Source organism: Canis aureus, chromosome 6 (assembly GCF_053574225.1).
Source record: "Canis aureus isolate CA01 chromosome 6, VMU_Caureus_v.1.0, whole genome shotgun sequence".
NCBI classification, from domain to species: Eukaryota; Metazoa; Chordata; class Mammalia; order Carnivora; family Canidae; genus Canis; species Canis aureus.
The window spans coordinates 74909598-74979857 of NC_135616.1; the positions used below are offsets into that span (position 1 = coordinate 74909598).

The window sequence follows — 70260 nt, forward strand, 5'->3', positions numbered from 1 at the left end:
CTCACTGCGTACCAAATAAAGTTTAAATTCTCTAACATGCCCTTTAAAAGCCTCCAGAAACTGGCCTTAATGTGTCTGTCCAGACTTCTTTCTCATCACTTCATGCTTTATCCAGGCCAACCTAGGCCATGTCCCATTCCCTAAACATGCTCCATCTCCCTTGCCTCTGCACGTTTTTTTTTTTTTTTAATTATTATTAAAAACTCAACTTAAAACATTAAAGATTTTTAAGAGAATAAACACCTGGAGTTTCATCATCCTAAGACAATGGTTTTCATCTGTGCCTGTTATTGTCTGGTCTTTACAAGAAGAAAGGTTTTATAGAAATGCAATCATAAGTTCTTATTATTCTGTATTCTACTTTTACGTAGAATTATATTTTTAAGATTTTCTGTTCATAAGTAACTTGTAAAAGGTTGCATTACATTTGATGTACCATAATATACTAAAAATTTTCCTAAGATTGGACATTTCAAATGTTCACAAGGTCTCCCAGTACAGAAAATATATACAATGATAGAATGACTAGCTTCAAACTAAAAATAATAATCTGAGGAGTAGATTTACTTGGTTCAAAAGCTTATGACTCTTTATGATGCTCTTACTGCATCTCACTTGTAATATCCTTTGCACTAATCTTTGTCTCTTAATCCTGCTTACTTTTAAAGGCCCAATAACTGACTCTCCTTAACAATTTTCCTGCCTCCTCCTCTTCAAGGCTGAGTTCCCTTAGCACACTGTTCTGTAAAAAGTGTTAATTTTATTCGAACCACCCTGAATTAATGATATGTGTATACCTGTCTTGTGTCTTAGTAGACTGTGGGCTACTCGAGAGTTTCTTTTTTTTTTTTTTTAAGATTTTATTTATTTACTCATGAGAGACACACACACACAGAGGCAGAGGGAAAAGCAGGCTCCCTGCTGGGAGCCCAATTTGGCCCGGGGCGGGGGGACTTGACCCTGGGACTCTTGGGGGGTCATGCCCTGAGCTGAAGGCAGACACCCTCAACTGCTGAGCCACCCAGGTGTCCCTACTTGAGAATTTCTTATTCCTATTTCTTATTCTTCTTCATAACTTCATCTAGGGACATTCCATTATTTCAAGTTCTCTTCTGTATTTTGTTTGTATTTCATCCAAATTTCCTATGTGGTTTGGTAGAGGTCAGAGTGAGAGATGGGAGAAGCTTGTCATATCATCTCAATATGGCATCCTGATAGGAAAACCTACGCTACCTCAGGATTCTTGCTTCTTCTGCCCTCTAAAAAGAGAAGAAAATATATTCACTTATATTTCACCATCTCAAATTTACCTTGCAGGGCTGGGTTTCATCCAAAGGTGGTAAGCAGTATTACTGCAGAAGATTTAGGAACTTGGTTCCTTAAACAGAATATAGGGGAGACTCAGAAGAGAGTTTAGGTCCTAATTCTACTTTTGTCTCAACAGATCATTTTAAGGATATAACTATCCTGAATCTATTTTCCCAAATTGAGAGGTTAATTTTTGCTTCATAAGTTTTGGTTAATTTGAAGTTATTTTTTGCCTCATCATTTGTGTCTCATTAAAATATGAGGCATACCCTTAGCTGTGATCTGAGCTTCCCATTCTCCTTACAGACAGGAAATTAGACCCTTCACTCCCCATTAATGTGCTGCTAATTCTGGTCTTAAACAGACAACCACCATACTTGATCTTTCCACATTGTGAGAACAACACAGACACACACACACACACACACACACACACACACGTTGTTACTATGAAGTTGCTTTCCAATCCAATGAGAAAAAAATTTGAAAATAGTTTTAGAACCAAGAGGAAAATTTATTCGTAGATGCAATTCTATTACCCAGTCTGCTCAGCTACAATGTCAGGACATTTTGGCCAACAACACAGCTTTCTTTATTTCCAGAGAATGTTTTAGCTCCTCCATTGTTAAGCCATTTTCCTTTAGTCTTTGCATAAAGTCTTCTATGGCTTTGCAATATTCTATGTCCTTCTGAAAGGCAAACTGAAGAAAAGAAAAAAAATTAAGTTAAAATGTAATAACTGAGATCCAGCTGGATGGTCTGAAGCTAATGAGTAAGTAGTGCTCAGGCCCGTGACTGGGGGCTCAGAACCAGGCTAGCTTAAAGACAAATCGGAGTCTTCAACATGATGAATCATTTAAATTTGCTGGCTTTTATATACTTATTATTATCGCAGTAATAAATATAAATAAAAGAGGGAATTTCAATGGAAATTTATCTGTTCAGTGGTTTTTGGATCCTAGAAGAATTTGAGACTTTTCACAGCAATACACACAAGTCTAAGACACGAGTTTATAAAACTTGTTCTCTAAAGTCCATGGGACAACTCCTACCAATAGGTCCTCATGAGGTGTTTGTGATGATGGTAGCAAATGAGAACTTCCACATATGAGTTAATAGCTCATGAGCCCCCTTCTAACAGCCCTTCAAAAACATCCCATATTGAACAGGTATTTACTGAGCATGTGCCAGAAATGATGTTAGGCTCTAGGGATACAACTGTGAATAAGACAGACAAAAGCCTACTACTTACAATTGTCTTCTCACACTCAGTCTGTGGAGTCGGTTTGGGAGTTTCTTGGATCAATTTACAGACTGGAAGTGCACTGTTCCACTCCCCATCAATGCACTGTTGGTCCTGTGTGCCCACTAAGTGGTATCTGAACAGAAATCAGAAGGGCAATGAATTTAGCCTTCTCACCTTCTGAACTGGGCAAGTAAGGCTGGTTTTGTGTAGTTGTATTTCATTATTTCCTACTGTGATAGCATCCACCCCTGACCCTTAATGCATGCTTAAGTTCTATCAGTATTACAAAACAGTAACCAACTAAAACTGTTCTCCTTGGGGGTGGACAGGACCCAAGTGCCAGTTCAATCTATAAAACATGGAGGAGTGAGATTCTGAATGTGTGTGTTTACAACAGTTGTTGGGTGGAGAGCGTGAGGGAAAAAGCTTGTCATCATTCAGTAACTTAAAAAAGCATCTGCTATCTATACTCTAAAAGGGATTGGGAAGCTAGAGATAGCCCTCAAATAAATTTTATGAAGGAGTTACAGCTTTTAATCAGAAAAACATAAAAGTTGACTGCAAAGTCCACTAGAAGTATATAATGAAATTGAAATGCTAATGAGGAGACATGACCCTGAATAAAGACTTGAAGTCAAGGAAAGAATAGATCTGTAAGGTGGGTGACCGGGTAGTCTAAATTAAAATTAGCCTTTAATTAAGATGTATTAAAGCTCTATAAATCATTCTCTAAATCTTTCTTTTTCTTTAAAGGATTTTTTTTTTAATTCAAGTAACTACCAACAGGAAACCAGATGGGGTGGGGCAGGATGGAACAATAAATCATTCTCTTTCTGCAGTTCCATATGTTCTATATTTCTTTGAGTTTGTTCTGAGATTATTTAGAAAAATATCCATTTTAAATATCTTCTCTAGGATAAATAAGAGGATCAGTCTGTCTTCTAGAGATTGAGGAGAGCTGGCAATGGGCTAAAGCAGCTCTCAAAATCAGAATGAGCTCTGATACCAGAGGCAGTAGGAAATCAGGGCATTAGGTGAGATGGACTGGGTCATTTGCCAAAACAATGCTAGCAGTCAATGGGCAAGATCTTGCATTTGAAAGGCTGCATACACTTACCCGTCTTCACAGTGATAAGTAATGGTAGATCCTGAGCTGAAATCTCCCCCTTCAAAATAGCCATGAGCTGGATTCTCAGGAGGGCCACAGTTTCCTGAGAAACAGGAGTACAGGAGTGACAGTCATGGGTTGTACTCAATTAATAGTACCCCCTAAGTGTAACTGTCATCCACGTGGGATCTGGGGACACATTCTCCATTCATTTCCTTCTGGTCAAAATCATGTTTTTCCATTGGAAAGACTCCTTCCCCCTGCTTATCCTCTGAGTCATTAACAGTTTAAGAGTACTTCTTCATTGGCATGAGCTTGAGGAAAGGAAGTTTAAGTTGTAGAGATTGTCAGTGAACAAGAAAAGAAAAAAATTGAGGGGATCCCTGGGTGGCTCAGCAGTTGAGCGTCTGCCTTCAGCCCAGGGTGTGATCTTGGAGTCCTGGGATCGAGTCCCCATCGGGATCCCCGCAGGGAGCCTGCTTCTCCCTCTGCCTGTGTCTCTGCCTCTCTGTCTGTGTCTCTCGTAAATAAATAAATAAAATCTTCTAAAAGAAAAGAAAAGAAAAGAAAAGAAGAAAGAAAGAAAGAAAGAAAGAAAGAAAGAAAGAAAGAAAGAAAGAAAGAAAGAAAGAAAGAAAGAAGAAAGAAAGAAAGAAAAAAGAAAAAATTCAAATCAGAGGTAGAGGTGGGAAAAGTGAACTCCCTAAGTTGGGAGATAAATGGCGCAAGTTCAAATGGAAGCTGACATTCTCTGTAGGACAGAATTGTGCAATATGAGAGCTTCAGAAACAAGGAGAATACAGCTGGGAGGAAAGAAGGGGAGTGTATAAAGAGAGTTGAACAAAGTATTAGATGTTGTGAATTTCAGTTCTGGTTCTTCCACTAACCACCATTTCATCCTTCTTGGCTTCCTTCCTAACCTGTAAGATGAGCAGTTTATTTATTTTTAAAAAGATTTTTTTTATTTATTCATGAGAGACACAGAGACACAGGCAGAGACAGAAGCAGGCTCCTCACCGGATCCCAGGACCCCACGATCATGACCTAGGCCAAAGGCAGATGCTCAACCGCTGAGCCACCTAGGTGCCCCGATGAGCAGTTTAAATAGTACTACCTCTAAAGTCCCTTTGAGCTCTGACATTATGAGTCTAAACATGGTGATCAAGATTAAAAGATAAATTAAGAATAATTAGGTATGTATATATCTATAGAAACAAATGCCTTCAAAACAAATAGTTGGGTAAAAACAGCAAAGCATAAAAGAGCATGCATTAGTATAGTACATAGTATAGGATACTATGTATAATAATGCATACAAATAAAAATGTAATTATAACAATAGCATAGAATACTATTTCTGTAAAAAATACACAATATGCATAAACATATATGAACAGAAAAAAAAAAGCCTGAAAATTACATATCAAAGTATTCTATTATTTCTGGATAGTAGGCTTGTAGATAATTAAATGTTTCTTTTATTTTCTGTATTTTTTCCACAACACAGATGTTTTCTTTGAACAGTTAATAAATAATTTTTAAAGGATAAGAAACTGAGTTCAAAAGCTGTATAGAGGAAAGGAAAAGAATTTCAGTGAATTGATCATAGGCATCCCAGTTTATACAGGGCTCTACTGGTGACTTTGAAGAATATAGTTGTGAACTGAAAGAGATGATACAGATCTTGGGTCTAAGCAGAAAAGGATTTGCTTTACTCAGGGACCCAACAAGCTTCCCCTAAAATTGGGCAATGAACTAACATAAAAAGACAGAAATCCTGCATTTTAGAGCTAGGATAGAATGTATTAAATTAAAGAGAGTGAAACAGAAAAGGTCTTTGAGAAATAAATACTTCAAGCTTATGTCCAGCTAATGATAATGTTATATGCTTGTAGTTTAACTTCATGTAGCACGTATGCACGTTTTAAGTAACCACAAACTCCTTAAAAGAAGTTAGCTCTAGTTTGTGCTTTTAAACTGCCTATCTACTATTTTAATAGCTACTGCCAAAATACATCCACAGAGTGTTATCTTTCTCTGACCTAAGTGGCTAGTCCCTCGTATCCTGAATGATGTTAGATCAAATCAAATTTTTAAATTATTTGTCAACCTGATCAGTAAAACATGTGTACCTAATTTTAATATTCATTTCTGCAATTATTAGTTACATTCACTGTTCTTCCATAAATTTGAGGAATATAAATGCTATTTGGGGCTTATCTTGGAATTATCTATCTTTAAAATCTGCCATTTTGCTATTAGGTTGCCTATTTGTCACAGATTTTAGGAGGGGGGGTGTCTTTTTATATTAAAAACACTAACTTCTTAGCCATCAAATATGTTGCAAATATTTTTCTAAGCCTATTATCTTTTACTTTTTATGATGTCTTTGAATAGATAAAAGTTTTGATTTAAAAAATTCGTTTAAATCTGTCCATTTTCTTCTTTTAGGACTTCAGGGGTTTTGTTACTTCTTAGGAAAACCTTCTCCAATCCAAGATAATAAATTTTCATACTTTCTTCAATAATTTTGCTTTTTCAGTTATACACTTAAACCCATTTGGAATTAATTTTTTTTTTTTTTGGAATTAATTTTTATTTTTTTTTTAAATTTTTTTTTTTATTTTTATTTATTTATGATAGTCACACACACAGAGAGAGAGAGAGAGGCAGAGACACAGGCAGAGGGAGAAGCAGGCTCCATGCACCGGGAGCCTGACGTGGGATTCGATCCCGGATCTCCAGGATCGCGCCCTGGGCCAAAGGCAGGCGCCGAACCGCTGCGCCACCCAGGGATCCCTGGAATTAATTTTTAATATGACATGAGTAGAGTTCTAATTTTGTTTTTTCTTTTTTTTTCTTTTTTAAATATATTCTTTATTCATGAGAGACAGACAGAGAGAGAGAGAGAGAGAGAAACAGGCAGAGGGAGAAGCAGGCTCCATGCGGGGTGCCAGATGTGGGACTTGATCCCAGGACTCCAGAATGACATCCTTGGCGGAAGGCAGGCGCTAAACCACTGAGCCACCCAGGGATCCCTAATTTTGTTTTTTCTAAATAGATAATTATCCCATTATCATTGAATACAGACTTTTCCCACTAATTTAAAATAAACTGTTCTACTTTTCTGTGTCATTACTTAGTTGTTTTAATGATATATGAATTATAGCACCTATAATTTGTCATTTTAATGCTCTTTCACTTATAGTAATTTTGTTTTACATTTTATCATCTGATAAAGGGTTTCCTCCCCTTTTATCTAGCCAAATATATATATTACTCATTATTTTCCAAAAAATAAATTTGTAAAATGTTTCCTCTCACTATTCCTTCAAACAATCATATTGAAAGTCCTTGCTAGTGCAATAAGAAAAGGAAGGAAAATAGAAGGTATACATATTGGGAAGGAGATATAAAACTGTCTTTTTCACAGATTACATGATTCTTTATGTAGAAAATCCAAAGAATTGGCCAAAAAATCTCCTGAAACTTATAAGCTATTATGTCAAAGTTGCAGGATACAAGTTTAATATACAGAGCTCAATTATTTTCTTATATATCAACAATGAGCAAGTGGAACTTAAAATTAAAAGTATAATACCATTTACATTAGCAACCACGAAAAATTAAATACTTACGTATAAATCTAAAAATACATACAAGGTCTATTAGAGAAAAACTATAAAATTCTGATGAATGAAATCAAAGAAGAACTAAATAGATGCAGAGGTATTCCATGTTCATGGTTAGGAAGACTCAATACTGTCATGATGTCAGCTCTTCCCAATGTGATCTATATTAAATCTTCAATGCAATATTAATCAAAATTCCACCAAATTATTTTAGGAATATTAACAAAAGGTTTATGTGATAGTTTTATAAAGGAGGCAAAAGAACCAGAATAGCCAATACAATATTTAAAATGTAGGACAAAGTTGCAGAATTAAAGCTACCTGACTTCAAGACTTACATAAAGCTACAATAATCAAGACAGTGTGGTATTAGTAAAAGAATAAACAAATAAATCAGTGAAATGGAATAGAAAACCCAGAAATAGACCCACATAAATAGAGTCAGGTGATCTTTAAAGGAGCAGAAGCAATACAATAAAGATAGTTTTTTTTTTTTTTTTAAACAAATCGTGCTGGTACAACTGAACATCCACATGCAAAAAAGCGAATTGAGATATAAATTTTATATCCTTCATAAAAAATTAACTCAAAATGGATCATAGGCCTGACTGTAAAATATAAAAATATGAAAATCTAGAAGATAATGTAGGAGAAAACTTATATGACCTTAAGTATAGTGGTGTCTTTTTAGATATAGCAGTAAAGACATCATCCATGAAATAATGGATCGGCTGCAATTCATTAAAACTTAACACTTCAGTGCTATGGATGACATATCAAGAGAATGAGAAGATAAGCCACAGGCTGGGAGAAAATAATTGCAAAAGACGAATCAAATAAAGGACTGTTATCCAAAGCATACAAAGAACTCTTAAAACTCAACAAGAAGATAACCTGATTAAAAAATAGGCCAACGACTTTACAGACACCTCACCAAAGAAGAGACACAGATGGAAAATTAGCGCATATCATCAGGAAATGCAAATTAAAGCAACAATGGGATACCACTACACATCTATCAGAATGGCCAAGATCTCGGACACTGATAACACCAAATGCTGACAAGGATGTAGAGCAACAAGACCTTTCATACATTGCTGGTGGGGATGTAAAATGATATAACCACTTTGTAAGACAGTTGGGTGATTTCTCACAAAGCTAAATACACTAAAATCCAACAATTGCACTCCTTGGTACTTATCCAAAGGAGTTGAAAACTTTTGTCCCCACAAAAACCTGCACCTGCTATATCTATAGCAGCTTTGTTCATAATTGCCAAACTTTGGAAGCAACCTAGATGTTCTTTAGAAGATGAGTGGATCAATAAGCAGTGGTACATCCAGAAATAGGATATTATTTAATAAAAGAAAATGAGCTATTAAGCTATGAAAAGACATGGAGGAATCTTAAATGCATATGGAATCTTTTTTAAAATATTTATTTATTTATTTATTTATGATAGTCACACAGAGAGAGAGAGGCAGAGACATAGGCAGAGGGAGAAGCAGGCTCCATGCACCGGGAGCCCGATGTGGGATTCGATCCCGGGTCTCCAGGATCGCGCCCTGGGCCAAAGGCAGGTGCTAAACCGCTGCGCCACCCAGGGATCCCCTACATATGGAATCTTAAATGCATATTACTAAATAGAAAAAGCCAATCTGAAAAGGCTACATACTGTATGATTCCAAATATAAGACATCTGTAAAAGGCAAAACTATGGAAACAATAAGAAGATCAGTGGTTGAAAGGGGTGGGGTGAGTAGAGAGATGAATAAACAGCACAGAGGATTTTTAGGGCAGCAAAAAAAATCTGCATGATATTATAATGGTAAATATGTGTCATTATGCATCTGTCCAAACCCACTGAATGTACACCACCAAGAGTGAGTCCTTAGGTAACTATAGACTTAGGGTGATCATGATGTGTCAACATTGGCTCATCTTTGGTAAACAATTAAAAAAAGTACTATTCTGGTGAATGATCAATAATGTGCATATGTGGGGGTAGGGATTATATGGGAAATCTCTGTATCTTCCCTTCAGTTTTATTATAAACCTAAAGCTGCTCTAAAAAATTAAGTCTTTAAATAAATAAATCTGTAATGTTAGATAGGTACCTTTCCAAATGAGATTTTAAGAATTTTAAGAATTTCTGGATCTTTTAAATATATTTGGCAAGTAAGTATACCCTGTGACCCATTGATCATTCTAGGAATCTAGACTACAGAAATAAGAGCTAGATATAAAGATATATGTATATGTATACAAATATATAACAATCATTTCAGCATTGTAATAGCAAAAATACAGAAATAGAATAAATGTTCATCAATTATGGCATATCCATATTATTATTTAAAAGTTTAATATAGGGGTACCTGGGATGGCTCAGTCGGTTAAGCATCTGCCTTTGGCTCAGGTCATGATCCCAGGGTCCTGGGATCCAGTGATGTATCAAGCTTCTTACCCAGCAGGAAGTCTGCTTCTCTTTCTCTCTGCTCATGCTCTGTCTCTCTCAAATTAATATTTAAAAAATAAATAAAAGCAGAAGATAAAGGGATGCTTGGGTGGCTCAGAGGTTGCACATCTGCCTTCGGTTCAGGGCGTGATCCTGGAGTCTCCTGGGATCGAGTCCCACTTTGGGCTTCCTGCATGGAGCCTGCTTCTCCCTCTGCCTATGTCTCTGCCTTTCTGTGTCTCTCATTAATAAATAAATACAATCTTAAGAAAAAACAAATAGGGAATAGAGCAACATATACTGATCTGAAAATGGTTCCCATGTATAATGTTACACCAAAAAAGCAATTAAAAAATTACATAAAGTCCCATTTTTGTAGGTGTATATGTGTGTAGATATGTGTGAGTATGCTTTTATTAAAATGTCTGCACAAACATAAAAGTCATGAAACAAACACATCCAACTAAGTACCTCTGAAAGCTGTGAATTACCGTGTTAGGAGGTACTTTCTTTTTATATTTTTTCTTAAAGATTATATTTATTTATTCCTGAGAGACGCAGAGAGAGAGGCAGAGACACAGGCAGAGGGAGAAACAGGCTCCCTGTGGGGAACCCGATGTGGGACTCGATCCCCAGACCCTAAGTTCACGACCTGAGCCAAAGGCAGACGCTGAACCATTCAACCACTGAGCCACCCAGGCATCCCAGAAGGAAGTACTTTCAACTCTTATTTTATATAACTTTGCAATGGATGAGTTATGATCCTTTCCCCCTGTTTTTGTGTATTCCTCAAATAAGAACTTTAAGTCAGTATTGTGAAATTAAAAAAAAAAAGTCAGATGCCTCAAACTAACCTTGTTTTGGACTTAGTGGGTGGGATCTGAATCCTACTTGAAAGGGGTAGAAAAAGAATTTACTGTTTGGAAGCTATTCTTTTCACTGAAACACATTGTTTGAGGTAGCACTTGGCTCTGTGAGCTCCACTTGTTTCTTGGTTGCTTCCTAGTTCCCAAGCCTTCCCAGGTACAAAAAAAAAAAAAAAAAAAAAGATATCTAACTGGTATCTAATTGGTACCTTTGGATTTGCACTTGTTTCTCTCATACTTACTGCTTTTGCAGGTAGGCAAGGGAGGCATCCAGGTGTGGTTGTCCAGGCACTGACTCCAACTGCTGCCCTTGAGGATATAGTGCTCATTGCACTCAAAAGTGATTTTGTCACCCACATTCACAGGACCCAGGAAACTGGAGTTACCATTCACCAGCACAGGGACAGGACAGTGGCCCACTAAAGGAGAAAACAGGAAGGGATCTGAAAGGACACCACTGCAAAGGCTAGACCTCCTCAGACCTCACTGAGAAAATAGAAATCAGAACTAAAACTGCACTTTAAAAAAAAATATTTTATTTATTTATTCATGAGACACACACAGAGAGAGGCAGAGACACAGGCAGAGGGAGAAGCAGGCTCCATGCAGGGAGCCAATGTGGGACTCGATCCTGGAACCCCCAGATCATGCTCTGAGCTGAAGGTAGATGCTCAACCACTGAGCTGCCCAGGCACCCCAAAACTGCATTTTTTCATAGGGACTACAAACTACACTTGTACATGGCACTAAACCATGTCAATGTCCGATGAAAGACTAGGTTGGTATAAGAGAGACTGGAAAGGTCTCCAGTCATGCACTAGGGTGACAGTTGGCAGTTGGTACTTGAACTTGCTAAAAGAAATTAATTAAGCATATAACTGGAAATGACCAATAGTGTGTTCATCCTCCTGTCAAGCACTGCTAAAAATTCTGCACCCTATGTCTGAGGCAAGTGTTCCCTTCCCCTTCATCCAATCAAATGTTTGTCATCCAGTCACTTTGTTTCGTTTTGCTTTTCCCAGGTGAAAAAACAGGAGAGAATACAGAGAGATGAATTTGGTTATACAAATAAAGGACAGACATATTGATGTGCTTTAAGTGTAAGGGAGAATGAACCCAGCTAGTCCTAAAAATAGTAATAATAATGAGGATATCGACCAGTGGTTCTGTCTCTACAGACTTCACAAGTGAGTTTTCTATACTTGAGCAAATCACTTGGATCTCAGTTATCACATTTGTATATTGAGAACATGAATTTTTCTCGGTTCAAAAGTTATATAATGGATGAAATAGACTATGACATATTTACCTAAAAATAATAATAATAATAATGGGGATGCCTGGGTGGCTCTGCCTTTGGCTCAGGGCGTGATCCCGAGGTCCTGGGAACGAGTCCCACACTGGGCTCCCTGCATGGAGCCTGCTTCTCCTTCTGCCTGTGTCTCTTCCTCTCTCTCTGTGTGTCTCATGAATAAATAAACAAAATCTTAAAAAAAAATAATGCAAAATAGGATTGTAGAAAAGATTGGTTATAGGTGGATAATTGTTGAAGGTAAGTGGTAAGTAATATGAATTGATTTTACTCTTCCATCTTTTGTATGCTTAAAATTTCTTATAACATAAATATTTTAAAGGCGTATGATACTAAACAAATGATAGCCCCCCAAAGGTTGTTTTAATACATGGAAGAAATTCTTTTCTTCCTGCAGGGTTGATAGTGTCTATTCATTCCATCAATTAATTAGTTAATTGCATCAGTACTGAGCAAGAGCTGATCATGTAGCTTCTCAGAGAAGACATTCCACCCTAGAGTGCTTTAAAAATGAATTCCTAGAAATTGAGAATTTTTGTCTTATAAAGTTTGAACATGGCCTCCTGGAAGTGGGATGTGAAAGCATCGAGTGGGACGGAAAGCTGTACGAAGAAACAGAAAGCTCAAACTTACACTGACATGTGGGAACGGGGGCGTTCCACTCCAGAGAGGCATTGCAAAAAAAGGTTTTCTTTCCGACCAGGTGGTAGCCCTTGATACAGACATAAATTCCCTGAATTTGTCCTTCTGACTCCTCTGCAACGAATATGCTATTTTCCACCGGAGGAAGTTCTGAACAGCTCTCTGTTGGAAGAAAAAAGATAAGGGATTCACCTGACATACCCCATGCCAGGAGGAGGCCCCTCAAATTGCCAACCAAGGGTCTTCATGCAGGAGTACGGCTTCTGATTCCTTGTCCTCTTCCACGTCCAGGTCTACCCACATGCCTCCCTTCCCGATAATTCCCAAAGTTGTGTTTTCGAAAGGCTAATAGGATTCACTCAAATTCAGCCATAGGTCATCTACCCCCTAAAGAAACAGTCCCCTTTCTAAGGAGCAGTCTTGGGGGGTTACAACAGATCTCTCAAGATTCTGAAATTGGTACTCTTTGCCCCCAGAACAGAAAGGGAAAGTAAACAGTTAACCACCCACTTCATAGAGCAGAATCATCATTAAATTTTACTAAGCTCCTACTGAGTACAGAGCATTAGGCCAAGTAATGAGATTTTTCAACAAAGGAAATGCATTTCAGAAATTTAAGTTTCATTAAAACCCTAAGACAGAATGCCTCATACCCCCCCAAACTGGTAGCAAGTGGCTTGTAAACCAATCTTAATCAGGCATACGCACCATCTGAGGCAGGAATCAGCCACACAACCACGAGATAGCACACGAACCGAAAAAACATTTCGTGATCGGTTGCTTGAGCCAGGCTGGGACTAACCCAAACCAGCCAACACCTGGTTCGGATCAAAGCAGATCTTCTAACACTGCCTGCGATACCTCCTTTCCAGGGAAGAGGTTAAGAGGTTGTCCTGATTTCTCTTCCCTGGAAAGAATTAAAAAAAAAAAAATCCTACAACAGAAAATAAGAACAGCTATGAGGAAGTTAGTACAGGGAGGGATTCTGGTGGCTTGACGAGCTGCCAGTTTTAAAACTCAGTTTTAGAACTTGCCAGGGTCCATTGTGCAAATCCAGTTGACCAGTTCCTTTGGATCTGCAGGCTTATCCCTCCACAGCCGACTTGGCCAGAGGGTGTTACCCTGACCCTCGCTTCTGTCAATATTTGCTATCGTTTCCAGTCCAGCTTCTGCAACTCTCTTCAGCTCTACAGGTGGAGGAGGGCAGGCCGATGTCCAGTGCTTTCAGGAGAGCAACACAGCTCTGAGTGCCACGTCCCCCCGGGCTCTCAAACGCCAGGTTGTCTACAAGCAGCACTGATCACTGCAGCCTGGAAGGCTCAAGGAAGTGAACTAACCTTACCTGGTCTTGGATCTTCCAGATCCGAGGCTTCCCAGCAAGGAGCCCACCCTGATAATGTCCCAACCTGAGAAAAACTCCAAAGCCCTACAGCAACACCTGGTCCTCATTTGCCAGGCCTGCACCAGGGTTCCCATTCTGCGGGGCTTTGGGCCTCAGGCTTGAGCCTGAGTCCAGGGTCAACCAAATGAACTAAGAGGGAGATGAGGGAAAAAACCTTGGTTTCAGGAATGAAAACATGTGAAATTGTTTGGGTGCTCCTGCCTTCTTATTCATGACTGTTACAGCGATCAGCTGGTTGTCCTTGCTCTGGTTATGAAACTGGGGTAAAAGTTCCTCCACGATTTTAGGTTGTAATGAACTAATATAAAGCATCATAATGAGTATAAAGCATTAAGGACACAGAAAGGTCTTAAGTGTTTTTTTCTTCTCTGCCCATTACCATTACCTATGATGATTTGCTCATGCCTTTTTCCCACGTGAGGCTGTTAACTCTAGGACAAGGATTGTGTCCCACATGCCTTTCCTTCCTCAGCACTCCATAATGTAAAGCAGAATTGTCTGCTAGGTAAATAAGAGCAACAGGGGACCAATAAAAAGAGCACAGTCGTCATACAGAAACTCTCCCAGAGCCGCTCAAATCCATACTGATATGGATTTGCAGTGCATTTGCTGTGCACTGCCCTTTATGGGGTTTCCATAGCTTATCCTCACTCAACAACTGTATGAGTTCCTATGTGCAGACACCTTTTTAAGTATAGTTCTCGAAAGAGTAAACAACATGACGTGCCTATAAACATAAAATGAATTCATGTCAAAGATTTTATTCAACTCCTTCATGAGAAAACCTTGAAGATGCTAGAACTAATTCAGAGAATGCGAGGAACAGAGATTTACATATTCAAGGCAAAGGCCTTCTGAGGTGACTTTCCTAATCGATGGCAAACTGGTTAATAGCATACATGGTAACAAACTGTAATATTTGGAATGAGCTTTTCTCATTGGAGATGGAAATTAATTGAATTTCTACTGGACAAAATTCACTGGCCTCATTATTAGGAATACTTTGCGTTGCTTTCAGAAAGAATCATTTGTATTCCCATCTATTTCCTACAAATTAACCTCTAGTCTTCTGGAGTTGTAAAAACGACTAATTAGGGCGCCTTTGGCTCCGGATGTGATCCCAGGGTCCTGAGATCGAGTCCCGCATCAGGCTTCCCACAGGGAGCCTGCTTCTCCCTCTGCCTGTGTCCCTGCCTCTCTCTGTAGGTCTCATGAATAAATAAAATCTTTAAAAGACTAATTAATAGAAAGTCAATAAAAATTACCCCATCCCCATGAAATCAATAATCCCAGGGAGGGTCTACAAAACAATACTCAGCAACCCACTGAAAAATTTCTCCAGTGATTTCTTTTTGTCTCTTTTGTCAGGTTTTGAGTAATTTTGCTTAACACATCACATATTCTACTTCTTGAGGCATATAAGTTCCCCTGCATGCAAATGTGTATGTCTGTAAAATAAATGATTTAAAAAATAGTGAAAGAAAATTTTGTTTACTCTTAAAATTAGGAATTCTTTCATCGCTGAGAAATTCCTCAATTCCTAATAAAATAGAGCATTCTTACAGGAAGTAACTGCCAATAATTCTTCACCTCAATTCATTTCAGATTCCAATTAGGGCCTTAGAAAGGTACTATATTATTCATAATATTATCTTAGTAATATTTTTCTATGAAATGTAAAAATCTTTAAGTGAGATATACAGAGACTATAAATATCCTCACAACGGTTAGGTCAGATTTTCCTGTTAAATAAAATGGGAGAAAACTTTGCTTTCAAAGCTTTGTGGATTTGGGGATTGCCTATAAGGGATTTTAGGATTATATGCTTTATTATGAGTGTCCAAGCTTTAGAAAAATTACTAAATGAGGATTCATAAACCCCTCTAGCCCTTTGGACATTAACGGCAATTTGATCTCATCCAGGTTGTTTTCTGGAGAACTGAGGTAACACACCAAACACAGAAGCTGTACTGACCGGTCGGCTTGCTCGTCCAAGGAATGAGGAGACCGCGATTGGTGGAGGAGACGCGGGAGTGAGCAGGGAAGTCAGCGGTGCCTAGGCTGGCAGTAGAGTGGGGGGGCGGCGGGGGGTTAGACTGCAGTGTGTGTGTGTGTGTGAGATTTCAAGAGAATTGGGAAAAGAGGACTTTAAGAAGTCTCTAGGATGTTACAAGATTCCCTTTGGTCTTGGGCAAGATAATTCAGAAGAGATTGAAAATGCTTCTCCAACTATTTTTTTAATGTATTGAGCTGGTGTTTCTTGAATGCCTTACCAGGAACAAGCTGGGCCAGGAAAGTAGCCTTTCTACAGACTATATGAGACTAAAACACATATAAATGTCTAAAAGCTCTAATTGTTCGTGAAACACTGTGTGGTGTGAGCTGTGATGGTGAGTCAAGACCAACGTGCACCAGGGCCTGAAGTTAGTGTGGCCTTGAGGCCCCTTCCCGGTGCTTGGATAGCTACGCTGTGCGAGGGGGTAGGCTCCCAGCGCATTTTGAGGACGATGGGTCAACGTGATGGGATAGAAGGACTGCAGGACGGAAGGTCCTGGTGACTGAGGAAGCAGCTTTCCGGCCCGGGGCTGCTCCTCTCCACACCTCAGTGAGACCAGAGTAATCTGTCACATAAAAGCTGCTGCTCTTCTGGGTTTGCCAGCACCTTCACTTGCTGATCTGAATCACTGACCAATGCAAGCAAAGGGAAGGTCTACCACGGTTTGAGCAAAAGGACCCAGGAGTTGAAACTCGGGAAATAATTGTAATAGGCTTTCTTACATTGTGCCCACAGACTGTTTCCCTCCCCACCCACAAATTCTGAAAAGGCAACGGGCAGAAGAGGAGACACTCTGGCAAATGAAAACTGAATGTGAACGATGAGGAAAGAGGATCACTAACAAAGAAAATCCAAAGGGATAAAGAAGCTATTCCCTGAAAGTGGGCTGAACACTTGGGGAAGGCACTGCCGGTGTTGAGGCGAGGCCCTATAAGCTCTGGAAGGCTCTTCCCAAGGGTTCTCGTGCTGGTGGAATTACTCAACTGCCAAGAGCAGTTTGTCTCTCGAAAGCGACCAGTTTTCACAGGGAAGGTACTGCACAGCACACCACCAGGAGGGAATCTGGGTGCCCTTGGGCATTTAGAAGGGAGCCCGCAAGTGAGGTGTTCCGCCTGTGGTGACTGGAACGGTGTGGCACTGGCTTGACAAGAACATACGTGCTCCGTGCCTTGAGGTTGTGGAGAAAATATTGCCCCCCCCGCAGACTCCCCCCCCCGTTAGTGATTCTATCCTGTTATAATCCATTCAAATTCCTGAATAGCCTACAATGTCCAATTTTAAAAAAGTAAGCATTTCAGAATCCCACATATTCTTCCCCTCTGCTTAAAAAAAGATTTTTTTTTAATGTCAAAGAAAGGGACATGGTGTATGTGTGTGTGTGTGTACATTATCATCTAGTTCCTGCTTTGCTACCCTGAGGTCATGACTCCCGCTCCACTGTACGCAGAACTTATATGCATCTATCTTTTTGGGGTGGGGGAAGAGAGGCCTTAGCTTTTGTCAAATTCTCAGATGAGCTCAAGACAATGAATGTAGGTTGGATGGCGTGGATACTTCAAGGCTGAAAAGCATGGTGATGGGCGACTGCTGGACTGCCATGGGACGTGCCTGTGGGGTTGTCACTTACCAGGCCAAGCTAGTGAGGCTGGCCTCCTCACAAAGTCCCCAGTAAGATCCTGGAGAGGCTGATGACATGAGGAAATAATTAAGTCTACAGAAATAAGGCAAATAATGACCGTCACCCAACACTGGAGACTTCCTGAGTCATATCCTAATACTGGTGTCTTGATTAAAATTCTAGCTACATTTAAAAATAGTAGTTATAGGTTTGTTGGACCCTCACTATTACACATCTTACCATTTACCCTGTTCTGAGTATGGAATTTGACAAAAAAATCCATCAGTGTTGAGGTAAGTCACTTAACGGAGGCATTCATTCACCTACGTGAAATAAGAATGATCCCAGACATGCTTATCCTTCTACGAACGATGGCTTGACCGCTGGGTCAGATAACACTCGCAAAAGTGCTTGGAGAGCTTTCCAAGGTCAGAGGACGGGGACTGGGTTTTACTCAGTGCATGGCAACCAAGAGGTGGTCATTAAATATTTGTTAAATAAATTTTTAAAAGCTCCAGAATGTCAGTAATTACATGGCAATAATGATCTCACTCTTAATCATTTTGAAATGCTAATGTAACTTAATAAAGGACCAGTTCAAACACTAGCTTGAAATATACATATATATGATCTAAAAATTTGAGAATCACTTTAAAGAAGCTAGTTTTAAAGACATTTTGCACAATGTTATTAACATTTTGTATGTTTAATGCACCAAATGCTATCCTATTTTGTGATTTCAAAAAGTAATTACATCTTTAAATTAAAAATAACTTTTATTTCTTATTACAAAGCAATACATATTACTGACGTATTTTAGCATGATTTTTATTTATCCAGGAGATAAACTTCTCACCAGAGAAATGCATCTCTTGGCTGATACTTATAATACAAATCAATCAGAAAGAAAAATATTCAAAAGAAATCCACTGTGCCCTACCGTAGTTGTCATCCTTTTCAGAAGGCAGGTACCTAGACCCTGGAAATTTAATTTAAGGTAATACTATGGACATCAGACTTAAAATCTCAACCTCCCTAAATTTCTACCGAAAAACATACAACACCAATTATCTAACATTCCGATCAACATACATGCAGACACTACTACGGGATTTAAAAGTATCTCACATGGATGAATAAATAGCTAAATAAAAACATTATCTGATTATCAACAGGCATTGCGTTCAGATGCAGAAAGAAACCTGCATCACAAGAACAAAATCATCACAGTACCGCACGCTACGAGCGGCCAAATGAAAAGCCCCTGCTACAGAGCAGAGTCAGGAGCCTTTCTGAAGGCAGCTTTGTGCGTATAAAATAAGCTCCTGGTTGCTGGATGCTGAACTGCCTGCAGCTCAGCTCATCACATCTTAGGTAACAGAGCCCTGTATCATCCACAGTATAAAAGAACCATTAAAAGCTGCATTTCATTACCTTTCTCTTTACTTACCCTCTTGCCCAGCAAGTGGGTATCTGCATGAAAGGAAAAAAGTATTTAGAAAGCTAAAAACTTACTATTCTTAAAAAAAAAAAAAAAAAAAAAAAAAAAAAAAAAAAGGATTTTGCTTATCTTTATCCTTTGGAGCTTCCATACCCTCCTTTGGAGTTGTGACATATTTAAATCACATTGACAGAGAATCACATTGCTCTAGAGAACTACCTGGCTTAACTTCACAGGAAACCAAATGATGGATGCACCAAGGACTTGGCTCTCCCAGCATAAGACACCTACATAAGAGGTCTGCGTAAGAGACCAGCAGACCCAATAGTGACAATTAGCTAGGAGGTAGGCATCAGAACCAGCTGCTTTCTTAGAGACAGACCCCACAGAAAGTCATGTCCCCCTGCACTGGTTGTGAAGCAAGAACTCCCAAGGAACCCTCTTTCATTCTTCAGGTAATGTCAACGGCACCCTACCTTTCTCTCCAGCCCTCATTCCCAACTGGTAGAGGATGACCTAGCCCTCTGCAGCTATGAGGGGACACAGCATCCAGTAGAAAATACTGGATGTAGCTACTTGTGAAACAGGAACTTTGACGATGGGTACTCGTTCTGGGGAGCCTTGCAGTCAGGATGATCCTACCCTTATGGGGCCTGGAACAAGGAAAAACTTCTCTAATGACAAGAAGGCTGACTGAGACTGCTCTTCCATCACCGCAGAAGAGACAATTCAGGGACTGAATTTCTCAGATACCCGCTATTCACCTGGTGAGTTTGTCTCGTTTCCAATGTGACAAAAAGGGACTGCTAGCATGCATCCGTTGTGTGCGCGCCCGCGAGCCTGGAAGGGATGCAGAGACCAGCTCTCACAGCACAGAACAGGCTTGCGGCAGTGCAGCCCTCCCCTTGGAAACACATCTCAAGAGGTGCATTCACATTTCAGAAAAGAATAGGCAGCCAGGGATACAATCGCAGGTGAGAAGTGAAATACAGAAACAGAACAAGACTGGCCAACTGGGCTCACACCCCAGCAGAGATAATACAAACTCATCGGCTCAGGCTGTTGGATGTTTTGAGGCACAGGGAAGTCAAGTCTTCCTGTGTAACAGACATTCCCATTAGGCCCGAGGGGAAGAAATGTAATGTTTTTCCAGGCCTCATTTTGGTGGCCCCGAATGTCCAATCCCAGCTTAACTTCCTGATGGAGCCCCCGTGGAGCTGGCATCCCCAGGCTCTGCAGTAGTAGATCTCAGAGAGGTCTGGCCTCGGCCTTCACGTCATCGGCAAAGCGGGGTGAGGGGCGCTGAAGGGGAGTGAGTGCCTAAGCACAGCCAACCCAGTTTCCGCCTGGGAGCTAGAGGGGAAGAGAGACAGAGCCATTACACCACACCGACAAAGGACAAAACACAAGAATCCCTCCCCTCCCCTCCTTTGCACTGGCCCCCCCACTGCCCATGACCCCACGTCTACACACACATGCATGGACCCTCTGTTGTGCTCCCCTTGACCGTTTACCAAACTCCGACAGCACAGTCAGGGGCTTCTTTCCCTGAGAAACCAACCTTTGTGACCTTGTTGGATCAGGCACTGCTTCCAGACCTAGACCATAAGCTATATACCCAAGATAGGAGGCAGAGGCTGTGGGAAGCCCTGTGGTTAAAAAGGAGAGCATGTAGGCTGCTATCAACCAAAAGACCATGGTGACAAAATGGCACTGCAGTCAGAGGCTCCTCGGCTTCTGAGGAGGCTCTCTATGGTCCCTTCCGAAATCCGAAATCCGTCAGGGCAGAGATCAGCTTCTTCCCAGAAGCTGGGGCTGAACGTTTTGTGAGGAACTCTTCCCCCTAGAGCAGTGAATCCCAAGTGTTAAATTTGCATGTGAATCACTTGGTAATAAGCCTATGAAGATGAGGATTCCGATGACAGGGCCGAGAGTCTGCATGGCTAATGAGTTCCTGCTCCTCGTGAGGCTAACAGGGAATGAGGCGCCAGGCGGTGACACACTTCCACCTGTATTTCCTGTCCCAGAAGTTTAATGCCATTTCATTCTGTTGACTGCAAGGTTTTTAGAAACAGGCAGGTCATGTTCTAGAAGGGGCAGCCCACTAAATTCTAAGAGATCTCCACCTTTTTTTCTTTACAATAATGAGTTACATGTTGCTAACGGGAGTCATAGTACAGTGTAGGCAAAGGCAATTTTTTCTTAATTCTTAAAGAGGTGCCAAAAACGTACACACAGCTTCTACCGGAGTTCACGTGCCTTCCATAATGTCCTACTACCCATCCTTCCCAGAAGGTGGTGGAAGAGAGCCATGCCCACACCAAGGAATCCAGTCATGCTGCCAACTGGCTTTCACGAGTCTGAGCTCAATCATGGAGCAGCAGCACATAGTTTTGGAGGTGGGGGAGTGGATGGAGAACACAACTCAAAATACAAAACAAAAAACCCAGAAGCCTTCTGATAGGTTCAAGTTACTCAACGATTTTATTTACCCGTTCTATACACACACACACACACACACATACACACAAAAGCACATTTCAAATATAGTTATACACACCTTCTGTGGATCTGAGTGCATATTTTGATATCATGTCACCACATTAAATCAGAATGCTGGTAAGGACTCACATTACTGTTTCACCAGAGCTGTGCCTAGAAAATCCGCAGGATAACTCTAGTACATGAGTTCCCAATTCAGTCCGTTCCCTTCAACCATTTCCTATTCCCTCCAAGGGGCACAGCTGGTGATCAGTCCTTTGCTTTTGCCACAGTAAAACCATCACCGTATCAGACGAGTTGATTTTGTTATTTCAACACAATAAAAAAGAAATGTACACAAGCAATTCAGATACAAAAACATTGAGTTGATAGATATTGGTCCTAGGTCCCCAGTGAAAGGCTGATTGGAAAGAATACTTTTGCCACCTCTTAAAATCCATTTTTAAATGTAAAATTTCCTTTGCATTTTTATTTATTAGAGTAAGAGCTAGATGCATGGGAGACAGAAAACAACAGCATTATCCACTGCTGTATCCCGGGACAGGGAAGCTGAGGACACAGCAGGGTCAGCAGCCGCTGGTGAAAGGCAAGTCGTGCCTACAAGTGGGTGAGTGAGTGGAATGAATGCAGGCAGAGGTAACAATTTCAGGCTTTGAGCAGGCATCTCCTTCGCTGAGTTCACAAAACATTATACACAAGTGATGTTCAATCTTCGTTTGCTACAAAATGATGAGAATTTGGCTGCTACCCTAAATGAAATGTCTATTAAAAATCATAGTATACAGAACTTCCCCCTGAAAAAACATGTGGAGTGTTTACGTCCTTTTGTTGAAGGACACATGCGACAGACACAGAATTCTAGTAATACGCATCTGCTACTAAAGGGTACAATCAGCAAACAGACTGTTGGATGACAAGAAACCTACTGGAGTCCGCCAGCCAGTCAGCCAGCATATTGTTATCGCGAGATACAGTCTTCTAGACACCAGGCGTCTAAATTAAATTCCTGGGAAGTCAGAGATCCATCCTGCCAATGCTGCAACCTGGCTCAACTGTTAGATCTTTTTAAAATTAAAATTTTTAAAACATGACCAAGTCAAAATGTATGCTAGGAAACCTGGGTAAATTGGTCAAATTTCTGGAAAACAAACACAACATGGCTTCTGAACTCAGCACAGACAATGGAATGTCCGTAAGACTGTATAACCCAGACACGGTCCCTCAATCATTAGACTTTCTTCCCCCTGTCCTTTGGCTACCCCAATGGGTTTCTCCAGAACCTAGACCTCCTACTCAGAGAACAACCGTAAGATGGATTTATTTCCACAGTTATGTCAAGTTTCTTGAGAATGCTGGTGCCACTGTAGATCCGTTTGTGGGTTACAAAGAGGAGCACCCAGAACATCACAGGAAACACTCATCCATTCAGCCTGGGAATACAGACACATTGTATTCCTAACTCTAACTTCTTGGGGGGGAACAACCAACCAACCAACCCTGAGACAACAAGATAGGACAGACCCAACAGCACAATGCAATGTTCTTAAAAGATTTTCTTACTCTACTTTGGGGCTAAATGTAAAACACTCTCCTTATCAAAATCAAACCAAACCAAAGGCAATACAGATTACGAACTAAATTCTAATTTGAGAGTTAAGAAACAAGAGAAGCTAGTTCCCTAAATCTGCTTCAGATTCCTCTTTCAAGTCTGTCACGAAATTCATCATTCAGCTTCCAAACAAGAAAATAAAATATACAGGGATTTTCCTTTCCCCATTTACTAGATTAAATAATTTAAACAGGCTAAAGCCTTCCCTTATTTCTCCCACAATGAAACTTGAAAGCCTCAGCAAAAGGTGCTCTGGGACCCCTCCTTTCTTTGTACGATCTGTGATCTAGACGTGATTATGGTAACGTGTAGATACAACTAACACATGTTCCAGTAAGAAAGGAAGAAGAGGAGAGAAAGGGCAGGAAGCCGAGTGTCTCTGAAATGTGGAGCAAGAGCTCTGTTCCGCTCTATTCTCCTGGCTTCTTGCTGCTCAAACTTCTCTGGAGGGATCTTGCTCTAAAACCTGAAGGGTGTCGAGAGCCTCACTACCGTCAAGTTCTAATTTCTCGTATCTTAATTTCTTGTGTCACCTCGGGCTCTCCCTTTGGGGGAAGCAAACTAGCACGGGGGAGGGTGGAGAAACGAGGAGCAGGCTGAGGGCCACAGAGGACATCCTGGCAACCTGTGTCTCACGCTGGGGTTCACAAAAAGGGTAACACAAGGCTCGTGCGCTGGAGAATCCTCCTCTAAGAGTATGCACAGCTCAGATCCAAAGTCTTTGGATCAAAATGCTCCTGCTTGTCATTCATTAGCTCTGAATTTTCTTAGTGCACAGCAGGAAAAAAAAAAAAAAAAGACTTGAATGAATAACCATTTGGCCTAAGGGTGCTGCCAGCCACTCAGGTTCCACCAGGGCTTGTAAAAGTGCCCCACCTTGTGCCTAGATCACATCTCATCCCCACCTGCGGGAGGAGGATTCTCACCTCCTACCCCCTTTAGTCTCACAGGACAAGAGAAAAGCCAGAAGTAATCTAAACTCCACTTTGATGTCCACACTTACAGACTCAAGGTGTTGCTCTTTCACAAACGTTCATTTGTTATAATTATATAACCTGTCTTCAAAATAACCTTCTTCAGGGCAAGAACCTTCTCTTCTACTTCCCTGTCCTCTACCATCATCACTGCCTCCCACCCAGCCCGAAGCCCTCACGAAGACCCTACGTACACGGAATGTAACGGCAAAGCTGTACGGCAGCTTAGATGCAACGAGGGGCAGAAGCTAGGCATGCAACCTTTTTGGAAACACTGTGATGTCCTACTCGGGATGTAAGAATAAAGGACTCCAGGTCACAAGTCAGCTGCTTGTGATGATAACCTTTACCATCTAAAGGGGGGGGGGGGGGAAACCCTGGATGGCTCAGCAGCTTAGCACCTGCCTTTGGCCCAGGGCGCGATCCTGGAGTCCCGGGATCGAGTCCCGCATCAGGCTCCCTGCATGGAGCCTGCTTCTCCCTCTGCCTGTGTCTCTGCCTCTCTCTATGTCTATCATAAATAAATAAATCTTTAAAAAAAAAAATTCTAAAGAAGATTCGAATGAATGCTCCTAGATGAGAACCATGACAAAAGGTCTTCTATTAGCAAACAAAAACACCCTTGGCCTAAAGCTCACTGGCTCTTGCCGGTTTCCTCTGAATGACAAATTGATAACTTTAAGGTGTGGATTCATCCCATCACTTATAAAAATCTCATGAGAAATCGGGACTTCCCTCTCAGAAGACTGCACATATGTTCATGTTTTATATGCACAATTGGAGGGCCACCAAGGAGCTAAGAATCCCCTGCTCTAAACATTTCCTGTTTAACCCTGCGGAGAAAATAAAATGACAGAAGCAAATAGGCAATTCCAGACAACTCAGAGCTAGACCCCTCAGGGTCCCAAAGACTCCAGGACATTAAGATGGAAGAAAGAATACACCCGTGAGAAGATTAAGTTCATCATCAGGCCTCTCCCAGATTTAGGAGAAAACAACAACAACAACAACATTGCTCATGCAAAATTTTTTTAATCTAAAGTGGAGTGTTGAAAATTCCAGGAAAATAAGCTCTAGTGACCTCTTCCCTGCTGTCTGCCTTGAGCAATGCCAGCATCACTGGTGACTCTTTAACCTAACTCTGTCCTACACAGCCCCAGAGGTCACTGGCCTCGGCAGGAAAGTTGCTGTGGATGGCAAAGCTGGGAGCCACTGGAAAAATAGGCATGGCTGCCCTACAAGAGACCTGCAAGAGCTAGAGAATGTCCCCTTCACCTAAACCTCACTCTACAGCTGCCAAAACAACCTATGCCTGGCTTTTGAAGTGAAAAATACCAACCAAGACATTTTGCACACACTCAGAGCCAACTGCCCCCAGGGCCTCGTAGATTCAGGACTGGTTCTCAGGAAAGGAGGCACGTACTCTCACCCTACGTCCACTTGCAGGCTCCAGAGCATCTGTGGATGTTCTACAGCCTAGACTGACCCTTTCAGGACCTGGCTTGAGAGGAAAGGAGAGGGGAAAAAAAAAAGCTCCCCCAGTCTGGATCCATTGAGGCCCCCTGCCGAGAGCATCAACAGAGCCTAGACTTCTCTCTGGCCACCCCTCCCCTGCTCCACAGACACCACGACGACAATGCCATGCACCACACCGGACAATCCAAAGGGGAGGTGAGCGAGGGGGGGCACAAAGCAGGCAAGTAAGGACTGTGAGTAGAGCACACTTCGAAGAGACAAAGGTGAAGGAAAAATGGGCTTCTGCATCCCCCTCCGCCCCACCCCCCACTTTACCAACACAAGGACGTTAGGGGTTTAGACACCAGGGACAAGAACCAAGTCTACGGGGCAGGCTTAACCTCAGACCCAGCTATGCTAAGCACCCAGGGGAGCGTATCCCTTTTCCTCCTTCTCCAGACCACCCCAAATGAGGACGTGTCCTGAAATACCCACTGGTCAAATGGCCCCTGGGCGGGGACATGTTTCACACTGGAGAACAGCTAAGATTGGTCTGGAAACACGTGAGCTCACGTCTGTGTTAAGATCCGTGGTGGAGCACTGGGGGTAGGGGCTGGAAGTTAAATGACTCCTTGGTGCTTAGTGACAAGGGCAGGAGGCCAAGCCTGGAGGGGACACACGGTTACACCACCGGAATGCTGACTTGGGTCTTCGGCTGGTCGGCCCCTTCTTGCGTGTCCAGGGCACGGAGAGGGCTGAGGGGCTTGAGGGGCCGGCTCCCAACACTGTAATTTCTTGGACGCCTTATTGTATTCGAACTGGACAGAGGCGTAAAGCTGTTCCTTCTCATCCTTACAGGGGTTTGGTTCTTGGGGAAGTTGTTCTGATTGGAAATGGAGGGACACCACACAAATGAAAGCCAAGCCAAAAGCTCACTCATAAAGGTTAAATAATGCTTGTAACCACAACAGTTTTCTCCACTCCTGCTCCTCTGCAGAGAGAGTCTCTCATAAGACATGGGCCATGGCCTTATCGCTAAGTCCCAGGACACTAAGGGTTGTAGAAGGAGAAGCTCCTTGAGTATCATACTCCAGAGGAGGAAGGAGGGTCCATGAAAGGAAGGGTCTTATTTAAGATCACACGAATTATCAGGACACACCTAGGAACAAACCCTATACCTCCTGACCCCACCTTACAGGCTCCTCTGGATCCTACTTTCTAAAGGGAGCACTCCCGGGGGCGGGGATCTGTATCTCACTTCGGCCAAACACCTGCCATACTTAACTGGATTTCCAGGAGCCAACTTTCAAAGTTAAAACTCATGAAAGAGGTACTAATTTAAAAAGCCATTAATTCCAACATCTCTTCCTTTTGGAAGTAAGCAGACTACATAGGACATGAATTCTGGATGTTGTCTTCCTTTTGTACGTGAACAAAACCCCAGTCTTGTGATGTCAAAGGTTCAAAGACTAAAGGTGGCAGGGAGCCTGCACGATCATCTGTGGGAAAATACTTACAGCTGGCTTGTCGCGGTGAGTGTTCACAGCCTCCACATTGAGTTTAATTGTTTCCACTTTGCATCCTGGGGAAACAGGAAAGAGAAAGGCCTTCAGGAAAAAAGCTCCAAAAAATATTTAGTTTCAGTGTGAGAAACATACCACATAAGAATGTATATATTCCCAAACACACATATATATCCCTTTTCTAAAAGATTTTATTCATTTATTAGAGACAGGACATGCACATGCACACGTGAGCTCTCACACAAAAGGGGGAGGGGCAGAGGGAGCAGCAGTCCTGGCTAGGCGCAGAGCCCGACTCGCAGTGGGATTCCAGGTCCCCCGAGATCATGACCCGAGACGAAGTCAGACGCCTCACCGACTGAGCCACCCAGGCGCCCCCCCATACATCCTTTCAAAAATGGAAGGCACTGATGCAATTCCTCTGGTACACAGGGGTGATGGCAGGCTTCTAGAGAAGATTCAAACAGCCTGACTTTCTTCAATTCCCCCACCCCGCCCAGCAGCCGCCAAGCTTATGGTTACCGTAGGCCACAGGAGTAAGTTTGAAGATGGTATGGAGAGGGCACCTCAAGTACGGTAGCTCATCTGAAAGCAGAAAGGCAGGGGAGAGAAGTCTCTCAGTACCGCGTCGTAAGGTCAAGTCGGTGGGGAAATCTAAGGAGCTTGCGGGGTTGTCTTTACCTTGACCCCGGGTTGTACAACTCCACCCCTAAACCCCAGACAATGATCAGGATGGCCACCAAGAAGCTGCCCAAGCTACTGAGAGGCTAACATCCGTCCATTTTAGATTTTTCCATGCAGCAGAACAGGAACAAGTGCAGAAGCCAGGACCCGGTGGAAGCACAGACTGTGGCCCCCTGGGTGTCCCGAAGGCCCAATCCTCAGGCTTCCCAGCAGCTCAGATAGAGGAGAAAGGGAAGGGGCAGGGGCAGAAAAGCCAGCAACTTCCTTACAGTTCTACCCAGAAACTATCCTGTGCTGCATCCAAAGGATGAAGATGCTTCTAAGACACGGCCCTCCTTACAGCCAAACAAGCCGGGAATATTCAACCACTTTTCTGATTCTGCCAAGAGAGTCAGCTTGACGCCGGCCCTTTAGCCAAGCTGGATGAAGGAGCTCCAGCAGCAGCCACTCTCCACTGGGGGCTTTTGTACCAAAGGAGTAAATTCAGCAAGTAGTTGGCGCGGTGGCTGCTGGGAGCCCCACACTGCTGCCGGAAGAATGCACTCCAATTTGAGTAGAAGAGGGGGAGGTTCGGTTGCCATCCCGAATCCAGGCCCCTCCCCATAAATGTGTCCCCTGGCCCTTTCCTCAAATGTCACCTGCACCCTTGTCCAAGAAGTAGGCCAGCAGGCAGCGCATGACAGCCTGGTGGGAGATGACGAGGACGTTGCCCTGGCGCTCCAGCTCCATGATGACGGGCTCCAGCCGCTGCACCAGGTCCTGGTAGGACTGTGGGGGAAGTGAGGCAGACTGGTAGAAGGCCAGGCTCAGGCTGGCAGCCAAGGCGGTAGCTGGCTCCAGAGTCAAGAGGCCACTTCTCCTTCCCCAGCTGGCTTTCCTCCTGGAGATTCAGCGACTTCGAGTCGCCGGCTAACTCCCCCAGCCCTGGGATCCCTTGAGAATACTCAGACCTCTCAAGAGTAAGAGTCAGGTCAAGAAAACTACAGGTCAAAAAGAGGAAATGTGAATTCAGCCTGTGTCTTATATTTCCTTCCCACAGACGAACAGGCAGTGCGTGAGGCAAGGAGAGGCTCCTAGGGGTTTCCAGAACCTCTCCCATTGGCTCTAGCTATGAAGTCGCTCAGGCCAGCCAACAGCCTCAAACACAAAAGGTGACAGGGAAATCATTCATCCCCCATATATTTACTCGAGCCTATGCCTGCTTGGGTGGGGGTGGGACCTAGGGAGTGCAATGAAGAAAAAAAAAGTAAAAAAAAAAAAAAAAAGATGTTGATTCTACAACTAATCAACACAGAAGACATCCTGGCACTCTCTTCCCCGGAGAGACATTCGACTGTCTAAGCTGAATTAAATGTGACCCAAAGGCCAGAGGACGAAACTACATGATGCCTTGACTACCCTTTCTAGACCCCCCACCTCCCACCCGATCCTTCCCCCAAGTTAAAGCAGTCGCCCCACATGAGGAGAAACCTCACCTCCCCACCAGGGTACCGATACAGGTATTTCTCTTGATCTCGAAGAGCGAACTCGTCCGGGTACTGCTTCTCAATCTGTGCATAGGTCATCTCCTCGCACACGCCCTGCAGGGAGCCACACGGGCTGCAGGAGGGAGGCCAGCCCCTGCGGCCCACCCAAACTGAGGAATCCCAGCAGGAATCTTACTGCGCACCAGGCACTGTGCCAGGTCCTTGCCTGGGCGGCTGGGACTAGCAGGAGGAGGGCCACTGCACAGAGGATGTGGCATCTCCAGTTTATGCTGCCACTTGCTCGGACTCTTCAGAGAAGTTAAAGGTCCGAGAAAAGTCAGCAGGATAAAGGGATCAGGAAGCAGGGAGGAGAAGAAACTGAAGGGACAAGAAAATTCTTGCAGAAGGCGTTAAGAGTACAGAGGAAAAAAAGAAAAAGAAATGCTTGCTTTTGTGTTCAAGGACGGGGAAGCCAAAAATTGGAAAGGAGTTTTCTAAGCAGAAATTAAAGAAGTGAATTGTCAGCTATTTCTTCTTCCCAAGAGAAAAAAATACAAGGGAACCAAATGGAGCTGCATTCTCCCCAGGTGCCAGGGGGCCTAGGTCACAGAACCGTCACTGGCACAGGTGCTACCTGGTAGTTCTAGTCTTCTAGGTCAAACCGCCCATATCATGACTTCTGAGGGCTCTTGCTGGAATATGAGACTCTTACTGGCTTTGTAGCCATCAGAGTTCCTACTCACAGCATCGATCTCGTTCAGAATCTTCCACTGCTCATAGGTCACACCCAGGGATTCAGCGGTCTGGATAGTCCTCTTTAGCTGGCTCGTCCACACTTTGAGGTCTGCTATCTCCTGTTCCTCCAGAAACTTCCTTAAAGCCTGGGCAAACTGAGGTTGGAGATAGAAATTTTCAAAGGAGAGAAACAGGTGCGTGCGCGCATACACACATACACTCACAATTGCTAACTCGGCCTGTAAAGGATGATATGTAGGACCATGATCAAAATCCAAAAAGTGCTACACAGTTATGATAAACCCAAGAGGAAATGAACTTCCACTGGAGCATCCTGTACTGTGCTAAGCATACAAGTCGTGCCCAATAAATAACTGACGGTTGAATTAACAGCAGAAGTGGTTCCCAAGTTACCATATTACAACACAGCCAGAATGAGTGGATGAGAAGAGGTCTTCAGCATTTGCTTGACCATCTGAAACTACGGTCTAAGCCCCAATGGGATTTAGGAAGAAGGAAGGGGATAAGAGAGAGGACCTCCACCATGCCCTTCCTCCAACTCTAAGCCTGGGAAATCCAGCCTACTGCTGAACGTCTCACCTGTTTTCCCCGAGCCGAGAGGCCAGAGTCACCCCCAATCTTCCCCAAGAGGTTGAATTCGCTCTCTCCATGCCGGCAAAGGTAAATGGTACGAGGCTGCACGTGGATATTCATGAGGTAGTAGACGATCTTGCTCTGGATGTAGTCCTGGACTCTGTTCACTAAAAATCGCTGGCCCACATTTATCACCTTGATGAAAGAAAGATCCCTAGGACAGAGCAGGAGAAAGAGAGAACCTGTGAGATTGATAATTTGAGGAGAACAGCAGGAAGGGAAGGATTCCCACAATGACTTGTGGGCTCAAGGCCCCTCTTCCTCCTCTCCTGTCAGAGTTGATCCCCATGTAAGGAACCAAGCAGTAAGAGATTATACCTCGGACCCGAGGAGGTAAGATGTCCCAAACTTCTGGCCAACCTACCACTTCTTCAGTGCCTATGGTATGCCATGTAGTGTAGGTAAGTATGATATGAAGAATCCAGGCTTTCCCTCAAGAGCTAGGCTAGGTGACCTCACAATTTTGCTAACCCTAAATTTTAGTGAGAAGCACAACCCCCATGTGAGGCAGTCAAGACCCGGCCCGGGGACAGCATCACAGGCAAGCAAGATCTCTGCAGAATCTTAGAGATCTCTACACATCCCCTGCATCCACCTAATCAAGCCTCTCTCAGAGGTACTTCCACAGTGGTTGCGTCATCAGAGAATTTCTCTCACTGTAAAAATAATAAATGCATATTCCAAAAAAAACTTTCAAAAAAAGGTGGAATGATGCGAACAAAAATCACCCAAACGCTATCATCAGAAATACTATCTATAAATCTACACACACTGTTCTATTCTAGAATGTTTTCCTACATAGGGCTTCAATGTAGAAGAATATACTATTACACCATTTCTAGAACAATGGTTTCAACCTCTGTAGGAAGGAACACCTCCCAATACTAACATTCTGGGCAATTGACTTGAAGGAACTTAAAAGACACAAAATATTGAGCAGACCACTGACACCCCGGAACACAGAACTATGCACGCTTTTCTCACCATCTTCAACATGGATTTGTCATTTTACTATGGCTCTTACATCTCACACACACCAAGTTAACCCACACTGAGGACTGTGTTGCCAACAGACACTACCACATTAATAATGGCTGGCACCCCATCAGACATTTCTGATGAGCCAGGCATGTTCTTAAGGACTTTACATGCTTTATATACATATGCGTGCGTATATACATACACACCTATCTGTACATACATACACACATTTTATATATAACATTTATATATGTTTGTTACATTTTTACTTACATTTGTATCATGTGCAATTATACATAACATTATATATATATATATTTGTACTGTACATTTTACATAAACATACATTTTTACTGTTACTATTCCAAGTGTAATATGTGTACTTCTACATTAATGTATGTTACACTGTAATGTGTGTGTATATATATATATAGTACATATATGTAGAGTATAAATACATACACATACACACAATAAACTTTAAAATTGATCAAAAGCTGATGACGCATCTCTACAACACCCTAGATCCGAACTACTGATTTTGCTCCTCAGGGACACATGGCAACACCTGAAAACATCTTGGGTCATCGCGGGTTGGGAGTGTTACTGACAGCTAGTGAGCAGAGGCCAGGGATGCTGCTGGACATCCTACCGGGCCCCCAAGGGCTGTAACAAAGAATAAGCTGGCTCAAAATGTCAGCAGTGCAGAGACTGAGAAATCCTGTTTTAGAGGACAGAGAGGAAGAACTGACGATAGAAGACACTTCACTGTGCGAGTATAAGATGCAACCTACACAGAAGCCACAAATCCATACCTTGTTTCTCTGGAATGATGGAAACATTACAGGCCTGGATGGTCAGCAGAAAGTATGCGGACAGAGGGAGGAAGGCTCTTTTCTCAAGCGAGACCCCTGCCTCAGGCCCTTCAAACCGTGGCCTCAAACCTTACTTGTCATAGTTGTCTGGGTCAAGGGGTCGGTAGGTGACTTTGTAGCACTCGATTCTCTTTAGGAAGTCCTCCATCACATTCTCCCTGTTCCTTTCAGGGTAGTCCGGGCTTGACACCTTTACCTCCTGGAATCAGGGAGAGTAGGGCCTGGTCAGAGGTGTGCCCTTAACAGCCCTCCTGCAAACAGCCAATGCTAAATAAAGAGAAGGAAGTCCATAGAAGGGCCCTTTTGCTGGCGCGCTGGCAGTCCTTGTTTACTGAGCACCCCCTCCCGGTCCTGTGACCCTGGCAACCAAGAAAGGAAAGACAACTGGGAGTCATGTGCCTGCCCTTGGCTGAAGGACTGAGACAGTCACACAGCTCAAACTGCTCCTGGGCCCCAATCCCTTTATGGGTCCTGCTAGGGACACAGAATGGGTTTCAATTTCTCCGTACGGTCACTCTGAATAGGGTGCATGAAGTGGCACGCCTGACTTGGACCAGGTGCCTCTTCTTAGACGTGTCCAAGTTCCCACACTGCTAGGAGAGCACTACATGATACCAGGTCTACATAGCACAGTACAACCCATCAGATGGGCACTGGTTTATACCGTGACCGGACAGGGCATGAGGCACTCAGGGCATAGAGCACTGACAGTCAGTGGGCAGAGCACTTTCCTGCATGGTGGCCCTGACAATGAAGAGACTAATCTACTCTGAAGACATCCCCAGGTCTCAGCATCCAGCTAATCCCCAGAAAACAGAACCAAAACTCCTACAGTCTAAGTCTTGGCTTCAAATACAGCCCATTCTTCCTTTATTCCTCAAAGTCTCAGTTTCTTCTCCTAAGGGAAGAACGTGGAAGTCTAAAATGTTGCTCTGGAAGATCAAAAAGATCACCCTGCACTGTTAACCGGGTCTCTTTCTTTCTTTCTTTCATTACCCAGCAGACTCTCCCCCTATCACCCACCAACATACACATAACCCAAGGGAGAAAGGACAGGAGATGGTATGCAAGGGGTGTCACCTACCAGGATGTTAGCAGCAATGACATCAGGATCATCGCAGACAGATTCCACAAAGAATACCTGGCCAGGGAGAGAAGGCGGTGATAAATGAGCCAAAAATGCCCAGGCTGTGCATTAACAGCCTATGTTCACGCCTGCCCCACTGCAGCCACCACAGCCCCCAGGATTTTCTTTCATGGATGTGGCCTTCAAGGCCTCTTCATTCAGAAGTAGCTCTTACCACATCCCCCAGGCCTCAGACATACAGGCTAAGGGGCTGAGAAAGGACCTGAAAGAAAACACTCAAGGAGTGGGGGTATTCCCCAAGAGAAGCAAAGCGGATAGCCAATCCAGTCCTCACCCGCCAGAGTCAGATCCGCACGTCCCTCCTGACTCCCCACCTCCACTCATCCCTTTCCTCCAGCATGGAGCCAGATCCTACCTTGAAGGAATTCTCCTTGGCAAAGCTCAAAATCATGTCCCTCCTCTCCCTGGTGGTATTGGTGGCATCGAACACCTGGGAAGAGAGGCCACGAAGTAGATGAGTAGGCTAGGAGAACTGCAATCCCACCAAGGCAGACCTAACGTGAGGCTGTGCAATCTCTTGGATGGAGATCAAGATGGGGAAGAAGCAGGGAAGGCTTACAGCAATCTGCCCGTTCTCCTCAGTAAGATACGCCTTCACATCTTCCAGCGCCACCAAAGCACACTGTCTGCCATCAGAACAGAGGACATCATAAGGGTAGTGCCAGGTAAGTTCAGGCACAGCCAGAGACACGAACCACTGGGCTGCTGGGGGAGTCACGTGCCTTCCCTCCTGGTTTTCCCTGTGGTCAAAATTTTCCCCTAACTAGACTTTTCAACTTCCCCACTGTTTTTGGACCAGCCTAGATCTTTCCCCTTCCCCTGCCCCATGCATATAAGGTATCCCTCTATAGGTTTACTCTGCAAACATACATGCATCTCCCTGAGCCTGTTCTTCTACGTACCTAAGCCCAATGTGACCTGTCCACCAAATAATTTCCAGTTCAAATTCCCACTGATCTTACTGAATATTTAGTGAAAGGAAAACCCAAGCCCTGCAACATCCAGTCTTATGATGGCAGAGAAAGAGGTGGCTGGGAGGTCAGGCCTAAGAAGACTCACTTGCGGATCTTCATGGCCTCCTCATTGTCGTGTCGGAAGAAGTCGTAGGACTTATAGGACTTGACTGCTTCACGTCGATATACCCCAAGATTAAACACTGCAGATGACACCAACAGCCTTCAGCAGTGAAATAATACAATGGCCCCACCAAAGGGGACTTCTTGATCTAACGTCAGAGTGGCCAAGGAAATGAAAAAAAAAAAGCACCATGGTACGTTGGGAACAATACCAGATTTAAGAGTCAAGTTAGAATCAAGTTCAGGCTTATTAGACCTTGAACAAGTCTTAAACTGTCTGAGTTTCAATTTCCTCAGCCACTTTGGCTATTTCACAGTAGTACTACTAGGATTAGACAAGATGATATAGAAGGACGTAAAGCCCTATACCGTCAAAGGCATGCCTTCAAAACTAGGGCAGTCCACCCAGGCCAAGAGAAAACAAGTCTATAAACAGAGAATAAATCTAGTAAATCAGGAATCAACTACTATTTCTTCCAGGAGCACCCTGTAATCCTGATGCCAAGGAGAGTGAGTCTCCCAAAGGCCTGGGAGGCCCAAGAACTAGTCCTTTCCCTTCCCAAGGAATAAATGACCTGCACCTACCTTTGGTGGGCACCCCAATCCAGTTGAGGTAGCGTGTGAGTTTCTTAGACACATAGGTTTTGCCCCGGGCTGGCAAGCCAATCATAACGATGAGAGTTGGGGAGTTGGTCATATAAGATGCCCACGCTAGAATGGAAAGAGAACAGAACTGAATGGCTTAGGGGCTGCGGAAGGTTTGTGCCCTGGGCTAGGAACTTATAGACCATAACCTCATTTAATCTTCATACACCTCAGTAAAGCCAGGGGGAGGACTGGGATGGCAAATAGAAGAGCTATCAGATCAACCTCCTAAAAGAAAACTAAAAGGTCATATAAATTTCCAAGTACCCAACCAAGACATGTCTTCCCAACATGGACAAAGTCTCCACAGAGGTACCTAAGGTGGAAAGAGAGGCAAATGTGGCAAGGATGGAAAGATTAAGAACCACGGCACCTTCCTTAACATAAAAATATCTAATAACACAAGAACAATAGGGCTGTGGAGGCACGCCTTGTGCCTGGAGATTCTCCAGTGATGAGCCAGCCTGACTCCTACAATAGGTCCAACAGAGTTTCTATCCTGAGGATCCCATCTATCCCTTCAGAGCCATGGGCAAGAACTAGCTTGCCCACTGTAAAAAGGGCCTGGTCTCAAGCCGTTCTGGCCTTTGTGCTCAAGACAAGCTTAAGCCAGAATTTCTAAACCATAGTGCAGACTGTGGCAAACCCTACTTGACACAAGTTCTATCTGTGTCCTGAGGTCTATGAGTAGACCTCCGGAAGCTTCACAGTAAAGATAGCCTATAAGGGCATCATGGCCAGTCGGCCTCATTGGCCATGTGAAAACAAGACATTTAAAAGCAGGAACAGCCACTCATCCATCCTTCCTTACGAGATTTATTTCAGGAACGCTCACGTACAGAGCTAGGGCTCACTCGACAGGCAGGGCAACCTAGATGGTCAAGTGACTTGCCTAAGGCTACAGGATGAGTCATGGAAGCGCTGGCATTAGAATCCAGAGCTTGTGCCTCCTCCGCAGCTTGCTCAACAGGGGCTGGTTCCTCCCTGCCCATCCTGCCACAGAGGGGTGGGAGGAGAGGGGCCTCCATTGCGGCTGCCCACTTTCCTGGGGCCAGCACCCAAACTGAGGTTGGGTAAGGAGGACTCAGGCTCTGTGGGCTCCTGTGAGGGGAGGCCCTGCCCAGGGATGGGAGGGAGAAAGAATGGCCTTCGCTTTCCACTTCCCAGCACTGCTTTCCGGAGGGTGTCCTGCAGATTGCTGCTGCTTCTCTGCTCTGGGACAAGGTGACCCTGTGAAGCTAAGAAACCATTCAGTAAAGCTGAGGTACTTGCATGGGAAAGTCATTTTCAACAGATCTCATCTCACTGGAGAAGCGGGCAGAAGGACCTATAGTTGACCTCGGAAGGAAGAGCGTTTCCTGGGGATGTGGGGCAACAAGTACCCAGAAACCAACGAGTGGCCCCAGTGCTGAGGGAGGAGTGGATGCGCGGACTCCAGGTCAGAGGACTTGGCCTTTGGTCCTTCACCCGTGGCCCACATGGAAACTTCCTGGGAGTGGGCAGGGACTCCTCCAGAGCAGGTAAAGAGCAACGTAAGTGATTTTCATCTGTGTCCAAACAGGGAGCACGAAGGCAGGCAAACATCAGCCGGCAGCCTCAGCTCATGTGAACCCCTGATCTCTGACCCGACAGGTCTGCCCGGGGAAAGCTGCCTCGGGTGTCAGCAGTACAGTCCTCATGAATCTTCACTTTCTCCAGCTCAGCACCACACTCTGCTCAATCCCTCATGATCTGCCTCATTACCTGCATTTCTGGGTCTGCTTTGTCCACAACTTCCAGCCCATTAGGCACTTCCCCACAAAGGTCCTCTTGCTCTCCCCTACAGCTAAAAATGAACTGATGCTCGGGAGCTGCTCTGAAGCTGAACATTGGACCAGCTGCTGCATGTTTACCTAACTGAAGAGAGAATGCTAAGAGCAAAAGAAAACCAGGGTCCCTAAGGACTCCCCAAGGCACCACACCGCCCACCTCCGGGCTTCTCGTTTTTCAGAGTACAAAACTAAAACTCACTTCCCATCTCAAACTGCCACGTTGACAAAACTAGGAACGTTCTGTCCTGCCTGTTACAAAACAAAACCACTGCCACCTTAATTTGAACAGTAGATAGTTCAAGCTGATTCATTTGAGACAATATAACCTACCTCTTGGCATATAATGGAAAGCCTGAAACGCTCTCCTACCTTCTTTACACAAGATTTAATTCACTTTCTCAAACTTGGCTCTGCCTCCCGAACATACTTAGAGGAACTGAGGGCTTGGGAACTTCCCTCCTACAAACAGAAACAAACCCAGGCAAGTGAAGAGCTTGGCCCACAATTCCACAGTAGAAAGTCAAGGTCAGGGCTCTGACCGGACTCCTGGTTTCGTGACTGCCCCATCAGCCCCAGCCACCAGATCTCGTCAGCACCTGGCGAAGGGAGCCATGTGGTGAGCATGACTATGCTCTCTAATCTAATCCTGAAGGGTGCTCTAGTAGGTCAGTGGTTCCCAGCCTTTTGGTGAACAAGGCTTTCTTCCACTGTTTGTTCTAAACAGGCCCAATATTTTTGAAATACGCAAGCTGATTAAAATGTGTTGCATTTGTATTTTTTCCATTCATGAGACGTCATAAAACTGCTAATTATCTCCTACTATTTGACTGATAGGCATGAAATAACCAAGTTCTGTGGCTAAACACTGAGAAAGTTAACGTTGCAGCTCTAGGTGACAATGCTGATTTCCATCCATGCACTTTGAAATATTAAGAATACCTAACAATATAGACCTTTTTAGGAGAATAGATTAGCAATATTGATCAACATTTCAATTGTCTTTCCTCCTATTACATCTAAAGGAAAAGTTGCTGGTGCAAACATGCAGCTTTCTGTGCAAGGATGCTCCTGCAGCACTGTTTGTGATGGTGGGAAACCGGAAACAGGGCAATTCAAATGTCCATAAGGAAGGAAGCTGGCCTACCCATAAAATGCTATACTATGCAGAAAGAGGTAAATCTGGATTTACAAACACAAGGAAAACCCCATGATATAGTAAGGTTTTTTTTGTTTGTTTTTTTAAAGAAACAAAAAAAGGAAAATTGCAGCAGAACAGAATATATGCAGTGTGAATCTATTTTCATTAACAGGATACACCAGAAGATGTCAGAAAAATCAAACTTAAGGACAGGAGAAATTGTGGGAGATTTTTTTACTTTTCACTTTGTTTTGTTTGAATTTTTCACAAACATGTCTTGCTTTTGTAAATGAGGAAAGGTACACATGGGAAGCTGTTTCGGACCTACTCAAAATCCCATAGAATAAAAGAAACAAAGAAAAGCATGTATACACTCACCCCTGCCCCCACCTGCCTAATTCCTGAGGTGCCTGAAACCAGTCTATCTGAGCACCTTAAAGGAACCTCTGCCAGCAACCACTCGCTGATGTTCCAGTAACGCTCCTTTGGGAGGTTTTGGCTCCCTGAAGTCCTTCTCCAGTCCTTCTCTGAGTGAAGTTAGCCAACAAGGTGTAATTGGCAGCAAGGGGATAACGGCTGAGCTATTAATAAAGCAATTGCTAGGTGTGAGCACAACCAGGGGAGCCTGCTCCAACACCCAGGCAGGCGATGGAGAGAAGGAAATAAACACCTTTTTCTCCTTTGAATTTGGCTGCAGCAGTCTCCCAGTCCAACCCATGAGGGGGGAAGAGAGAGAGTAAATGAATGATGGTGGAGTCAGGACAACCCAGATGCTTCTAGTGGGGGCGAAGAGGATGGAGTTTGGAGAGGAGAAATCAGAGCACGGAGCAGGAATCAGGGTCTAGAGGATCAAAAGGGGAGACCTGGGATTACTGTCTCCTTGACTATCAAGAGCCCTCAAGGCAGAAAAACTGCAGAAGAGTTTGAATGGCACATAGCAGGTTTTTGTGGAGAATAAAGCTGACGCTGGACACTGTGCAGTCCAGGTTGCCACCTGCACTCTATAACCTTTTGAATCAAGTGTTCCAATAACACAAATGCAGCTCTCTTTAGTACTCCCAAATCTGGGTTACAGTATTGTCTAGAGGAGAAAACATTCTTTACTGAAAATCTAATCCTTCATAGGGCTCTTTTAAATGGTTAGCTCCCAGCACGGCATTTACAGTACGATTCAATTCATATGCAACGAAAAGTCACCAGTGAAAAATAATACGCTTTCGCTCTATAAACACTCTTCTAAGTGCTTACTTATATTTACTCATTTAGTTCTCACATTGCTCTTCGGGGAGGCCCTATTAGCATCTTACTTATTTTATAAGTAGGCATACTAAGGCGCAGAGAGGATAAGCAACTTGTTCAAGGGCATGCAGCTAGAAAGTAGTAAAACAAGGATTCAAACCCAGGCAGTCCAACTCCAAGGGCTGCACTCAAACATCATGCTATCCTAGTTTTCTTTCATGGGGTCTTGCACTCAGTACCTGGCTTCCTGCCCTGGTAGAGGAAGGAGACCCTAATCGTGCAGATGTGCCAACCCCCGTATCACATCCAAACAAGCTGCCTCTGTCGCAGCACAAAGCCCAGCAAGCTTCATTAGTGATAGATGAAAACAGATTATCATCATCAATCACGAGACTGACAAGGACATGACATCAAGGTTGAGACTCTGGGGAAAGACTTGATCATGACAGGATTGATTTTCCAGGTCTTATTCTGGTCGGCTATTTCCACTTGCTGTATACAGGACTGCTGACGTGAGAATGGACTGACAGGGTTCCAAAGGAAAGGTACATCTGGAAGCAAGGGCAAGGGTTAGCATTCCTGGAGGGTCCCCAGAAACTGTAGGGACCAGTTGCCTAGGACCTTTTGGCCATACAGTCTATAAATGAGGATTAGGAACTCAGATGCAGAGGGAGAAGAAACGATGTTTCATTTCTATGCAAACCCACCTGCTGTCTCTGTTTATAGAACTGGCATGGAAACTGTCTCAGTGAAACCTGTCTCCAGAGGAATGAACCTGCAGGAAAGGCAGCTTGCAAAGTGCAAAGGCTAGCCCAGTGGGAAAACAGGGTGCCCAAGTCACAGTGAGAGATCAGATGTCAGAACCTGACTCTCCTGAGGCCTGTCAAAATTAACTACTACTGGCTTTTACCCGCAATTTCTGCAGTGTGCAGCACCCTCACAAAACATGGCCCCAAAATAAAGGGAAACTGTTAACAGTATCAGCCCTAAGTAATCCCCGCACCTGCCACTCTGCCTTAATCTCTGTGTGGGTAACTTTCAACATCAATCAAGTGTGCAGATCCCCCTACGAGACAGCTAGAGAAAGCAGTAAGAAAATGTGGGGATATACCAGCAGTCTGGCCCCAGTGACAGACATTTCACTGGGCCTACTCATTTCAGACAAGAAATTCCCCTGGTAGACTTGGGTTTTAAGTTCCCATATCAAAGAATTCTCTCTCCCACCATGTATCAAAATCTAGCATTACAACTATAGCCCTAAGAGAAAAATCCCGGGAGGGAGCAGCCCCCCTCCTGTTTCCCCAGACTCACAACATTTCTTCTCTGACATTCGAAGATTGGAGGTTTTGGTTTCATAGCTGTTGTTGTTCTGTTCCGAGGAAGATTCAATATTCCCAGACATGGCAGCACTTCCGGAGATGTCTGAAAGGGACAAAAGGAATGTAAGGAAGGAGACATCCCTCAAGAGACTCAGTGAAGAGGACAGGTGCAGAGCAGTGAAAGAATCTTGGGCCAAGGGGATCCCTGGGTGGCTCAGCAGTTTAGAGCCTGCCTTCAGCCCAGGGCGTGATCCTGGAGACCTGGATGGAGTCCCACGTCGGGCTCCCTGCATGGAGCCTGCTCCTCCCTCTGCCTGTGTCTCTACCTCTCTCTCTATGTCTCCCATAAATAAATACAATCTTTAAAAACATTTTTTTTTAAAAAGGGGTTGTTAAAAAAAAAAAAAAAAAGAACCTTGGGCCAAGAATCAAGTTCAGCCCTCTTGCTCCGGGTTAGTAGCTCCGATGCCCCTAGATAAGTCCTCCTTAGCCCTGTTTCTTCATCTGTAAACTCCGTTGCACTAGAACCTTCCCCTTTTAATGCTGACTTGGGAGTTACATTTACATAAATTGGCTCCTTCAATCCTCCTAATAATACTTCGGCAAGGCATAGGTGGCTACCATTGTTACTTTCGCCCAAAATGTACAGGTTGAAAGACGGAATTCAATCAAATGAAGTGGCTCATCCACATTCCTTCCTGACCTCAGATTCTCGTTTTCGGAGCTGGGGAGAAGAGCGGCACGAGTCAAGAAGTCAAGGGTGTGCGAATGGGCTGCAGAGATAGGTCGAGTTCGTGATTGTGAAGTCAGTCATTGCAGTCCAAGGGCAGGATTCAGTCCTGCCAAAAAACGGGAGAAGTGGGGGGGGAGCTCAAACACGGTCCCTGATGGAAAAGCTGTGCCCGGCCCCGGTGACGACCCCGGCGCGTCATCGTCATCTCTCCTCCGGGGTTCCCACCCTCCAGCCCTTGCTCTGCACCGTCTCCCCACCTGCCCCTCGGCTCGCAGTCTGTAAGGAACACTGGGGAGCCAAGAGGTGGTAAATGACTTCCCCAAGGTCACCTGCTGAATGCGAAGCCGTGACTCCCAGCTGGGGTGGGCGAGCCTCGTGCTCACGCCCCGCAGCCAGACAGGCAGCGCGTGGGGACCAAAGGTCCTACTGCTCCGAGCACCCTGCACGGTTCTTCCGCGGACCGCACCAACCCTCCGAGCCAAGGCACCAGCCGCCGCCCCCTCCCCCGCCCCGCCCCGCCCCGGGCCCTGCGGCGCGGCAGCCGCTCACCCTCGGAGCCCTCCGCAGCTCCCCCCGGCAGTGGCCCCGGCCCCGGCTCCGGCCCCGTCCCCGGCCCCGGCCCCGGCCCCGGGACGCCGCGGACGGGAGCCGGCACATCACGTGCCCCGGCCAGGCTCCGCCACCCTGGCGTCGGTCCTCACCTGGAGAGGCTCATCCGCCAATCCGGCGGCCGCAGGCTCCCCGGGGCGGGGCTCCGATCGCAGCCGCGGACGGCGGCCGCGGAAGGTGGAAGGAGAAACCGCGCAGCCCGGGGCTCGCGAGCTCCCGAGCGTCCCCGCACCGGGGAGGTGCGTTGCGTCGTTGCTAGGCAACTCCCAGGGCTGGGGGCGGGGCCGACCAGGACGACGCCCCGCCCCCCGGGAGACGGGCCGCGGGGGGGGGGGGCGGGTGGCTTCCTCTCGCGAGAGTGAACGGAACAGACGTCGGGAGGGGCTGGGACTTTTTAGCAACCGGGAAGCCTTGCGGGGTTAACGCTTTCCTCCCTGGACCCCGGGGGGACCTCGGGACGCCCGTGGACTGCAACGTAGACTCGGGAAGGTGCTTGAGCCGACGGCGCCGTGGGGCGCGTGCGTGCCCTCGTAGGCCGGACCCCGAGGCCACTCTGGTTGCCCCCGCAGGAGCCTCCCGGGCGGTCCGCGGGTCCTCTGCCCCCCTCCCCGCGGCCCCCCGGCGCCGGCCGCCTCCGAGCACCAGATGGGAAACCGCTTCGGCAGAAACAAACGTTAAGACACCGGATCACGAGAGGTGTCCAAAAAGGCAAAAAGCTTTCATAAAACTTAGAGGCGGGGGGGGGGGGGCTTGTAGGGTAGAGAGGGGAGTTTGCGAATTTCGCGTGCACTTTTCAGCTGCCCCCAGGCCTTTTCTGATGACGTTGGATTCTGTTGATAAACCCAAACCCCAGGGTAGGCAGGTGTGCTGCTTCGGATCCCGGATGCCCTGCGTGCGTGCGTGCCTGCATGCATAAATAGGTAAGGACTATGGATTTCTTGGAAAAGAAAGAAATTCAGGGAGGCAGAAATAAATAAATAAATAAATAAATAAGGACTATGGATTTCTTGGGAAAGAAATCCAGAGAGGCCAAAATAAATAAATATATAAATAAATAAATACTATGGATTTCTTGGAAAAGAAAGAAATTCAGAGAGGCAAAAATAAAGATGGACTATGGATTTCTTGGAAAAGAAAGAAATTCAGAGAGGCAAAAATGAATGAATGAGTGAATAAATAAGGACTATGGATTTCTTGGAAAAGAAAAATTCAGAGGCAAAAATAAATAATACATAAATAAATAAAGACTAGGGGGATCCCTGGGTGGCGCAGCGGTTTGGCGCCTGCCTTTGGCCCAGGGCGCGATCCTGGAGACCCGGGATCGAATCCCACGTCGGGCTCCCGGTGCATGGAGCCTGCTTCTCTCTCTGCCTCTCTCTCTCTCTGTGACTATCATAAATAAATAAATTAAAAAAAAAAAAAAGACTAGGGATTTCTTGGAAAAGAAATTCAGAGGCAAAAATGAATGAATGAATGAGTGAATAAGTAAGGACTATGGATTTCTTGGAAAAGAAAGAAATTCAGGGAGGCAAAAATAAATAAATAAGGACTATGGATTTCTTGAGAAAGAAATCCAGAGAGGCCAAAATAAATAAATACTATGGATTTCTTGGAAAAGAAAGAAATTCAGAGGCAAAAATAAATAAATAAATAAATAAAGACTGGATTTCTTGGAAAAGAAAGAAATTCAGAGAGGCAAAAATGAATGAATGAATAAGTAAGTAAATAAAGACTATGGATTACTTGGAAAAGGAAGGAATTCAGAGGTGTTTATTCCTCCTTCACCTGGGGATTAAACATCCTTCAAAAAGAGCTCAGGCAGGATCTCCTCTTCGGGGGCTCCGCGGCTGCCTCCTCCGCAGCGCGCCGCGGCCGCCTCCATCCGTCCAGCAGGCGTTCGCTGAGCGCTTATTCGTGGGGCGCGGTCCTCGGTGCTGGGGGCGCAGCGCTGGAAAGGTGACCGCGTCCTGCATTATCGCGTGGCCGTGACAGCCAAGGGTCCTGCCCCCCCACCCCCACCCCCACCCCGCCGCCTCCCGATGCGGGGAGGACTCGGGGTACCCGAGCGGCCGTGGAGGCCCCTCCCTGGCCGCGACCCCAGGACGGCCTGGAGTCCGGATGACACAGGTCGGTCCTCTTCGCTCCTGCTCTTAGGGCCACCACCCCAGGGAGCAAGTGCCCCGGGCGCAGGTGCCGACCTCGGGCGCTCTCTGGGGTGGCCGGGGCACGGGTGCAAGTCCCAGCGCCCTGCAGGTGGCGGGGCCGGCCGTCCGGCTCCCTCGGCCTCGATGAGTCAAAGTTTGCTGCAGCCGCGGGCCCGCTCACGAGCGTCAGATTGTCCCTGACTCACTGACCATTCTTGGCATTCGTCTGCGTCCTGAACCATGACTCGGATCTCTCCAGGTGTCGTTTGCAAGCCACACACTTTAATAGTTTCCGACCTCACCAAGTGCAAGGTCACATGCCGAGGTGCCCGACTCAGGATCCCCTCCCTCCGCCCTCTTTCCTGGAGCATATATGCCGCCAAGGCAAGAGGGCACCTCACTCGCTCTACAGGGAGCAAGGCCACCTGGCCTGTATACAGCGAAGTCTTCATCCTCGGGCTCGCGCGCGGTCGGCGGCACCGAGGGACTTGTCACTTTAAGAGAGTTCGCGCTTCTTAAAGGGCTGAGGCCCGAGCCGCAGCCAACCCTCGCGAGAACTGCAGCCCCCGGCGGTTTCTCGCGATGTCTGGCCCGGCCAAGGGTGGCCATTTTGGAGTCCCCCGGGCGGCTGGTTGCCCCGGCGGCGTCTGCCCACCTGCTGCCGGGACCCGGGCTGGCCGCGCCGCTGCCCGGAGCTGCACCCACACGATGTGGCGGCTCCGCTGCAAGGCCAAGGATGGCACCCATGTGTTGCAGGGCTTGTCCAGCCGGACCCGAGTGCGGGAGCTCCAGGGCCAGATTGCCGCCATCACCGGGATCGCGCCGGGCTGTCAGCGGATCCTCGTGGGGTACCCGCCCGAGGGCCTGGATCTCAGCGACGAGGACACCGTTCTAGGGGATCTGCCCATCCAGTCCGGTGAGGGGGGCGAGCCTGGGGCCGGGGAGAGCCCTGGGAGGACGGAGAGAGGCGTGCGGGGGGGACAGAGATCCTGGTCTGCAGAGGCGGGAGGACTGCGGGCCAGGCGGGGGCGGGGGGCGAGGATCGCGGAGGGGGGGTGAGGAGGGGGAGTGAGGGTGAGGACGGGGCTGAGGATGGGGGGGGGTGAGGACCGGAGCTGAGGATGGGGGGTGAGGACGGGGCTGAGGAAAGGGGGATGAGGAAAGGGGGGTGAGGAGCAGGGCTAAGGATGGAGGGGTGAGGAGCGGGGGGTAAGGATGGGGGGTGAGGAGCAGGGCTAAGGATGGGGGGTGAGGAGCGGGGGGTAAGGATGGGGGGGTGAGGACGGGGCTAAGGATCAATTGAAGAGCAGAGGACTCTGACGGGGGCCGGGGCTGGCAACTCCTCCACTCTGTATAGGGTTGAAGGAGAGAGGGTGAGCCCAACCCATAGGACAACCCAGAGCCTCATAGTCCACCCCCGCCCCCTCAGCTTTCTAGCCTACCTCGAAAACATCTCATTCCTTTTGTTTTCCTTCTGTGTCCACAAAAGTCTGAAAAATAATAATAATAATAAGTTAATAAAATAAAATGAGGTCTATTTCCTGTCCCGGTAGCTCTTTCCCCCTCTGTCCCTGAAGGAAGCTTAGCAGGACCCAAGGCTGCAGGAGACTTTTCACTTTTGCTGCCCTGGTTGGTTTTTGCCGTCACGTTCGTATATACGTAGCTGCACAGGTACGCTCAGTTGGGCGTATGCTTTTGACACGTCCACGGGAGGCCCTTTCAAATCCGAAACCGTAGCAGTTGTTTCTGTCCATCACTAAAACCTGACTAGCAGCATGGGTCATTGAAGGCTTCTCAGCTGTTGTCTGGAGGATCCTTGTAAACAATCACCCCCCCCTCCCCCGCCACCCATGGTAGGGATGTTAACTTTCAGAGAAGAACGAGGACCCCCCCCCCCCCCAGTGGTCTAGTCTGGGGTAAACACATTTTTTGGGAAGACTTGTGCTCTTAGGATGCAGAGGAAGCTGTAAGGAAATTGTGTTGTCGGAGAGGTCTTTTTAAAGCCGATACGAAAGCGTAAAACCAGGGGCTCCTTCCCTCAACTGGAACGCAGCCCCCAGTGTTTCTCTCTTTGTTCTGTTTTCATCTTTATGGAGATGGAGCGGACCCCAAGTGTCCCTGGCCTGCTTGTTTGCAGAGCCGTGCTCTCTGTCCCTAGTCACCCAGGCTCTTCCTACTTCAGCTCCTCCTGCGTGTAATTTGCACACTTGGCTAGTGAACAACCCGTCTCACCTGCGATTTCTCTGCAGTTCTGGATTTGTTTTATTTTCCAACAGGCGACATGCTGATCGTGGAAGAAGACCAAACCAGGCCCAAAAAGTCGCCTACATTCACAAAACATGGTGCTCCCAGTTACGTCAGGGAACCTTTGCCCGTGCTTAGCAGAACTGTGGTCCCAGCAGACAACTCTTGCCTCTTTACCAGTGTGTACTATGTCGTGGAAGGAGGAGTGTTGAATCCTGCTTGCGCCCCTGAGATGAGACGCCTCATAGCACAAATCGTAGCAAGCGATCCAGACTTCTATAGCGAGGCAATACTGGGAAAGACGAATCAAGAGTACTGTGACTGGATCAAAAGGGATGACACCTGGGGAGGAGCTATTGAGATATCAATTCTGTCTAAGTTTTATCAATGTGAAATCTGTGTAGTGGATACACAGACAGTAAGAATTGACCGTTTTGGGGAAGATGCAGGATACACCAAAAGGGTCCTGCTTATTTATGATGGCATTCACTATGATCCGCTTCAGCGGAACTTCCCTGACCCAGACACCCCGCCTCTGACCATTTTCTCCTCTAATGATGATATTGTTCTTGTACAAGCACTGGAATTAGCAGATGAAGCCAGAAGAAAGAGACAGTTTACTGATGTAAACCGCTTCACCCTGAGGTGCATGGTATGTCAGAAGGGATTAACTGGACAAGCAGAAGCAAGGGACCATGCCAAGGAGACAGGCCATACCAACTTTGGAGAAGTGTGATCTATGCATGATGAGGATTGCCGCCTACTACCTCACAGATCCAGAAGGCTCTGGGTTTTCCAATAAGCTATTTGTAACCCTTAAAGAACAAAGGACACAATGCTTGAACCATCTTTTTAACTTAAAACCACTAAGACACTGAAATTCCTTGTTAAGATTAAAATTAGTGTGCAAGTTTACAGGTGTGTGTCTACAGTGGTGATACATCCATGCCCTTTCTCTGCTGGGGTGACAGAAGCGGTGGTCCTTGCTACCTACCGACAGTAACCTGAGGAGTTGAATCTTAGTACCGTAAACTGGCACCCAGCAGCATTAACCTGTTAGAAGAAAACAACTTCGTATTTTGAGTAATGCGGAAGGCCTCACATGAGGCCACTGGACATAAACCACAGTGTCTCCGTAATTGAATCCTTTTAAAAACTCTGCCTGAGTTAATATTGTTTCTAAATTATGAATTGATTCCTCAAATGAAGACACTCAGAATTGTCAAAACCGATTTTATATTGCAATTTGGTAGACTTTATAAATGTGTACTTAACCAGTTATAAGTACATTGCAAGCAATTTTTACAGGGATGAGTGCGTTCCTTAAGAATATTACCTAAGGAACTGATAGTGCCCAATTTAGGATTTCTAGTGTATAAAAGCAGAATGTATGAGGGAAAAGGTGCCTGAGCAGCTTACTAAAGCTTTAAAAGACCGTCGGCCTCGTGTTTTAACACAACTCATTTATTGATGTTTGTCACGTTGGATAAAAATTTTAAATTAAGCAGGGTATTTATTTTTTAATTGAAGTTTCTTGAAATTTGAGTGCTTGGTTTTTGCTTTTTTACATAAAGAGTTGTCTGGAGGGATTAACTTTTCTCAGCTTTTTCTCCAACTCCTAAAAAACAAGTCTTCATCTAAAGTGATAATGCTGTGCTCTGACTTGGTTTTTGTGAGATCTTTGGCTTACCTAAACAGTATCCTTTTTTCATGCCAGCCTTATCTGGCCACTGATGTTCTTTTGAGTAATTTAATGTTTCTGCAAATTAGCACTTTGCTCATCTACAATCTTTGACTTTCGGAGAGTTTTAAAGTAGTTGGGATAATAATGTTGAATGAATTTATTTCACTTCCAAAATAACGACAGTTTTTAAATCCTTGCCTTATTTAACAGCTCTTTTGGAATTCTGCTTCTTCCTAATAATAGACGTGTAGTCATTTGCTTGGTGGGCTAACCTGCAAGACACATCCTCTAAAATTAGCTCCACCATGAGATCTTCCAGATAAAAGTTTTCTACCTCTTTTCGTAATTCTTCTGAAGATCAGGGATGCTAAATTATAATTTGTTATGTATTATCTCACAGAATGTGAAGAGGCTTAGTGTTGTGAAGTTTTGTTATCTTGGTCTCATTTTTTGATGAAGTATCTCACTTACAAAACCAATGGTATACTTTAAAGCACTTCTGGCTCTTTCAGCATATCTTCTTGGCAAATGTTTTAAAATTGAGATTTACTTTTAGCACTTTCACGTGGTGGAGGTGGCCATATAAAATTAAGGAGCATGTGAACAATTCAGTGAACAAGTTCCTTTAAGGAAGAATTCCCAAAGTATGCTTGAAATCATTAGGTGACATTTCTTGAGTACCTATTTTGTGAATAGCTGCTTGAGATATAAGTTACCGATCGGTGTAACTTAAAAGTGTTTAATTTTCTATTTTACTGAGCCTTAAAAATAGCACTTGTGAACTTGCGATAACGTTTGGCAATCATAATATGTACAAATGAGTGTGTTTGAAAATCTCTTTGTACCTGGCTGTCTTCTTGGTCTAAAGATTTTTCTATCCCTTATTCTACCCCACCCCACCCCTCCCCCGAAAATAATTACACTTAAAACTAGAAGTTAAGAGTATACCACGGGGTAACATACATCAAATTGAGCTTTACACATCATTATTCATAAAGCTTGCCTTTCTGTCTTTAGGTACTTCAGGAGCCAAACTTGACATTTGTTTACTGGAATTTAGAGAAGTTTGTTCATGCAACAAATATTTATTGGGTAATTTATAATGTACCAGGCATGTATTGATCTGTTTTCCAACATAAATTTCTGTCACTTTAAAATTGAGTATATTTTATCTACATTGGATTAATTTAACAAATAGAAATAGAACATGGTATTTTATAAAAGTAAACATTTACATTTTAAGTGTTTTTGTTTGCGTATTTAAGCTTCTCCTTTTATAGCAAGTGTCAGATATTCCGGGGATCATACTCAATTTTACCTGTTATCTAGGATGTCCGTTCACCAACTGGACACTGATAGTCAAATGGCTCTCAGTAATGAGTTCTAAATTAATCAGTTGCTGAAATTCAGCACTAGGACTTGAATGTTCTGATCATGGAAAATCCAAGATGATGCATTATTTGCAGGCAATGTGATTTAGTTCCTGCGGATTAAAAAACCTAAACTTGTGCTCTTTCTAAAACTCAAGCTTATAAACCTCACAGAATCTAAAGATTTTTTTTAATTGCACTTATGAAACTCTTGAAATTAGTTTATTAATGTGTGTATATTCTAATCTTCAGAATTTTGAAAGCCTATGGATTTAGTACTTGCAGCAGGATCCAAAACTTTTTCTTAAATTTGCACTTGAGCAGAATGAAACCTTTCTCCCTATTTATTCCGTTTTTGAGTGCCATACCAGAATATTTTTTTAATTCAAATAAGGATAGTTTACATTAGTGGCTGAGTGAAGGAAAATTACACTTTCCTGTCCCCCACTCCTCTTTTATTTTTTCTTTCCCTTAACTCTTCTTTGGATTTAGAGATTTGGTATATGGCAGTGAAGATGCACTTCTAGGTAGAATGTTTTCAGAGGTTAAAATTAATATCCCTGGGAATTTTGTGATGTGATAGCCATATAAGGCCATCAGTGTGGTACATTCTTAGTTAATCATTCCTAGTTGATTTCTTGATTATTTCGCATTAATGAAAATTAGCATAGTCAAGGGGTACCCTTGAAAGTTTGGCTGCTGGTCAGCTTGACCCTATTGGCAAAAACTAATATAATCATGCCAGTTGATTATTCCATAAAGTTCAAGCCCCAGCAGAGTCATAGTCAGGAACGCATTAATGTGTTATTTCACTATAAATGCCCCTAAGTGCCCACGCCTAACTTGCTTATCTAGCATATTCTTCTTATCCTGTGTAGGCATTAAAACATATGTTGCAAGTTGCCCTAGCTAAACATAGTTTTTTCTATGTCTTTTTTGAAAAAGTTAGAATGAGGAGTATGTAAAATTAGCAGAATAATTGTTTTCTTTATGGATTAGGTGGCCTTCCAAAAACTTTCATATATTAAGATTTATGTTCTTTCATGTGTTGAGACACACATTTGTTATTATTTGCAGCACTTTAAAAAAATATGAAGTAAAAGTTTACATGTTAGCCCTCTCTAGGGATCTTGTTAAAGGCATTAAAAAATAATTCTTGACCTGCTAACAATCAGCTCTTCTTAATCAATAATTGCCATCAGTGTATAGCGTATCCAGTGGTACAACATTCTGGTGTTTTGATTACAGTGGAACTTGATTTCAGTAACTTAGGAGCATGCTCTGTGCCCTAGCATTCAAAAATTACCTGTTTCTGTAATGTGATTGTTCTTTATCATTCATTGTGCAGTGCAGTATTCAAATTTGTTCTTATAGCACAAGGTTGGCTATACCAACTTGGAAAAGACTAAATTCTTAAAACTCTTCATTTATTTCTAAGCAAACTTATTTTAAGGGAGCTGATTTTTTAGCCTTAAAAGTATCATTTTTAAGTCTAAAGTGCAACACTTGATTTTGAATAAGCTAGTTCATTAGCTAACAATGTTCTCTTACTAAGAGTTATAATATTTCAACACATCTAATTCAACTTAGACAAAAAAACTTGCCTGATTTGGGGAAAGGGTTTTATTATTATTTTTTTCTTTTCTGAAAATCAGCTGACATTTTGTTTACAGTGCTTTGAATATTTGGCTTTGAAGAAATTGTTACATTGATACTGAGTTGTGGGGTGCTGATTTAGGTCTTGGTCCATATGAATTTAAAGGAGATTACTCTTTTAAAAAGTTTAAAGAGGAAAGGGGATAAACAGAAAGATCTTCAAATGGATACATCTCTCCAGAAGAGATCCTCAAATGGATACATTCCCTAGTCATGAATAATAGTTTTCAAAAAATTTTTCAAGCAATGCCTTTGTGTCCTCCTAACCCTCCTCACCCTTTTCTTGGCATAGAATGTAGCAGGGCCATAACTGAGAAGCTTGTCATTAATGTATAAACCACAAAAAGAAGCATTTTGCTATGATGCCTTTTTATACTTGTCTTTTAAAAATACCCACATCAAGGCGCTTATGGATGTGAAAATAGGATTTGGCTAAGTTGTAGGTAACAGGTTAACCTAAGAAAGTTTTAGAATTTCTACGAAGATTACATGAGCCTGATTTTAGAGCTGGTATAGGATATGCAGTAAGTTGTAGTCCATGAATTACTTAAAAGGACCAGGGCACCTAATTCTTGTCAGGTTTCCAGTCCACCTTGGTGCCATTCATGACTCAAGCTGTTTACAGGAAATATAATTTCCATAGCAAAGAGTAGTTTTTCCCTTTAAAGTATTGAATTCAGCTTAAAGTGCAAAATAAATATGTGTAAGTTTGTCAAAAGGAATAGAGAATGACAATAGTCCTCTATTTCCTGTACTGATGTAGTAGAGGTGGAGATTCCTGAAGCAAGAAGGAAACCCCAGATTGTCAAATTTAGAGCTTAGAACATGACTTGTAAAAGTAGTTGGGAAGGGCAGAACAGAAGGAAGTTCTGTTTCTTGGCATATTTTTCTTTATTAAGATAGACAGTGTTTTCTTGTTTTAAAAATGTTCTTTTGTCTACTTGCCAGCATTTTTTTTTTCAAAGTTAATGCACTGCTGCTACCTGGGAGATGTCTTACTTCATTTTGTACAACTCTTATGTGATTTTGCCATTGTCATTAAGATGAATTGATTTTATTTATGAGGTCTGTGATTTTAAATACCAAATGCTGTATGAAGTGACTTGTTTTGAAGGAATAAATGAAGTGAAAATACTGTTGTCTGAGCGTATTTTGGGGTGAGGACAGAGGGCCAGTGAACAGCCACCACACTCAGGTTACATATTTATCACCAAAAGCTAATAGGCCACTGCTTTGACTAGGGTGTCAACATCTGCCAAATCTCACTCTGTAGATGGAATATTAAATGACTTTGACCGAAGAAATGAAAATGTTTCTTTTTGACACCACAGGACATTTGAAATTTTCCTTCCTTGACTCCAAATTTCCTGTAGTTGATTCGATGAAGAAATAGCACTTATATTTTAACTCTAATTCTATCCCAACAGGGTGATGTGACGTAGGCTGCAGAAGCGGTTGCATTTTGATAGTTAAACCAGAAAAAAGGAAGCAATAGTGTTAATGTACACTGCTTTAGTCATATTGCATTGGGGGTTTGAATAAAGGTTTTACATGTAAGACAATGAAAAACTAAAGAGCCAAGACTATAGCTCTTTTCCCTCCAACTTGTCTGACCACAATTGTCATGATAGCTGAAGGAACTGGAGGAGAGAAGAGGTCTCAGGTCGATGTAACATCTTCACATTCTGGGAAACATGTGAAAGATGAAGTAGATTTATTCCCTAAGGCTCTAGAGGAAAGAACTCAGACCAATAAGGGGTGAGTATTGCAAAATAAAATCTACCTTTTATTAAAACCTAATGCAAATAGAAAAGGATGCTTTCACATTGAAATTCAAGTATTATGAAATGGCCTCCTGCATTGTGAGAAAAAGAGCTACAAGTCATAAGGTCCCTGACATCTTGAAAATTTTGTTTCCAGAGCTAGTTATGAAATAAATAGATCACTTACAAAAAGAACGTCTCCACTAGAGGAAAACCCATTTTTCTTTGTTTTGTTTTTTCCTCTTTCCTGTCCCATCAGTGTTTCGAAGGGAGTGACTTGTGCTCTTACTTAGTAATCCAGCAGAGGCTGCAAAGCAGGACTTACATACTGAGCAGTAGTATATACTATGCTTATTTTATCTCGAAGACTAAAAATGAGAGGTTCAAGAAAAAAGTAGGCATCTTACTTTTCCTATTTAAAAAAATGTGTTCTAATGTGGACTGCCTTTGTCTCTGTTGTGTTTATAGATTTTGAGGGTATTTATCTGATGGAATCAAGTGCCAGGGTATCATGAACATACTTCCCTAAAGCTTACTAAACTTAAGGTTTCCCTATATGTGAGTTAAAGGGGGAAAAAAAAAAGTCAAGAATTTGTGAGGAACAAACAAAACAAGTCCTTTTTCTGCTTCTGTGACAGCCTCTCTCAGCTGCTTCTCTGCCTTTCTGTCCTCTAAAATTCCTTCTGTACACCAAGAAGAGTTTTCTGATCTTACTTGATGGCATTTCTTTGTATTCAAATAGATGGACTTCATTAGTGAATCTTCAGACATCAGAGCAGGTGTCACAGTGACTTAAGTGGTCATGTTCTAAAACCCTACAACTGAATAATTGAAGTAGGTTAAAAGCTATGATTTTGAAGTTGGAAGCTTACTCGGCTCAAAGTCAATGGATGCTGATGTTAAGTACAAGATTTGGGCAAAATTATTCCTGATAATCCCTTAATTGGCTCAGTGTATGTAGACATCACCACAACAATAAGTCCAATCCAGCTAGTGTTGAAAGAGTTCATGCTCACTCTTCCAGCTCTTTTGAGTTCCCAACCTACAGCAAAGATGGTTCACTAGATCCTATGCATTGGTGGGATTCCAGACTCCAATCCCTGATTCCCTGCTTATGTAAAGCTGTCAGAAGCACCACTCAGGGTCTCAGTCACCCATTCTGGAATAGAGAAATGTCTTCAGAGGAAAAGTGGTCCCAAATGTTGGGGCCCCACACCTATCCTTATCCTTTCCAAGCCTGGCATTTCTTCAAATTCTTCACTATAGTTTTAGCCCCCCACTACTTCAGCAAGAAGGTTTATTTGAATTACCTAGTCCAATGTTACAGGATATGAAAGTCCTCAGCAACACCTTTCACATGACAATCAAGAAACAGCTACCACAGGGGATCCCTGGGTGGCTCAGCGGTTTAGCACCTGCCTTTGGCCCAGGGCACGATCCTGGAGTCCTGGGATCGAGTCCCACGTTAGGTTCCCGGCATGGAACGTGCTTCTCCCTCCTCCTGTGTCTCTGCCTTTCTCTCTCTATGTCTATCACGAATAAATAAATAAATCTTAAAAAAAAAAAGTAAAGAAAAGAAACAGCTACCATAAAATTGGTATTTAAAAAAAGAAGGAGGAGGAGAAATAACTTGGAAATATCAGGTATGAAGTAAATGATTTAACAATATTAATTTTCTGTCATCAATGGGGGGAGGGTAGTAAGAATTTGTCAGTGTTTATTTTAAAAAGTCCAGAAGGAAGAAGCATTTTTCTCAAGTAACCATGAATATTTCTAGCACAATTCATTTCAATTCTGTTAGATATTTATATTGAAATCAGTAGAAATTGTGTCCCTTATGGAATGAGAAAAATTTTTTAGAGTCTTATATGAGTATTTCATGAAATTATTCATCCCCTAATTGCCCATGGGACATTCTACCTATTAGACTTCCAAACTTCTTTCAACTGTGACTTAACCCTTTTGCATTGGAATTGATAAGTTTTTCTCTTAGGAATTGTGTTGCCTTGGGGATCCCTGGGTGGCTCAGCGATTTAGCACCTGCCTTCGGCTCAGGCCATGATCCTGGAGTCCTGGGATTGAGTCCTGCATCGGGCTCCCTGCATGGGGAGGGAGTGTCTATGTGTCTGCCTCTCTCTCTCTCTCTCTCTCTTTCTCTGTGTCTGTCATAAATAAATAAATAAAATCTTTAAAAAAAATTGTTTTGCCTTGAATTACTTCTCTTGGAGTTTGAATATTAATGGAGTAAACTGATAAAACCAAGATTTTAAACCAACAAAACCACAGAACAGATTCTGAATTACGTTGATCTTCTGTCAAAGTGACCCTATTAGATCCAGCCTTATTTTACTCTTAACCTATAACAATGAAGACTGAGAAAATGATCTTGGATTTAGTCAGAATTGGCTAAAGTCAATTTATCTTTAACTGAAATATTGTTAAGCAGTTTAACAACCCACGATTGAGTGTTTATTGTAAAGTATACGGTCATATACCGTAGGATTTGACAAGGATAGTCATTTATTCAATAAGCATATTTTGGGGCAGCCTGCGTAGCTCAGGGGTTTAGTGCTGCCTTCAGCCCAGGGCCTGATCCTGGAGACCCGGGATTGAGTCCCACGTCAGGCTCCCTGCATGGAGCCTGCTTCTCCCTCTGTCTGTGTCTCTGCCTCTCTCTATGTGTCTCCCATGAATAAATAAAATCTTTAAAAAAAATTTTTTTTTTGAATGCTAAATTTCAGGAACTGTCCTAGGTGCTGGATATACATAGGTTGGAAGACTGGGGGACACAAACAATGCTATAAAGAAATAGAAATGAAGGTGCTATGAAGAGAATAATGGTGGGGGAGATTTTAATTTAAAGCGGTGAATCTGGGAGAGTTTTTTTGAGAAAGTGACTAAGTTGAAACCTGAAGCATGAATAGGAGATAGTCATTTGAAGAGTATGAAGAGCATTCCAGGTAAGGGGTGTAGTATTTGCAAACCTGATATTGCAGGAAGAAACATTTTCTAGGCCAGTTTGGCCATAGTGTGATAATCAGAAAAAGAGGGACATTAGGTGAAATTTTAGAAGTGAGCAAGGATCCAGATTTGCATCATCGATAAGCTATATTAAGCAGTTAACTGAATACATACCTGCCATATTTTATTTGCTTGTTCATTTTATACGTGTATCTCAAAATAGTTTGTCTACAATGGCAGGGATCAGTTCTCCTTTATTACCCTTGTATTCTCAGCACCTAACAAAGTACTGGACACATAGTAAATGTTCTTATGTATTTGAATGAACTTATGAATGAATGAATTCAATGTATAACTTAAGAATAAAATTATCCTGGGTTGTCTACGTGACTCAGTTAAGTGTCCTGCTCTTGATTTTGGCTCAAGTTGTGAGATCAATCCCTGTGTTGGGCTCCCTGCTGGCCATGGAGCCTGCTTAAGATTCTCTCCCTCTCCCTCTGCCCCTCATCACCCCAGCTCATGCTTTCTCTCTCTCTCTCTCTCAAAAATAAATAAATAAATAAATAAATATATAAATAAAAATTAAAGTTATCCTAAGATAATTGGGAGGACATTATAGCATATTAAGGAAGGGCATGAGATTTATGTTTCTCCAAGGCCTTTGAACTGCTCTGTGGACAATGGATTGAAGGGGACAAGAATGGAAGTGGAGGACCAGTTAGGAGGAGGCTGGTGCAGTCCCCTATTGAAGTGGTGATGGTAATAATTATGATAGCATTTGTTGAGTGCTAACAATGCTGTGAGCATTTTTCATGTATAATCTCATGTAATCTTCACAATGACTATGAGATTCATTGAAAGGCATAAACTCTGAAGGACAAAGAAATGGTGGGGTAAACAATAGTCACAAATTTTTGGAAGCTAGCCAGCAGTTGGATGAGTATCAACGGACCTAGCAGATTTGAAAAAGCTGATCCTAAGCCATCAACTCTACTTTTTCCATGAAGATCCCCCCTCAAAAATCCAAGAATTGGTGGCATTAGTACCCCTGGAAACAGAGATGGGGAAAAAAAGATCTTCTCTCCCACTCAGAGCAACTAAGAGCTTGTTACATCCCCTCTCAGGACAGGGTAAAATAGGGTCTCTGTACTAAAACTAAGGGAATGAAGTCATGTTTATACACTAGATGCTGCGAATAATAACCTGCCTCTGCTACTAGGCTCCAAGAATGCCAGCTGTCAGAATTAGGCCCTTCAGGAAGGATTGTGGAAAACTCTTCTCTGAGGACTCCAAACAGGCCATAAAAAAGATTAAAGATACTGGCATCAAAGACTTCCCAACCAAATAGCCCAAATAGCCCTAGGAGTTCACTCTGTAGCAAAGTCCCCAAGTTAACCACCCCCAGCCATGCTGAAAACTTTTTTTGCTGACAAATTCTTAAATTTGAGTGGATAGTCAAGAATTACCAGACATCTGAATAGATGTTTTTTAACAAGAAACACAAAAGCCAAAATAAACGGGGGGAAAAAGTAACTTGGAAAAAACAGAGATATAGAGGCAGAAAAACACCAACATTTTGCTTACATCTATGTTCCTAAAGTAATAAAAGAAGATTTTAACATCCATGGAACTGGAGAAAATGTAATAAAAATTCAGAGAACAAACAATAATTATTGGAAATTAAAAATACAATAGCGGAAAGAAAACACAATAGAGAGTTGTAGATAATTTTAAGAAATCTCTTAGTAGCAAAACAAAGATATTGAGATCTAGGAGGCTGTCAAATCTGTGGCTAGAATATCAATACTTCAAACATGTATGAATTTACACGCTTTCCCTGGAAACTACTGAAAAATGTGTTTTACCAAACTGAGAGAAATAACTCAGGAAAGAGGAAGATACGAGATTCAGGTAATCCAGCAAAAGAAAGAGGTAGAAGAATTTTTCCCAGGAGGATGATGGAGACAGATATGAAAATGATAGCCATACAACAGGCTAGAGAACAACCTATCCAGATAGAAGTAAATCACAATGCTCTGGAAAATGTTCAGGATGAACCTAATGGTATGCTACTATATTTGAAAGTATTGAGAGGAGATCTGCACAGTGGGCAAGACTGGAAGGACAAAAAAAGATAAAAGAAAAGGAAAAGGAAACATAGTATATTTCACAACCCACCTGTCAATAGCATTTACTTATGTGAAAAAGTAGAGAACCAAATTAGACATTTTAGCTCCAGAGATACTGCACTTAAGTCTCATACATTTGAAAATGGGTCAACCAAGAAATTAAAGAAGAATTTTAAAAATTTATAGAAACAAATGAAAATGAAAACACAACTGTTCAAAACCTTTGAAATGCAGCAAAGGTGGTCCTAAGAGGGAAGGATACAGCAATACAAACCTTTCTCAAGAAACAAGAAAGGTCTCAAACAACACAACCTAACCTTACACCTAAAGGAGCTGGAGAAAGAAAAGCAAATAAAGCCTAAATCCAGCAGAAGAGAATTAATAAAGATTAGAGCAAAGATCAATGAAATAGAAAACAAAAGAACATTAGGGCAGATCAACGAAATTAGGAGCTGGTTCTTTGAAAGAATAAGATTGATAAACCCCTTGTCAGAATTATCAAAAAGAAAAGAGAAAGTATCAAATTAATACTTTTATTAAATTAATAAAATCTTGAATGAAAGAGGAGAGATCACAACCAACACCAAAGAAATACAATTTTAAGAACATATTATGAATAACCATATGCCAACAAATCAGGCAATGTGGAAGAAATGAATACATTTTCAGAAACCTATAAACTACCAAAACTGAAACAGAAAACCTGAACAGACCCATAATCAGGAAGGAAGTTGAAGCAGTCATCAAAAATCTCCCAACAAACAACAGTCCAGAGCCGGTTGGATTCCCAGGACAATTCTACCAAACATTTAAAGAATTAATACCTATTCTTCTGAAGCTGTTTCAAAAAATAGAAATGGAAGGAAAACTTCCAAACTCTTTCTGTGAGGCCAGCATTACACCTTGATCCCAAAACCAGACAAAGATCCCCCCACCAAAAAGAATAATGGACCAAAATCCCTGATGAACATAGATGAAAGAATTCTCACCAAAACACTAGCCAATAGGATCCAACAGTACATTAAAGGATTATTCACCATGACAAGTGGGAAATATTCCTGGGCTGCGATAGTTCAATATCTGCAAATCAATCAATGTGATACACTATATTAATAAAAGGAAGGGAACCATATGATCCTCTCACTATGTGCAGAAAAAGTATTTCACAAGTATAGCATACTTTCTTGATTAAAATTCTTCACAGTGTAGGGATAGAGGGAACATACCTCAATATCATAAAAGCCAGATATGAAAAGCCCACAGCAAATATCATTCTCAACAGGGCGAAACTGAGAGCTTTTCCCCTAAAATCACGAACACAACATGGATGTCCACTCTCACCACTGTTAAACATAGTACAAGAATTCCTAGCCTCAGCAATCAGCAACAAGAAGAAACAAAAGGCATCTGAATCAGCAAAGAAGTCAAACTCTCACTCTTTGCAGATGCCATGATACTCTACGTGGAAAACCCAAAAGTCTCCACCCCAAAATTGAGCTGGAACTCATACAGGAATTCAATAAAGTGGCAGGATATAAAATCAATGCACAGAAATCAGTTGGATTTCCATACACTAACAATGAGACAGAAGAAAGAGAAATTAAAGAGTCAATCCCATTTGCACCCAAAACCATAGATACAGAGGAATAAACGTAGCCAAAGAAACAAAGGATCTGTACTCTGAAAACTATAGAACACTCATGAAAGAAATTGAAGAAGACACAAAGAAATGGAAAAAATGTCACATGCTCATGGACTGGAAAAAAAATACTGTTAAAATGTCTCTGCTATGGCACACCTGGGTGGCTCAGTGATTAAGTGTCTGCCTTTGGCTCAGGTCATGATCACTGGGTCCTAGGATTGAGTCCCACATTGGGCTCCCCACAGGGAGCCTGCTTCTCCCTCTGCCCTGCTTCTCCCTCAGCCTATGTCTCTGCCTCTCTCTGTGTGTCTCTCATGAATAAATAAATAAAATATTTTTTTAAAATAAAAGTCTCTGCTACTTAGAACAATCTATACATTCAGTGCCAGCCTTATCAAAATACCACCAATATTTTGCACAGAGCTGGAACAAAGAATCCTAAAATGTGTATGATATCAGAAAATACTCCAAATAGCCAAAGGAATGTAGAAAAAGAAAACTAAAGCTGGTGGCATCATAATTCCAGACTTCAAGCTATATTACAAAGCTGTGATCAGCAAGACAATATGGCACTGGCACCGAAACAGACACATAGATCAATGGAATAGGATAGAGAACTCAGAAATGGACCCTCAACTCTATGGTCAACTAATTTTTGACAAAGCAGGAAAGAATATCCAATGGAAAAAGGACAGTCTCTTCAACAAATGGTGTTGAGAAAATTGGACAGCCACATGCAGAGGAATGAAACTGGACCATTTTCTTATACCATACACAAAAATAGACTCAAAGTGAATGAAAGACCTAAATGTGAGACAGGAATCCATCAAAATCCTAGAGGAAAAAAAAAATCCTAGAGGAGAACACAGGCAGCAACCTCTGTAACCTTGGCCACAGCAACTTCTTGCAAGACACATTTCCAAAGGCAAGGCAAACAAAGGCAAAAATGAACTATTGGGGCTTCATCAAGATAAAAAGCTTTTGCAAAGGAAAGAGTCAACAAAACCAAAAGCCAACTGACAGAATGGGAGAAGATATCTGCAAATATCTTATCAGATACAGGGCTAGTATCCAAGAGCTATAAAGAACTTCTCAAACGCAACACCCAAAGCATGAATAATATAATCAAAAAATGGGCAGGAGACATGAACAGACATGTCTCCAAAGAAAACACACAAGTGGCCAACAGACACATGAAAAAATGCTCCACATCCCTTGGCATCAAGAAAATCAAAACCATAATGAAAAACCACCTCATACTGGTCAGAATGGCTAAAAGTGACAGGAAATGACAGATGTTGGCGAGGATGCAGGGAAAGGGGAGATTCAGAGCTCATCATCAGTTCTGGCATTAATATAGAACTACTATAATATAAGAGTTATTACTCAGAAATATCTGATGTTCTTCAGGAATTCAAATTTTATAGGGAAAAAGAGGACAGTTACATCCTAGTGGGTTAAATTCAGAGATGTATACGGTGTGTCAGAAGATCATAGTGAAGCAGCACCTAACATCATGTTCCAAAAAGAAGATGGTACTTGAGTTGAAACTTGAAGGAAGGATAAGATAGCCAGGCGGGCATCATAGGAATGGGTCCAAGCAGAGGGTACAGCTTGTGCAAAGGTGAGAAGCATGAAAGCATGGCAGTTTCAGAAATACTAGATGTGACTGTAATAAACAATACGGATGAATATATGAGAGGAGAAGCATGTAGGGCCTGCTCACGAAGGTCTTTCTATGTTACACAGGCACTTTGAATTTAATCCTGAATGCTATGAAAATGCGTTAAAATATTGAGAGTGTGGACAAGATCATCTACAAATCCATCTATAAAACGGAAGATGTGAAACAGGACCTTCCTGTAGTCTCTTCACATCTTCAGTGACGCATGACCCTGTAACTAGTGCAGTCCTGAAGCAGAATAGAGAGGAGGAAGAGCTGGAACGATCTCACAGGAGATAGGAGAGGATTGCTATGGAGCACAGAGTCTGGGTGAGAATACGGTGATGCAATAAGCTGGCATGGGGAAAAGGGAGAGAGGACATGTTTGGGATGGGGTTGGGGGGGGACAACATGAGCTCAATTTTGAACATGTTAAGATTTGGCATTACTTACAAAACTCTCTGATCCTAATAGATGATCTCAGACCTCAAACTTTCATTAGCACTGGAAGGCAAAGAACTGCTGAATCCTCCAAATTTCCATAGTAGGTGGGCCAAAGAGACACTAATCTCAAAAAAGAAAGAAAAAAAATCTACTCCCAAGAAAGACTTAATGATTAATTTCAGAATTTCTTCATCCAAACCCACTTAATTACACCCTGTACTTCTCCTCTAATTATTGTAGGCTTAACACTCATACCATTTTGGTGAGAACATGGTGATCTATTTGATGTCTTAATATGGCCTGTCAATTCTATGGCGCATAGCCAGGCTATAGTCACCCTCATCTGAACCCTTCCCTCGCTGTTTTCTCTTGCTACTACTTGATAATAAGTAGTATTATTTCCCCTAATATGTTGGAAAAACAGACATAGCACACGTTCAATACTACAAACATAGTGGGCACCCTGTATTTTCTTTTTTTTTTATTTTTTATTTTTATTATTTTTATTTTTTTTCACCCTGTATTTTCTTAAGGGTGGTGATAATGCATGTTCCTAAGTCACTTCATTTTTCCTTCGGAGAGGAAAAGGAAAAGAAAGACACTGACAGGATGTGACTATAATGTGAATGAATAAGTATCATGAATGCTTAGAAGGGAGGTCTACAGCTATTGTGCAGAGTTCAACTTAATAAGGGACCCAAAGAGGAAAGATTAACCAATGATTGTGGTACATTTTGGTTTTGAAGTTTGTGTGTGTGTGTGTGCACCTGTGTGTGTAGGAGAAATGACTTGGGCATAGTCAACAGGAGACTCCACTGAGGAAGGAAACCACACACGAGCCTCTGTCGGTTGAGCAAATAACTGTACCACAACAGCATACAGGATGAAGAGGGGAGGACATAAATGAGTCAGGTGAACTGGACTGTAATTAGTTTTCAGAGTCAGGTCAACAAACAAGAATTCATATGCAAAAAGCAGTGACATTTTCCTCCTCAAATGATGACATACATCAACTGTGGAGCTACTTAGTCTTTCAAGTATTTCTGATTTTGGAAGGCCTCTCTTTCCCCTAGTCCAGGCCTCCTTTCCAATGTTCTTGGAACCTTTAGACACTTGACATTCTTCCAAGCAAAAATAAAACAAAAAGCAAAGTAAAAAAGATTCCAGGTAAAACAGGTAAAGATATGGAGAATGAAGAACCCCAAACTCAAGATGGTGGCTCATTTCAGCAGGGGCATATGTGTGTTTTGAGTAGGTAGGAGAGAAGGGAGAGGCAAAGCTTGTAAGTAACTTCAACTGTGATGTTCTATTTCTTGAGCTGGGTGTTGGTGCCGTGGTGTTTGTTATGCCAGGGTATCTGAAATACTTCATAACTTTCAATAAGAGATGTCTGAAAGGAAAGAGAGGAACAAAACAACCATTTTGTTTATGTCCCTTCTACTTGTGAAAAGACAAGAGTCCTTTCTTATTACACTAATTTTATTTTTTTAAAGACTTTACTCATTTATTTGAGAGAGAGAGAGAGAGAGAGAGAGAGATAGCAGGAGAGAGCACAAGCAGGGGGGAGGGGAGAGCATAGACCCGGAGGGCACAAGCTGAGCAGGGAGCCTGACACAGGGCTCCATCCCAGGACCTCTGAGATCATGACCTGAGCAGAAGGCAGACGCTTAACCAACGGAGCCACCCAGGCGCCCCCCTAAACTATATGTTATTATAAACTGAGAAACTGTGTTTGTTCGGAAACAAGGCTGTGCCCACTACCATCTTTGAAGTTAATGCTCATAAGTCAAATTCAATTTTCTAGCAAGTGTTCAAATCGCACACCTACAAAGCTGGATCAGCTTCAGTGACTCCATCCATGGGTGTAACTAGTAAGCACTGAACACCTGCTGATACGGAGGTGCCTTTCCTGTTTCGTTACTACTATGACATCATACATGTTTGAGTGACACACCACAAAGAGAGGTCATCAGCCTTAAATGCTCAGTGCATTGGTTACCCATATGCTGCTGATAGGATATGTCCCAGGCATCTTCCTTCCTTCCTGCTTCCTCCTCACTGGTCCTGCCCCATTTCTTCTCTTTCTTGACCCCAGGGTCACTGCACTTCTCATTTCCTACCCACTGTGATCACAGGAAGAGGAGAGATGAAAGCCATGTGTCATCTTGTTAATAGAGATATGAAGAGCTACAAGACAGAAATGAGATGGGAAAGGATTAATCTAACTGTTAGAATTAGACCTACCAACTCTCTGTTTCACATTGTGTGCTTGGGAATTTCTCCAAAATGGAGGGAGACTGGTATCCTACCGGTCACGGCAAGCCTGATGTCATACTGCCTGAATTGAAACCATGCTCCGCTACCTCCTAGCTACATGATCTTGTCCAAGTTACTTCATGTCCTTGTAAAATTTGGATATTAATAGTACTTGCCCTTTGAAGTTGAAATAAAACTTAAATGATGCATCAAAATGCTTAACACCGCATAATACTCAATACATAGCAAGGGCTCAATAAATGTTGGCGATTATTAACGTACTTTGATTTTCATTTTACTTCCTGACCTTTTGGTATCAGGGATAACCTATATTCAGGAAAAACCGGCTTCCAGGCAGAAGTCCTGATAAAAGTAGCCTCCATACCTGGAGGGAGGTTTTTTTCCTCCCCTGCTGAAAGCAGTGATTTCTTCCACCTACACCTTTCTCCCTAATTCTCTTCAGGTTGTTTTAACAACAGATGCAAAGAGTCTGCCTATGGAAGGAGACAGGTAGCTACACTGGTTGGAAGCTTATTTTGTTTTTATGTCTTCGTATTCATCGCTACCTTCCTGGAGCAGCTAAAAGAGACCGGAGACCCAGATGACAGCAGGCATGTTCCCTCCTTCAAGACTGTCCCAGTCACTTTTTCATCAGGACAGGGACCTCTTGGGGGAGAAAATGGTTCCACACCCCCCACAAATAAATGAGGCTAAGAAGGTCATTGCCGAGCATTGGCCAAGGGTGGCTCAGCTCCAGCAGGCTCAGACCCCTTCTCCGACAGTCCTGAGCGCAGGTGCTGGTAGTAAGAGATGCTAGGACCAGGCTTGAGGGCGAAAGTGCTTCTGAACAGCTAGAAAAGCTGTTGACAAAACTGGTCACAGCGGATTTTAACTTGGAGAATTCAGGGCAATACTTATCTCTGAGGAAAGGAAGGCAATTCCAGATAGAAAACCAAGTTTCAAGCAGACACGAAGGAAAGCATACTGTGTTTCTTTATATTAAAATTTTAAAATAATATCTTTTACCTATTCCCTTCCTGCCAACTCTCCTCTTCCAGTCTGAGCCCAAAAGTATCTCTTCTCCTTCCAGCCTTCCTATTTCTTTCTTTCTTTCTTTTTTTCCTTTAAGGGCTCTTTATTCACTCTAAAAAGGGGGGAGCGACGGCAAGAGATGATTGGCTACGTGAGAGCAGCCCGGCCCTGCCCATTTCCCTTCCCACACCCTCCGTGCCAGAAACAGCTGGAATGAGAAGTAGGGAGGGAAGGCTGGGATTGGCTGTGAGTCAGTGGCAGGGTAGGGTGGGGCAGCGCAGATGAAGCATTTACCTGTCCAGGTAAGTCTGGAGGAGGTCAAAAGAAGAAAACAGTGGAAGGGAGGGGAAGCAGTCTCTGTCTCCGTATCTGCCCATTGAAATAAAAGGATATTTCTTTCCTCTCTTCAGCCCCTCATCCAGTGAAGGTGAGTTAATCACTAACCAACTACTGCTTATTCTGCAGCAAGAAGGGGGTGCTTCGTGGGAAGTCAGCCACAGGGCTGTGGGGAGCCCTGTACACCCCAACCCCAGCCAGGGGGCTTTCCTCTCTGCTCCTCAACTCTCGGAGTCCAGTCTGGGATCAGAGTAGCCTGGTAGCTTCTTGAGATTGGAATGTTTTTGTGGAGACCAGGGCTGGGATGCATTTTTTTCCCCCATCTGCCTCTTTCGGTTGGATCAGCGTTATTTTGCAGACAACCAGAAAAATAAAATTGGCTTGTTTTGGAAATTTCCTTCTCTGAGCAATTGAAGTTGTGATTTTGGAAAGGAAGAGTTGGGGGTACAGGGATTCAAAATGGGAGATCAGGGGAGGAGAGGGCCTTAGTTTCTCCATTGCATTTCTCACAGGAAATTGTCTCATGGTTTATCAACTCAATGTGTGTCTTTATTTAAATAAAGTGTGCAGTGTTGTGTGTGTGTTCAATAATGGTACCGTGATAATGGAGCTGTGTGTGGACAAGCGTGTAAAGGATGAGCTGTGCTAGGTTGTTTGTAAGGGCATGTGAAGCTGGGAAGACTCCCAACTCAGACTACCAGTTCATCTTTGGAAAACCCATGGATAATCCAGTTGCAAAGTTGAGTTTATTTGGATTCGACCCAGTTAAGGTTCCAACTACTAGTCACAGAGACTGGCAAGCAGCCGCTCGCTACGCTGTGGCGGGACCTCACCCACCTTCATCTTTCCCAGTAATACCTGAGTGGTTGGAGTTCTCGGCGGGCTCGGGGCAAAGCCGTGTGGCCGTCCCTGGAGAGCAGGAGCAGACCACTGTGGTGGCCTTGCTTTGTTTTCCTCCAGGTGTCCCAGCGGACAGTATGCGTGGCAGGTTCCCCTGCACGGGGAAGCTAGATGTCCAAGTCAGTTCAGAGTAGCTGGTCAGTTCTCCATTAGCCACCTTGGGCTGGGGGTGGCGTCCAGGGGGTCACATTCTGGCCCCTCACTTCACCTCTTGTCCTCCTGCTGCAGGAAGGAGCAAAGTGGGGACAGCGCGGTGCCCGGCTCCAAGGGCCTGGCACCCGCAAGCCCTGAGCAAATGTGTTGGGTTGCCAGTCCTGGCCAACTCTTGGTTTCAGCTAAGCCCACACCACAGAACCGGCCCGGCAGACTCACGGACAGAGTCCGCCGTAGATGGCGAGCTCGTGGTGATGAGAGAACTGTGTATGGAACAAAGCTCTTCAGTGCAGAAGACGTTTCCACCTGCCCTTGCCTCCAACCCACCTGTGAAATAGGAGATGATAACGTTGACTAAACACACTCAGAAACCTGACCCTGTGCTCGTGGAGAAGCATATAGTCACCATGCAACTGTTAGTCCCCCTGCCATCTTCCTTGGGATGCTCCCCAGCCCGAGGCCTGGACAGTCAGCGAGGAGAGACACTTGGTCTGAGGGAAATAGGAAATCTCCTCGACTGGTGGGGAAAGGGGCTGAGCTGTTGGAGATACGGGGGTGGGTTCACGGGGGGACGGCGACAAGGGGGCCTTGGGCCGGGTTGGAAGGTACACAGAAGCCAAACAGGAATGGGGCTGGAGGCCTGCGCAGCCCCCGCCCCCCACCCCCATGCCAGAACTCCACATGCTCTTTATTTACTCTCCTCCAAGACTTGGCTGGTTTCGGTGGAGTAGTTAATATTTAACGTGCTTTTGCACGGGTGGCCCAGACCATAGGCTGCGTGTATTCTACAACCCACTTCCTCCTCCCCTCCAACCCCTCCAAGAGGTCAAGGGTGAAAAGATAGCAAACTCTCACCTTGAGTGTTTTGCTTGTTTCTCTGGCTTCTTATCAGGTAGGAATACCTCAGGTCTCAATGGCTGCCCTGAAATAGCCCCCAAGTTTCAAGGTTGTAAAGTTGGTGGAAGGAAATGTAACATCCAGGTCAGGCTGGAGCGGGGAGGGAGGGTGCAAGGGTGCAAGGGTGGGATGAAGAGAAGAGACTCTTGGGGTTCTGACTCTTTGGATCAGAAACTGTGGCATGGAGACAAGTAAGTGCCTCAGGGCTCATTTGGCCTTGGTTTCAGGTTCAGGTTCACTTCTGCGGTGATTATGTAGTGTCTGGTAGGTGACAGGGTCTTCAGTGGCATTTGGTGTCATTTGTTTACTCTGCAAATACCTTTTGTGGGGGCAAAAAGCTGACCTGGAAGCATTACGTGGAATCAGGTAATTTAGAGGGTTTAAGGCGTGAAGTAGAAGGGTGACCTTAGAGCTCTTAGTGTTTAGTCAAGGGGACCAATGATCTTTCCTTAGGTTCATGACCCTCTTGCATCTCCGGAGGGGCCGGGATCCACAGGCAGCCCTGTCTATGCTGTTATATGTCATCCCGTTTCCCTTTGGGAAGGAGAAGGGGAAAGAGCCCCTGATTTCTCATCTGTCAAAGAAGAAAGTATCCCATCTTGCCTGTTATCAGGCTATTCTGAAGATCTCATTAGCATATCTGAAGGCATTTTGGGGGCTTCACCTTGCTGTGTGTTTTTGAAGCAGTGCTATTCACGCTGCGTCTCTCTCCTGGCTACTTTAGGCTGTCCTTAGTTCCAAAATGTGCATGTGATAGGTGGCCCTGGGAGGAAGGAGAGGCTAGCAAGCCACCAGACAGTCTGAAGCATCCTTGGAAGATCAAGGGTAGTAATTGTCTTTGAAAAGAAAGAGGCAACATCTGGTCACCCATTCACAGAGAATATTATATTAGCCCCAATGATTAATACGGTATTGATAATTATTGCCATTAGTTATCTATAATTTTACAGATAAAAAAGTAGACCCTTGGATTTACACTGACTGCTTGGAAACAGTGCCTTTGCCTCACAAGTGTTGCTTGCCCCATGCCTCTCAGGGGCTCAGAAATGTTAGTTTAATTGAAGCGTGGCCCCAATGCCACTGAACCACCTGTTCTCAGGGCAGTAAAATACTTAAGAGTTTATAGTAATAGAGTAGAAGCCAAAAAAAAAAAATAGAGATCTTCCAACAGCTTAACTCAATAGTTACTAGAACAGATGACAGGGCTATTTGTCTAGCATTTTTCGAGTGCCTTCTGCGTGCCTAGGCTTGTGAGAAATGGGTCTCTGGTTGTAATGGCCTCAGCCCTGCAGAATGTCAAGGATGAGTTAGTCCTCTTCTGAATCTAGATGGTCATGAATGGGGTGGATAGCTAAGGTGACTGAACCCCATCCACATGACTTCTCATGTTCCTGTTTCTTTGGGGTTCTGGAGATTGGGAAAGTAGCCTTAGGAAGAAACCTTATGAGCCGTCTTGCCTGAAGTTGATTTCTCGCTGGGCTTCTTTGGCATCTCTGTCCCCTCTGGTCCTGTCTCTATGGACCCTTATGAACTCCATGTGTCTGGCTCACTGGGATTTTTTTCCTCTTTTTCCCCCCATTGTCCTGCTCCTCCCTACCTGCCCCACTTGCAGGCCTCCCTGAAAGCAGGAGAGGAGCCCCATGAGGCCTTGTGCTTATCAGCTCTACAGGGTTTGCAGGCTGACTCACCCAGCCCAAACCTGACTTGGCCCTGGAAGCAGTTATTGGCAGAGGCCAAAAGGACAACCTCCCTGGGATCCAAACCCCAGGTCCCAACATCTCCAGTAGAACACATTTTTCCTAGGACATTTTACCTAGTATCGGGTAGTCAAAAGGTAGTCAAAAATCCAGCATGGTGTCACAGGAAAGAGTAGGATTCAGAATCAGACAAACTGGATTCTGATCCTAGCTCTCCCCAAACTCTCAACTGGACCTTGCAACCGTCTTTTGAACGTAACTGTTCCGGGATTTAATTTTAACGTGGGAGAGTCACCTCTGGCCTTTCCAGAGCTTGAGATCTTCAGAAGGAAGATGGCACTGCCTTCCTTTGTTATCACTATTGATACAGCGAAGTTGAAACCGTTTTCCCCTACGAGTTGGAGTCCGGGAGGAAGTTACACAGCACATTTCTCTTGTTCATTTGGCGAGGGTTAGGGAACCTCACTGGAAATAAGCTCAGCGTCTAGGGGGCGGTGCACAGGAGGGAGACTGCTGTTTGTGGCAGCCTCTGGGGTCCTGTGCCTGCCCCCCAGCTCAGGGAGCCGATTGGTGGCAGTTGTGGTGGGGGTGGGAGGGGGACGGTGTGGCTCTGACGGCAGCCAGCAGTTACTACACGACGTGTTTTGTGTGCACTATTTCAGTCAATGCTCATGACGACCCTATGCAGCTGCTATTATTGACGGCCCTGAGTTCCTTCTCTCCCATTTAACCCCAACCCTCCTTTTCTAAACTCTCGTTGCCTTACCTCGATTTACGTGGATCCTAGATAGATCTTGCCTTTTTCTTATTACGAGAACAGTAGCAGCTCTTCTCTTATTCATCAAGTGAGTGTTTACTACCAACTAAGCTGTGCTAACTGTTCTCCTTCAATCCTACGTTAACCTGTTTTAATGAGAAAAAACGGAGTCCAGGCGTAATTTGCCTCAGGTCACATAACTGTAGATGGCAGAAGTGGGATTTGAATCCAGATCTGACTACCTCCGGGACCCAAGCTCCTAGCCCCT

At 43.7% G+C, this 70260-nt stretch overlaps 4 protein-coding genes and 2 long non-coding RNA genes across 16 annotated transcripts in view; 2 read left to right on the top strand and 4 right to left on the bottom strand.

Moving 5' to 3' along the window:
* Positions 1 to 1798: 1798 nt before the first annotated feature.
* Positions 1799 to 13825, bottom strand: C4BPB (complement component 4 binding protein beta). The gene is made up of 6 exons (XM_077902316.1): positions 13281 to 13825; positions 12564 to 12734; positions 10861 to 11037; positions 3672 to 3765; positions 2561 to 2687; positions 1799 to 2009 (listed from the first exon to the last, which is right to left on the bottom strand). The coding sequence occupies exons 1-6, from the start codon at positions 13336 to 13338 to the stop codon at positions 1869 to 1871; spliced, it is 768 nt and encodes a 255-aa protein (XP_077758442.1). The 5' UTR covers positions 13339 to 13825; the 3' UTR covers positions 1799 to 1868.
* A 4580-nt stretch (positions 13826 to 18405) lies between these two features.
* Positions 18406 to 42514, bottom strand: PFKFB2 (6-phosphofructo-2-kinase/fructose-2,6-biphosphatase 2). Of its 10 annotated transcripts, none has more exons than XR_013382378.1 (17): positions 42357 to 42511; positions 41626 to 41761; positions 40915 to 41025; positions 35356 to 35481; positions 34754 to 34850; positions 34254 to 34320; positions 34050 to 34124; positions 33632 to 33688; positions 32622 to 32746; positions 30638 to 30845; positions 30046 to 30192; positions 29312 to 29416; positions 28475 to 28604; positions 27675 to 27737; positions 27147 to 27211; positions 20651 to 26512; positions 18406 to 20442 (listed from the first exon to the last, which is right to left on the bottom strand). XR_013382378.1 is itself a non-coding variant. In XM_077902308.1 (17 exons), exons 3-17 carry the CDS (start codon positions 41003 to 41005, stop codon positions 20410 to 20412), a joined length of 1566 nt encoding a protein of 521 aa, XP_077758434.1. In that variant the 5' UTR covers positions 41006 to 41025; positions 41626 to 41761; positions 42357 to 42512; the 3' UTR covers positions 18406 to 20409. The 10 variants fall into 10 exon arrangements, 9 of the variants coding, with proteins under 9 accessions (XP_077758434.1, XP_077758428.1, XP_077758431.1 ...); XM_077902308.1 differs by having other exon boundaries at positions 26333 to 26512; positions 40918 to 41025; positions 42357 to 42512; XM_077902302.1 differs by having other exon boundaries at positions 26333 to 26512.
* A 1489-nt stretch (positions 42515 to 44003) lies between these two features.
* On the bottom strand, positions 44004 to 45421 carry LOC144316420 (uncharacterized). The gene is made up of 2 exons (XR_013382379.1): positions 44326 to 45421; positions 44004 to 44212 (listed from the first exon to the last, which is right to left on the bottom strand). It is a non-coding gene; the product is annotated as an uncharacterized LOC144316420 (long non-coding RNA).
* On the top strand, positions 44279 to 52497 carry YOD1 (YOD1 deubiquitinase). Of its 2 annotated transcripts, XM_077902315.1 has the most exons (3): positions 44279 to 44391; positions 45165 to 45324; positions 46685 to 52497. In XM_077902315.1, exons 1-3 carry the CDS (start codon positions 44383 to 44385, stop codon positions 47386 to 47388), a joined length of 873 nt encoding a protein of 290 aa, XP_077758441.1. In that variant the 5' UTR covers positions 44279 to 44382; the 3' UTR covers positions 47389 to 52497. The 2 variants fall into 2 exon arrangements, with proteins under 2 accessions (XP_077758441.1, XP_077758439.1); XM_077902313.1 differs by having other exon boundaries at positions 44312 to 45324.
* Positions 45637 to 47478, bottom strand: LOC144316421 (uncharacterized). Its single transcript, XR_013382380.1, has 3 exons — positions 46641 to 47478; positions 45851 to 45898; positions 45637 to 45757 (listed from the first exon to the last, which is right to left on the bottom strand). It is a non-coding gene; the product is annotated as an uncharacterized LOC144316421 (long non-coding RNA).
* A 12991-nt stretch (positions 52498 to 65488) lies between the features above and the next one.
* C6H1orf116 (chromosome 6 C1orf116 homolog) overlaps positions 65489 to 70260 on the top strand; it is a 12042-nt gene continuing 7270 nt past the window's right edge. The window contains exon 1 of the mRNA XM_077902317.1: positions 65489 to 65679. The gene's annotated coding sequence lies outside the window, so the exon portion shown is untranslated. The remainder of the gene's footprint in view (positions 65680 to 70260) is intronic.

What these genes read in the sequence shown, in the direction of transcription:
- C4BPB (XM_077902316.1), bottom strand. Translation starts at nt 13,338, where the DNA reads ATGTTTTTTCGGTTCGTGTGCTATCTCGTGGTTGTGTGGCTGATTCCT. An exon ending in CCCCGTTCCCACATGTCAGT is followed by an intron (nt 11,038 to 12,563) that starts GTAAGTTTGAGC and finishes TTTCTCCTTTAG; the next exon opens with TGGGCCACTGTCCTGTCCCT. An exon ending in CTGAGTGTGAGAAGACAATT is followed by an intron (nt 2,010 to 2,560) that starts GTAAGTAGTAGG and finishes TCTTTTCTTCAG; the next exon opens with TTTGCCTTTCAGAAGGACAT.
- PFKFB2 (XM_077902307.1), bottom strand. Translation starts at nt 41,005, where the DNA reads ATGTCTGGGAATATTGAATCTTCCTCGGAACAGAACAACAACAGCTAT. An exon ending in GACCCAGACAACTATGACAA is followed by an intron (nt 30,846 to 32,621) that starts GTAAGGTTTGAG and finishes GCTCTGTCCTAG; the next exon opens with GGATCTTTCTTTCATCAAGG. An exon ending in ACTTACTCCTGTGGCCTACG is followed by an intron (nt 27,212 to 27,674) that starts GTAACCATAAGC and finishes CTGTTTCCCCAG; the next exon opens with GATGCAAAGTGGAAACAATT.
- YOD1 (XM_077902313.1), top strand. Translation starts at nt 44,991, where the DNA reads ATGTCTGGCCCGGCCAAGGGTGGCCATTTTGGAGTCCCCCGGGCGGCT. An exon ending in GGATCTGCCCATCCAGTCCG is followed by an intron (nt 45,325 to 46,684) that starts GTGAGGGGGGCG and finishes ATTTTCCAACAG; the next exon opens with GCGACATGCTGATCGTGGAA.